We start from the raw sequence: 69,913 nt of genomic DNA on the forward strand, positions 1-69,913 counted from the left end.
TTGCCCCTTCTCCCTCCGCTGGCAGAGCTCCGGCCCCTCCCGTGTCCTGCATAACCGTTGTAGAGTCTTCTGTTTTTTCTAGGTTTGCTTTGTTTTTTTCCATAAAGGCCTGTGCCTCTATGGGTGTATTGATTCTAATTCTTGTCTCCTCCCAGAATATCAGCATACCTTCAGGCATCAACCATCTAAACCACACCCCCTTCTGGTATAATTTATTTGCCAATTGCGAATAATTTTTCCTTTTTTCCCTAATTTTTGGGGGGATCTGCTTCAAGATGGTTATTTCCCTGTCATGGTATGTCAATGCTTGCCCCCTTTGTACACCTAGAATTTCATCTCTTGTGCTTTTTCTAAGGAATTTAATATGGACCTCCCTGGGTACATTGTGTGTTCTGGCATAAGCTGAATTCACTCTGTAGACCAGATCTATCTCCCATTCCATCTGTTGTTTTTCTTTATGTATGTATTCAGCTAGAATGTTAGTCATAATGTCCCTTATATTTTCCCCATCTGCTTCTATAACATTTTGAAATCTAAGATAAAAGGACATTCTCTCAAATTCTGTTTTCATTTGCTGGATATCAAGTTCTTTGTTTCCCTTCTGCAATGCTTCTACCACCACCCCTCACCTCCGCCACCCCACCCTCCACAAGGTCCAGTCTCTGTGAGTTCTTATAGATTTGGACTTGGTTCTCTTTAATTTCTTCCTTCATTTCCTTTAATTGTTTCTTAATTTCTTCCTGGCCCTGTATAAGTTGCTGAAGCATTTGTTGCAAATCCATCTCTGTGCTCTTAGGTTGCATCAGTTCTGTGATCTTTGACTGTGTGGCAGGACTGGATGTTGCAGATGTCGGGGCAGAAGTAGCAAAGCCAGGTTTTCCAGGAGGTGGTCTTTTTGGAGACATAGTTTATAAAGTAGAGAGATCAGTCAGTATGGAGAATGGACAGCTGGAGAAGTAGGGCAGACAGATGAGTCCAGGAGGCAGAAGATCCAGGCAGAGGGGAGTTTCTTTAGTCAGTCTGGCAATAGAGAGGATTTTTTCCCCCAGAGAGTTCAAGAAAATAACAATCCACAAGAGATTCTTCTGGGTGACACGGAGACAAAGACCGGAAGCCTGAATTTTAAAGGTGGAGTCAGGTTTCACTGTTCATGAAGACAACGGAAGTGTGCCATCTTGCCCTGCCAGCTTTGGGCTCAGAGGCATAGTAAAGTTTTAAAAGTTCACAAAGTTCTCAGGTCATCAATAAATTATGGAGCTAAATCCAGTGAAAATCACTTTTACAGGGGTGAGGCATCATTGGTTGGCTCTCCCCCCTCCTCCTTCCCCTGAGGGCGAAAGCAAAATTTTTCCAAGCCGCTTGTCCAAGGGAGGGGGAAAATCCCCCTCCCTCCAGCCGCACCTCCAAAGAAATCTGAGAGTTTAACGTTTTAAATTGCTGAAAAGTCCATCAAACCAAAAAAAAGGGAATGAAGAGAGGAAGCACCTCACCACACTGCCGCTGCTTCCTTCAATTTTACATCGTCCGAGATGCCTGGAGCGAAGCAGAGAAGCCCCCACCAGCCGCCGCCGATGCTAGGGTCCTCCGCGAAGCCACTCCTTCAGCAGGACGCCTCTCCGGGGCATCCTGTGCCCCCCAGAAGCGGGGAAGCCCACTGGGGAGCGGGAGCGGGCAAGAGACTTGCCCGTCGCTGTCATCCGCCGGAACCGGAAGTCTGTTTAAACGTGCTTTTATCTAGAATCATTTGTATTTAAAGACACAACCACATACTGGCATTCGTTAGCTATTTCTATAAATTTCAGGCTTATATCCAATTGCTTTCACCAATGCCAACCCATATAAAATAATTAAACATTAGCCATTAACATTTTGTTATTATTATTGTAGTTATCTAATATCTTTATAATAAATCTAGACAAAAATTTATTACTAGAATTTATAAGTACCCAGGAAAGATGACATCTTTATAACAAAATCTAAACAAATATAATTAATGAATCTTTTCCCCAGGTCCCATATTATAGTTTATATCTTAATTGTAGTAAAATTTATAGGTACCCAGAAAGAATTACATCTTCATAACAAAATTCAAACTAAAAAGTATTAATAAAATTGATAAGTCTTTTTCCCAGGTCCCAATTTACAGTTTATATCCAAATTGTTTTCACTAATTAGAGTTATTTCACTATTATTATCATAATGAATTATCTGTTAATGAATAAACATTTTAAGAAGAACAAGAACATTCTATAAGCATCTACAAAATCCTACTTATTAATCACCAAAGATTAACTAAGTTTTTAATTATCAGCATTCATTGTCAACCTGTGTCTATCCAGTAACAAAACACAAAACTGTACTTTTTTAATGCAAAAAATAGGGAAATGATTACATATCAATTATATTTTTAATTCAATCCAAATGAATAGTTTATATTACAAAAAATTCATATTGTTAGCTAAACTTTACCCCCCCATGTGTATGTTTGTGTGTGTGTGTGTGTGTGTGTGTGTGTGTGTTCTTGTTGCAAAGCCTCACTCAGTAAACAAACTGGTCATCTGACGTTGAGCCCATCGTCTTTCAGCCTAGCCTACCTTGTAGGTCTGTTAAGTGGATCAGATTGGAAAAAGGTGAGAGTTAAATAAGGAGCAGCATGAGATTAGTGGAACCCATAAGTACTTTTACCAGGAAGTAAAGTGTCCTTGAAAATAAGGGTGCATCCTTCGGAGAGTGTCTACCTTTGCAAGTTACAAAGCAGCTGACTTCGTAAGACCAAGTGGTGGGAAGATTCTTAAGGGAAGACAATTATTAGTATACAGGCTGCTTCTGCCTTGCTCCATTTCTCAAGGGGAGCTCTGTTTGCTGAATGTACAAAAGCAAGCAAACTGGCAAATCCCAAGCCTGCATGTCAGAGGATTAATAAAACTGCTTCTTATAATGAATTCGTAGAACTTCACATGCCCCAGCAAAGGCTAACAAGCATCTCTTTTTAAAAGATTAAAATGTGCACGCAGAACCCAGTTTTCCAGCACTCTGGCTTTTGAGTCTATATTTCATCCACATCAAAGGATTTCGCTTTGAAAGGTGCAAATGTTCAAAGCAGAATTTTACTGTGGACTTAAAATGGTTGCCTTCTTCTTCTCCCCCCCCCCCCCTTCCTTAATGAATACATAACAATATGAGAAGTTTTCTTAAATGATCACTCCATCAATGGATTTGGTTTTATTTTATTTTAAAATTCTGGTCAGTTGCAAAAGTGGTAATGACTTCTTTTTGCGCTGCGTGCCTGATTTCTCTTCTTCATGAAAAGAAATATCATTAATTCCCCTAAGAGATTGAAGCCTTGATCCCTGTAAAATAAATCTTGTCAGGTACAGAGATAGACCTGCCTTTAACTTACCTTTCTGGACTTCAGAGCAGGGGGCCTGTCGTAACCGATCTGGATATCCTTTTCTTTTTTAATAATAATGTTATTGAACATTTATAATGAAAAAAAAGAAAAGCACTAATGCATACTTTAAAAATAAAAGAATAAAAGTAATACATAGCAAAAGAAATAAAGTGAAAGAGATATAGAAATAAAAATAAGGTAAAGGTTCTCCTCGCACATATGTGCTAGACGTTCTCGACTCTAGGGGGCAGTGCTCATCTCCGTTTCTAAGTTGAAGAGCCAGCACTGTCCGGAGACGTCTCTGTGGTCATGTGGCCAGCAGGACTAAATATTGATGGCACACGGAACGCTGTTGCCTTCCCACCAAAGGTGGTCCCTATTTTCCTACTAGCATTTTTACCTGCTTTCAAACTGCTAGGTTGGCAGAAGCTGGGACAAATAACGGGAGCTCACTCCGTTATGCGGCGCTAGGGATTCAAACTGCCAAACTGCCGACCTTTCTGATTGACAACCTCAGCGTCTTAGCCACTGAGCCACCGCATCCCCAGAAATAAAAATAGGAAGTAGCAATAGCACTTAGACTTATATACCGCTTCACAGTGCTTTACAGTCCCCTCTAAGCGGTTTACAGAGTCAGCCTGTTGCCCCCAACAATTTGGTTCCTCATTTTACCCATCTTGGAAGGATGGAAGGCTGAGTCAAGCTGGAGCCTGGTGAGATTTGAACTGCCAAATTGTAGGCAGCCGGCAGTCAGCAGAAGTAGCCTGCAGTACTGCACTCTAACCACTGCACCACCATAGCTCAAGTAACTGAGCTCTGCCAATTAGCATGGGAGCCTAAGAGTTTAAGCAACCCTGGGGGTGGCTAGTAGCTTGAGGGCACTCCCTGCATTTGATTAATCTTTTATCTTTGTGAACTTTTTAATTTTGATTTTCACTTTTTATTTAAATCTTGTTTTCTAATTTTGTTGACTGTACTCTTTGTCATGTTTTATATTTTATTTATCTTGTTCGTAAACTGCCTAGAGTCACTTACATGACCTAGATGGCATAGAAATGTGATAAATAAATAAACTGCAGAAAAGAAGAAGAGTGGAAGGAAGGAAGGAGGGAGGGAGGGAAGGAAGGATAGATACAATAATACAATAGCAGAGTTGGAAGGGACCTTGGAGGTCTTCTAGTCCAACCCCTGCCTAGGCAGGAAACTCTGTACTGTTTCAGACAAAAAGCTATCCAACATCTCCTTAAAGACTTCCAGTGTTGGGGCATTCACAACTTCTGGAGGCAAGCTGTTCCACTGATTAATTGTTCTAACTGTCAGGAAATTTCTCCTCAGTTCTAAGTTGCTTCTCTCCTTGATTAGTTTCCATCCATTGCTTCTTGTTCTACCCTCAGGTGCTTTGACTCCCTCTTCTTTGTGGCAGCCCCTGAGATATTGGAACACTGCTATCATCTCTCCCCTAGTCCTTCTTTTCAGATGATAGATAGACACACGGACAGACGGATAGATGGAAAGAAAGAAAGAAAGAAAGGAGGGAGGGAGGGAGGGAGGGAGGGAGGGAGGGAGGAAGGAAGGAAGGAAGGAAGGAAGGAAGGAAGGAAGGAAGGTCCCCTTTTCTAATACCTGACTGGGTATCCTTGAGATAATTTTTAACTGGCAACAACTCCATCAGACTTAGCATTGAGTGTCCCATACCACAGAACAGAGTTTGTGTTGAATACTACTCTATTCTAGACTGCTTTCCACACAAACTTTGGAGCTCCACGATCATGTGACCAAAACTCATATACTTGGCAACAGTGGCGTAGCGCGGGGGGTGCAGGGGGGGCCGGCCGCACCGGGCGCAACATCTAGGCGGGCGCCCTGACTCGCCCCGCGCCGCCCTTTGCCGGACTGTGGCCGCCTCTTTCCGTGCCCGGCTCGGCCCGTGAACTAAGCTCCCCGGCCCAGGCCCCTCCTGCGCACCGCCTAGCTCCCAGCGGAGCCGCCAAGACCCGCCGCGCCGCCCCCGCGGGAGCCGAAGGAGAGCGGCACTGTGCTCCATCTGCCCGCCGCTGCAACGCCACCGCATCCTCCCGCTCCGCCTGGAGCGCCCCAGGGAGCCGGCGCCTTCCCGAAGCCCCCGGTGCGCCTCCCACCCCCGCGGCACCTGCTTCCCTTCAGTCGAGCCTTTTCCCGCTGCCCTTCGAGCTCCTCCTCGGGAGGAAGGCAGGAGGCCAGCATGGAGAGCCTCACTTGACTGATGCCGACCCAGGGGCAGCTGCAGTCGGGCCGCCCTCGGGTTAGGGGGCGCAAATTACTTGCCTTGCCCGGGTGCTGACAACCCACGCTACGCCACTGCTTGGCAACTGATTCATATTTATGACAGTTGCAATGTCCCAGGCTCATGTGATCATCTTTTGAGAACTTCGGTCTCAACGAAGTTTGTAGGGAAGCCAGATTCACTTAACAACCATGTCACTAACTGAAACAACAGCAATGATTCGCTCAACAACTCTAGCAAGAAGGGTCATAAAATGGGGCAAAATTCATTTAACAACAGTGTCACTTAGCAACAGAAACATTGGGATCAGTTGTGGTCATCAGGGGAGGATTACCTATAGAATAGAAATAGAATTAGCTCCTCCCTTCCTGGAGGAACATGTTCTGACCTAGGCTTCCTGATACAGTAAAAAGCACACGCTTAGTTCCAAAAACGCTCTTTTTAGTTCAAAGGCTGTGAATTATATTCATTCACAACCTGTAATGAGTCACAAATAGTTGTAAAGAGTCCAACAGTAGTCTGCCAAAGTCTTTTGGGATAAGGTTGATAAGCACCCACCTTTATCTTCCTTGAAAAGCTGCCAAAGACCTAATTGGCAATTAGCTTGCAAGGCCACATGGAACAAAGAATCAAAACGGAGCTTCAGAATTTAAACAGACCAGCACAAACAAAGTTGCTTCCTGCAAAGACTCACGTGCTTTTGCTCCTCCTTTATGTCCTGTGGAAGGGGCCAATCACCTCCAAGCCCTACTCCCGAGTTATCCCTTTTGTCTTAACTGTTCCTGCCTTAGGGCAGCTCTGCGCATGTGCACACTTGGAACAGGCTTCCCCTGTTCCTCTGCCTCCCTGATGTCCAACTCTGGAGGCTCTAGAGGCAGCACATAACTCCCAGATGCCCCTGGCCTCCTCTCTGCCTCTGACGCAGAGCCCTATCCGAGCCTTCCCCAGACTCCAGGACTGGCCCATGCACCTCCCCAACCTCCTCACTGTCCGACTCTGCTGCCAGCTCTCCAGGCCACCGGGGGACCACAACAGAACAAGGCAATATTTGATGAGCATCCAAGTCTTTTCAAATGACTTGTAGGCTCCTCCAGGGGAAATGCTGAGAATCCTGGAAGGACAGCAGGGGAGAAGACCATAAGATCCCGCTGTGGAAGTGGCATTTCATTCATCTTGCTCCAAGGTCAGATCAAAAATAAAGAATCATAAGAGAAGGGAGTGGAGTTTGTGTCCAGCACTTGGAAAGAAGAACGAGTGGCCCTGAAGGTCATTAGGTTATGGGTCTTCCATACTACAGAGTGAATTATTACTCCATTTCAGTTAGAGTTACAGCTGGTATTACAACTTGTTCATTAACATATGCTAGCTGGTGTCTTTGGGGGATGGCTCCATTTCCACTTTAGCATGACCTTTGTCCACCCAAAGTATCGGTACACCACAGAGGATCATTACCTTCCCCAAAGCACTTGTCTTCGGTGGAAGAGATAATAGCTTCCTGAGCTATGAGACAAGGCTGCATTCACCTGCGTTTACCCTCTCGGTTACACCAGAAGTGAGAAGGGAAGAAATCCAGAATCCAACAGGACCAAATTGTTTACAAAGGGTTTCCACATCTGAAGACAATGATACTTGCTGGGATTCTTGCATATCATTGCAATGTTTGTTTGTTTGTTTGTTTGTTTGTCAAACATGTACAGGGTAACAGGTGTAAGTATAAACATAAACATGTACAAAAGAAGTAGATATAGATAAATGGGGACAGTAAGTCAGGGACAGTAGGCACGCTGGTGCACTTATGCACTTTAAGGACCTCTTAGGAATGGGGTGAGGTCCACGGTAGACCATTTCAGGTTAAAGCTGTGGGGGTTTGAGACTGTAACAATGGAGTTAGGTAGAGCATCCCAGTCATTGACCACTCTGTTGCTGAAGTCGTATTTTCTGCAATCAAGTTTGGAGCGGTTTACCTTGAGTTTGTATCGATTGTTTGCCCATGTATTTTTGCGGTTGAAGCTGAAATAGTCGTTGACAGGTAGGACGTTGTAGCGGATAATTTTGTGCACTATGCTTAGGTGTTACTTCCAATCAATGTTATTCCCAATCAAACCATTTTTCACATTTACGACCATTGCAGCATTCCCCCTCCCCCTCACCCGTGGCCACGTGATTTATGTTCGGGTGCTTGACAACTGATTCACATCTATGACAGTTGCAATGTCCTGGGGTCATGTGATCCCCATTTGCTACCTCCCATCAAGCAAAGTCAATGGGGAAGCTAGTTTCACTTAACAACTGGGTTACTAATTTAACAACTGCAGGGATTCACTTAACCACCATCGCAAGAAAATCTGTAAAATGGGGGGGGGGGGGGACAACACAAAATTCACTTCACAAATTTCTCACTTAGCAACACGAACGTTGGGCTCAATTGTGATCATCAGTTGAGGACTACCTGTACTTCTGGAGACCAACAGATTGAAAATCAATACTACCCTAGGAAATTGCATCAATCCAAGCAGTTTTTGTCAAAGGATGGTGTGTCCCACGAGCAGACCAATATGCATATGTTACATTTTTTCTTCCAGTTGGAAATACATAACTACTTTGGTAATATACTGGGCTCAGTATGAAGCTTGAGAACATACCTTTACAAACGCGCAACAAATGCACATCCAAATGGTAAAAACATCTTAACGTTAGAATGTAATTTGAAAGGCATTTGGTTCCACTCCCTGCTCCAGGCAGGGTCCATTACAGCATCTCTGACATCCTCAAGACTTTGATTCAATAGTTTGGCAGTTCCTAATCTTTCCGGCTCAGTGGACCAGAAGGTAATGGCAGGAAGGAGGATGGAAGAAGAAGGCTTTGCATGTGCATGCAACGTTTGCACAAATGCAGCTTCACGTGCTTGCACGCTCGCCCACTGCTTGTGTAGCCCGGTTCTCAAAGGGCCATGGCCCAGTACTGGGCCACACACTGAGGGAATTGGGGACCCCTGCAATAGTTTACAAAAATGTGTTCTACAAGAGGACATTTATTTTCTACACTGGGCAAATTGAGAGAATCTATTGAAGAATATATAAGGATGTGGTGGCTCAGGGGCTAAGACACTGACCTTGTTGATCAGAATGGTCAGTTCGAATCCCTAGCACCATGTAACGGAGTGAGCTCCCATTACTTGTCCCAGCTTCTGCCACGCTAGCAGTTCGAAAGTACGTAAAAATGCAAATGGGAAAATAGGGACTGCCTTTGGTGGGAAGGTAACAGCGTTCCATGCGCCTTCGGCATTGAGTCATGTCGGCCACATGATCACGGAGACGTCTTGGGACAGTGCTGGCTCTTTGGCTTTGAAACGGAGATAAGCATCGCCCCCTAGAGTCAGGAATGACTCACACATATTTGCAAGGGGAACCTTTACCTTATTGAACAATATATGGCACATAGTGGGTGGGGAGAAATATGCCCTGGGTAGATCACGGGTGTCAAACTCAAGGCAGATCCAGCCCACAGGGTGCTTAGATCTGGCCTGTGGGGTTGCCCTGGAAGCAGCAAAGGACCAGCCCATGGTGCCTCTGCCACAGTGATGGGTTGCAGCCGGTATGCCCCGGTACGGGTGTACCGGAGCCTGCCCAGAGCACCAGGTATTGTTCTAGTACAGTGCTCTGGAGGGGCCATCTGCCCACCCGAGCTCCTTACCTGTCCTTTAAAACCTTCTGCGCTTCTGCGCACACATATGGTGCGTACAGCACCTGCGCTCTGCTCCACTGAACAGCTGGAGTGTCGCAGAGGCTTGTGGAAGCGTCGCTGGCAGCCAGAATGCAAGGGCACACTGTGCACGTCCATGTGGGCGACGCCAGTTGAAACTAGATCCGGAACCCACCACTGGCAGCAAAAATGGAGTTTGGGAGGGCCGCATACAAGCTCCGTTTTCACTGGCAGAAGGTTACAGGAGACTGTTGCAGCTGAAAACATAGATCGGGAGCCTGTTTTCACTGGCAGAGCACTCAGGCCACCACAGGTGCCCTCAACACGAGTGATATTGAGCTGGCCGTGCCCATCCTGGCTAAGGTCAAACAACCCTGATGCGGCCCTCAATGAAATCGATTTTGACACCCCTGGGGTAGATGGATCTCGTTGTCCCTTCTCTCTCTCTCTCTCTCTCTCTCTCTCCCTCCCTCCCTCTCTCTCTCTCTCTCTCTCTCTCTCTCTCCCTCCCTCCCTCTCTCTCTCTCTCTCTCTCTCTCTCTCTCTCTAGGTAAGGGACAGCATTTATTTTTGCCAAAGGACAGAATTGACGAGATGCAGAACGACTTTGAATTTAGGCATGTAATTAGGCCAAAAGCTGCCCATTGTGGTAAGGTCACAGGTTGCCCTAGGCTGCTCTCCACATTCTTCACAGAATCATAGAATGGACATGAACTTTATTATAAAACCAATAAATGATATGAACATCGTATGGAGTTACTACCAGAAACACTGAAGGCAGCTTTAGTTTGCCAACCCCAGTTTTTTTTTAAAAAAAACTACAGTGCCAATTAATTAGTTGCGCTGACAATAACCATCTGGTTTTAAAGTCAATTATCATTTGGCTATATTTTTATAAAGCGGATAATTTTGCCATACCACTAAGACAAAGCGGGGGGGGGGGGGAGCCAGAAGCCATAAGAAAATCATCCTGGAAATAGCAAACCTAACTACAGTAAATAAAATGGATACCAACTCAATATTTTAAATGGCACATCACACCATGAATATAGATTTGGGTAACACCCTATTTTGGTGGTGCATTCCAGAAACTTCCATCGGGCACACATCTCACCTGACAGAGGAAATCTACAGGGTATTATATTTCATCGGCACCACTGGTGGGATTTACCATATTTTTAGGACTATAAGGCGCACCAAGATTTTGAAGAGGCAAATAAAAAAAGAAAGGTTTTTGCACTCTGCAGACCTCCCAAAAGTGGCTTGTTTTTCATGAAAATGGGCCCATTTGTTACCAAAAAAAGGCATGAATAGCCTTTAGGAGGCTTATAGAGTGCTCCTGGGGGGCTGGGTGTCAAAAACAAGCAAAAAATGGCCTATTTTTCAATCATCTTTGTTCTCCCCAGCCCCCCCAGGAGCACTCTGGAAGCATCCTAAAGGCTATGCACAGCCATTTTTTGCAAAGGGGGGGAGGCCAAAAATGCTGTATCCAGTGTATAAGACACACCCAGATTTTCACCCTCTTTTTTGAAGGGAAAAAGGTGTGTCTTATACTCCAAAAAAATGCAGTATTCCCTTCCCTACCGGTTCGCAAATGTGAGCACTCGTGCAGAGAAGGTCGTGCATTACGTTGGGCAGATGGGCAGAGCCTCCTGCAGCTGCCACTACCAGTTCACCCAAACCGGAGAGGACTGCTGAATACCACCGCTGATTGGCACCCAATTAGGAAGGAATCTTGCACAACAGGGTCAGAAAGCAGGAGCTGTCAGCCCTTGCATTTTGTATTAATATCTTTCCCTATGAAGGCATAGACCTATAATAAGTATGTCAGGTCCTTCATTGGCTGTGCTTTTTTTTTTTCTCCAGCCATGCCATGTCACGAGAACGGCTTAATTTCCCTGAATGAACCGTGGAAAATGCAGACTAATCAACCTAGACGCTTGTCTGAAGCATTATTGCCCTTTTGAAAAACACAACTAATTGAGGAGCAATTTTGCACCAGTTGTAACAGGAAGCGGCTTCCTGTACATAGGCCTTACCACCTCTTTCATTTGGAGGCCCTAAGGCAAACTCAGCTTCTGTGTCAATTATAGAAAAATCAATGAAGATACTATTCTGGACTTCTTTTCGCCATTCAGAACGGATGATATCCCTCAATTTCTTGCAATGATTCATTTACTTTCACTCCCTCTTGGGGACTACTGACATCCTACCATCTCTAAAAAATGTGAAGTTCAAAAAAAGAAGAAGAAGAAGAAATCCCTGCCCTTTGTTTCCTCCTGGAAAATATTCCAACATAAGAGACATTCAGCTGAATTTATTACAGTGGAACAGCTTCCATACTGGGGTTATTTAACTGTTCCTGCCAGATTTTAAATATTACTTTAAAGCTACTATGTCTATTGCAGAAAGCATGAGCTTGAAATATCGCCTCTCCAAAGCCCAGCTGACCACCAGAGGGTAGCAAAGGTATATGGGAAACCGCAAGTGCCACCTAGTGGTGACAGGATTTTTGCAGCCAATTTTTGATAGCCATATTTTTAAACTTGTTTTTCAATGAATGGAAGTACTAGCTTTAAAAATATTTATTTGATTTGCATGGCTAGCCATCTTAAAAAAACAACTCTTGAAACAGTACAAAATACGCAAATGCCTATGTGTTTATAAAAGATACTGTCATGTGTCACAACAGGTGTCATTCCAAAGAAATCTCTCTTGGCACAGTGAATATTTCTGTGCAGGATCCAATCTGAATCAGTCACTGACCAAAGGTTTATTGTTCATGCTGGAGACCATCATAAGGGAACTACTCTCTCTCTCTCCAGAATATGTGCCCTGGACTATTCTACGCATTGTATTTATATGGTGCCAGATTGTGTGCAGCTGTTAGTCATTAATTAGGGTCCCTTGCGGGAGAGGGGGTGGTCTAGAAGCATTAAATATTATTATTATTGTTGTTGGCTGGCTATTAAGTTGTTGATTGTTGTTTCCGTCTGCTACTGCGCTCTTGGCTCCTAAGGGCCTGATAAACTGGTGGTAAATCAGCACACCTGTTGACTGACAAGGGGCCTGTTTTCCAGGCTTCAATAATTTATCTGGCTATTTTTGTCCCTGTTTGGCCAACAATTGTAGTTGCTGCAAAAATTGAATACATGTCCTTATGCATTACAATGTGAGATTACCAATGAGTTTGGTCTCCTTGTCTAACCACTAACTGTTTCGATACATTCAGTAAAACTAGTACAGATGTGAAAATGTAATCAAGATGAGTAATGACAAATATTTCTTTAAGAATTCACTCTCTTTTTTTTACCTCGCTTGTATCTCCTTCATCAATATGTGGCCTAGTCTATAATTATCCTCCAAATTTCACAGTCCTCTAAATTTCATTGCCTGGTCCATGTAACAAAATATAGTTTCATAAATGAAAATCCATATATTTAGATAACAGGCGGAAGAAGAATCTGATGTGATCATTCCCAGCAAAGGGTCAATGGATGATTGAATTAAATATCTACATAAAGGTGAGTAGAGGTTACATTTAGGTTCCTGGTGAATTGCAACCGATGGATAACAATTTCTTATAAAGTTTTCAACAAAATAGCCCCAAATGATCTCTCTTTCTCTCATATTTAAACTATGTTCCTGAAATAAATATTGAGGCCTACCATCTCTCTTGAACTGACACTCAAAATAAATTTGTGGACTTGTTTAATTCTAAATTTACTTGCTTTCTTTTTTGCACTAGAGTCACTTAAAAGATATTAGGATTCCATTTAAATAGACATAAACACACAAACACAAGTCCAGATATCAACCTAAAGATGTTGAGGGAATGCTGGTTGAGGACTTCTGGAGATAAAGTCCATACATCTTCAAGAGACCAAGTTAGAAAAACACTGAAGGAAGAAGAGGAGGAGATGATGATGATGATGATGATGATGATGATGATAATGGAACAAATTTAGGGCTCCAGTTTCTAGACCAGGGTTGTCAAACTCATGTCATCATGGCGGTGTCACGTGATTTATTGGGAGGTTTTCCCACTTTGCTAAACTGTGATGCCTCTGGCCCGTGGGCCATGAGTTTGACAGCCCTGTTCTAGACAATGCTACTTTCCCAATAATTCCTAAGGTGGAGATTTTACCATTTCTCTAGTCAGCAAAACAGCTCTTATTGCTACTAATCATTTATGTATGCAAAGACTGCATGTTCATTTGGTGTCTTAAATTCAACCTCTTGATCTTATTTTAAAAAGAGCATCACTTCCTTTTAGGTAAGCTCAATACCCAAAGATTGTTCATACCACTTCAAAATGTTCAAACTCCTATGCAAACGTAAGTTTCTAGATCTAAAACTGATCTCCAAATTACAGACGGGCTGCCATCTGGATGGGGTTCACCATTGAGCAGATTTTTTGTTGCTTTTAAACTATGGTGTATTGAATAAGCTGGAAATGACTGTGGTTCACCATGATTATATAGAATTATATAGATTATATCTGTGACCTCATCCAAGAACTAAGATTTTATATTATGAGATTAGGATATTCCCTGCTTATTTCCCTAACCTCAGTAAATATATTTAATAAATAAAGTGGGCATAGGCAGCCTAAAACCTTCCAGATATTTTTTTCCCTCTACCACTCTCAGAATCTCCTGCCATAAACCATGCTTATTAGGGCAGTGGGAGTCGGTCAACAACCAAAACATCTGTGCTCTTGCAGATGGTCTTAAAACTGCTAAAGAGCCATTTTCGTCATCTTTTGGCAAGAGGAAGTGCTGCGTGATCAAATGGTATCAAATGTTTAATCAAAGCTTTAATCTAAGATTAAATTCCAGTCCATTTAGTAGATGTACATCCTGATCAGATGGATGTTCTGTCTTTCTCTCTCTCTCTCTCTCTCTCTCTTTTTTTTTTTTTTTTTTTACAAAAAAATAAATCTCTCAAAGTCGTCATGGTATTTTCAAAACCTAGAATGGTTGAAGAGCTTGAACAGTTCTACTGTTGTCCCATTCACAAATACTGCTTCTTTACATATCTTTTTAAAAAGGCATTTATTCATTTCATTTTATTTTATTTTGTCAAGCATGAATTAGATAACAGATATAAGTATAGACATGATTATGAATACATGAAATGAATACAAATACAAGGGAATATTAGGACAGGGACGGTAGGCACACTGGTGTGCTTATGCACACCCCTTAAAGACCTCTTAGGAATGGGGTGAGGTCAACAGTAGAGTCTAAAGTTAAAGTTTTGGGGGTTTGGGGAAGAAACCACAGTGTCAGGTAGTGCACTCCAGGCATTGACAACTCTGTTACTGAAGTCATATTTTCTGCAATCAAGTTTGGAGCGGTTTACCATAAGTTTGTATCTATTGTGTGCTTGTGTGTTGTTGTGGTTGAAGCCAAAGTATTCGTTGGCAGGTAGAACATTGTAGCAGATAATTTTATGTACTACACTTACCTCGGATCGAAGGTGGCGAAGTTCTAAGCTGTCTAAGCCCAAAATTTCAAGTCTGATGGCATAAGGTATTCTGCTGCAAGCAGAGGAGTGGAGGAATCTTCTCGTGAAATATCTCTGGACTCGTTTGACTATATTAATGTCTGATATGTAGTGCGTGTTCCAGACAGATGAGCTGTAGTCAAGAATTGGTCCAGCAAAAGTTTTGTATGCCCTAGTTTGCAGTTGAATATTACCTTAGAAGAAGCTTCGCACACTTAGGTTAAAAGCTCTTAATGCCTTTTTTGGCAATGCTGTTATAGTGAGCTCTGGCATTTAGATCATTTGATATCATTTCTTTCGTGGTTTCAACAATTTGCTTTTTCTGCATGCAATTCAGTTGCAGGATTTAAGCCCCAATGCTCTTCGCCGAGTCACCCATTTTAAATGAGTGGGTCAACCCTAATTTTGTTGAGAGTACTTGGAGATAAATAAAAGAAATTGCTATTCTATATTCTACAATAGACCGCTTTGTGAGTCCGCAATGTATTTTGCACCTTTAATACTTTTGCCATGGATGTTGTGCTAGTTGAAAAACATCCCCAGATCTGGGCTATATATATTTTCTATGTTGTCTGGATCAGATATAATTGCCACTTTTCACTGCCATTCTATTAATATTTGCATACAAGAAGTGAGCTCTTATTAATTTAGAGGGCTTTGATCATGCATGCACATGATTGAATTACCTGGTTATTTCCATATTAAAAGCCTCCGTGTTGCTGAACAATTGCTTTACTATACCTGTCCAAAGCATGACTAAATCTGGATGATCCATTCCATTGTAGTGTGGAGGTGGCTTTTTTTCCCCCTAAATGTTTCTGCTTTCTTTCTTATGGTGAAAGAAAAGGAAGCCAGGGAGATGGAATAAAATAAGTAATTTAGCACCACAGCCACCTTCTCTGGGGTGGCTAAATAAGGGGTAATTCCGCTCTTGTGCCCCAACTGAGCTAAGCAGGGAAGCAATCAAATTGTCTGAGCCTATGGGTCTTTTTTTAATGGCACATTCTAACTCGTCAGTATGAAGTTCTCCTTTCAAAAGCTCTACTGCTCTTGTCCATATCCCACTGTGGCTGCAATCACATTTTACAACCAGAGGAAGAAAAAAAAGTCCCATGAATCATGTCTGAAAGAACCCAGGAGGACAGCATTCAAGACAGTGGAATGCAGAATTTAACAGCTCCATGGTCCTGGGGATTCCCTCCTCAAACAGGACGAACCAAAAAATAAAAGGACAAAGAGAGAGACCTGAGCCACTGCGGAAATTCTCTTAACTTGTGGCAATTGTCCATATGACCTTGAAAAGCTTTTTTTCCTTCCGTGTTCAAACCAGGGCAGCATATTGGAACATCTTGGAAATGTCCTGCTCTTGTGTAGCTCTATAGGAAGACAGTTTGTCTGACATGGGAAGCCACTTATGGTAAATTAACTTTGGGAAGCTGGTTTACAGGTTGTCAGAAGAAGTGCGACAGCGGTATGATTGCTTGCCCTCCAGAATGCCTTGGAACAGACTGTTTTGCTAGCACCTGGGCTAGGCCCAGATTATTTCCTTTTTGTTACATGACAGAGGAAGAAAGGTGCGCCCTCCATGATTTATCTCATCCAATCTTCCATTTGAAGGGGAAAACCTGGCCAGGCATGGGCTTTTTACAGGTGAGCAAGCACTGTGGGAAGAGCAGCGATGAGCTGGATCAATTAAAGCCACTTTGGTGGGACCACAAATACTGTGTCAAGTCTTCTCCTGTTTTCTACTTGACTTGTGACACGCCACATTGGATTCATTCATAACTTTCACTTGAACTCTAGCAACTCTATTCAGGAAAGTGCACCGAGGAAACAAATTGTCCTACAGAGGTCATTGAAAACATTTTGATTACTTTGGTATAGAATAGAATAGAACTCTTTATTGGCCAAGTGTGATTGGACACACAAGGAATTTGTCTTTGGTGCTTAAGTTCACAGTGTGCATAAAAAGACAAGATACATTCGTCATGAATCACAAGGTACAGCACTTAAAGATCGTCATAGGGTACAAATAAGCAATCAAATCCTACTAGGAAATAATCAATATAAATCATAAGGATACAAGCAACAAAGTTACAGTCATACAGTCATAAGCGATAGGAGGAGATGGGGGATAGGAACGATGAGAAGACTAATAGTAATAGTAATGCAGCCTTAGTAAATAGTTTGACAGTATTGAGGGAATTATTTGTGTAGCAGAGTGATGTCGTTTGGGAAAAAGCTGTTCTTGTGTCTAGTTGTTCTGGTGTGCAGTACTCTTTAGAGGGTCTGCAAGGGGTCTGTAAATATTTTCACGGCCCTCTTTTTGACTTGTGGAGTGTGCAGGTCCTCGAGGGAAGGCAGGCTGGCAGTAATTGTTTTTTTCTGCAGTTCTAATTATCCACTGAAGTCTGTGTCTGTCTTGCATTGCCTCATCCAGATTAGATTCCAGACCAGGTTTATGTACAGTATATAAAGATTTAGATCAATTAGGTTTCTTCTCTGAGCAGTTTGGTTGGGCAAAATACTTCATACGACAAAAGTGCTCTTCATTTCCATGAGGTTCAGACTTCCCAAGGTACTTCGAGACACTCCCCAAGGGCTCTCTCTAATATTATCCACAAGATATTTCTACGATGAAGAGAAGCTTCTTCCAACTACTGGAAGTGCTGTTGGAGGCTGTCAAAAGGGCACAAACCAAAGCAATGTACATTGCTTTTCAGAAGTAGGAGAACAAATTGCATCTTGAAGCCCTTCAATGAAGAGTTTCACATGAAGCATCATTGAAGCAAAGCATCTTTTTAAAGCTTTGCACAGCTCAGATCAACCAGAGCTTCTGTTGTCCATAAATCAGTAGAATAGAATAGAATAGAATAGCATAGCATAGCATAGCATAGCATAGCATAGCATAGAATAGAATAGAATAGAATAGAATAGAATAGAATAGAATAGAATAGAATAGCATCATAGCATGATGGCCATACATTAAAATGAAATTTCATTGCATACAGCTCTCAAAGGCTCACCCCCTCCAATATACACTACATAAACATGACAACAAATATTTTAAAAATACAAAATTATGCATATACCGACAGGTATTATATGACACAGCAAAACAACACAGTCTAGTCCAGATGTTTAAATGTACGTGGTGAGAAAAATGAATCTTGCAAGTTTACCAAATGGATGGCATAGGGAACAAACTGTTGCAGAATCTGGTAATCCTGCTAGAAATACTTCGAAACCTCCTACCAGAAGGAGCAACAGAAATAGACCATGAAGTGGGTGTGTGGGGGTCTCTGACAATGCTTAGAGTTCTAAGCACATAGCACGTATAAGCAGTATTCTGAATAACGGGAAGCGAACTTCCTATAATCTTCTTTGCTGTCCTCACTACTCTCTGTATGGACTTTCTATCTTTGGCGCTGCTACCACCAAACCAAACAGTGATGCGGTTTGTTAAAACGCTCTCAATTGTGCCTCGGTAAAAAGTGCCCAGGACAGAAGGAGAAAGATGTGCTGCTCTCCTATTCTGATGCAGGAAATGCAGATGCTGGTATGCATGCTTCACTAAGGATGATGTGTGGAGAGACCAGCTCAGATTGTTAGTTACCTGCATCCCTAGATACTTAATACTATTGACCACCTCTACTGTTGGACAGGTTTCGTGCTTTAGCCACTAAGTGTAAGAGTCACTCATACATATCCATAGCTATAAATTCCAGGTAGTCCTCAATGTGACTACAACCATTCATTTAGTGACTGTTTGAAGGTATAAGGGCAGCTACAACCATCACACTGTCCTCACAGTCACGTGATCAAAATTCAGATGCTTAGCAATTGGAATGTATTTATGACAGTGGAAGCATCCCGGGGTCATGTGATCATGTTTTGTGACCTTCCCAGCTCTTTTCCAACAAGCAAAGTCAGTGGCAGAAGGCAGGTTCATTTAACAAGCACCTGATCCGTTTAATAGCTGCTATGATTTGCTTAAGAACCATGGTATCGGAGGTCATAAAATTGGGTCTAACTCACTTAGCAATAACCTTGCTTAGCAATGGAAATTCTGGCCCAGTTGTGGTGGGTGGGGTAAGTCAAGGAGTACTTGTGCTACTCTACACCGATAGAATAAAAAAAGTGACACTAGATGCAAGCATCTAAACAACTGTCCATGCTTTTGTAGCACTCCAAAAAGAATAAAAAGATTTAAGAGTAGCCTCTTAATTTGGCGATCGGACATAACTAAACTGTATAATTGGTAAGTAGACTGACCTTTTGGATAAAAGAGAAATGTTCTCAATTTAACAGACTGACATGGTGTCCAACAATGAGATAAAAATAAACCCCAACACTAAGGTAAGCTCAATAGCTTCAACCACTAATGTGTTGGTGATGGGGAGTTGTGTCACTCTGCTTTGGAAAGAAGGACAATTTGTCTGTTTCCAGGTTCAAAAAGCACCATTTTGTAAGTCAACCACGGCAGCCATTTTGTGTTGGTTCCTGTATCCGTTTCCCAGATTTCTAAATTTATCCCACAGCCCCCACATGCCCGAAAGCCTTATGTCAGTTTCCGTTCAGGCAAAGAAAACAAACAAGACAACTAAGCAGGTAGTTCGTGGTAAGTGTAATCTTTATAAGCCTGTTCCGGTACTTCCAACAAACACACAGTGCAAAACATGAGTGAATTAAACTCAAGCCTGTAATCCCATACTTCCCTCCACCATTTAAACCTTCTTGTGCCCTGGCCACCTGCCCTCTCCTACACATGCACAATACACCCAAGATACTCCGATGACATGACAGACCATGCTGGTTTACATTGCCACACCTGTGCTGGTGCCATTCCATATGAAAGTCACTGCAGGATCCGAAGACCCTCCAAGCTCTTGGCGCATCCGGGAAACAAGTGTGGTGTCACGTTTCTGAAATACCCCTAATTGACAGCAGCAATCCAAGTCACAAAACGCCCCAGTCACGAATCTCCCCACCAACGGAATAGCAGCCCTTAGCCGCTGACAACCCCAATGTTGACACCGCTGGTCTTGTTGTATTCGGGTCTTTTCCCGTGTAAGATTGAGATTGTCTTGGCAACGTTTCGACGAGGTCTCACTCACCATCCTCAGGCTGGTGTTTTTGGCACCAGGTCTTATTTTCGGGGGGGGGTGTCTTCCACTGACTCACCTTGTGGCAACAGCACCAATGGCACCACCCAGCAGGAGCCCACTGCTGGGCCACTTCTGCAGCTGCTTATCGCTGCTCGCGCGTGTCACCCCTGACATCCGTTTCACCGTCAGAGGCCTTTCCGGAAGCCAATAACAGAGCTCCGTATCTAAAATTCTGTTTCCTATTAGAATTCAGATATTAAAGTGGCATGTAAATACTTTTGCTACATCATTTTTGCCTACCTCAAGCAAGTTATAGGCAGTCCTCAGAATATTTGTTGAGCACCCATTCTAAGTCGTAACAGCACTGAAAAAAAATGACTTATAGCAGCTCCTCACACCTATGACAACATTCCCGTGCTCACATGATCAAAATTTGGGCACTCGGCAACCAGGATATGTTTGTGACAGTTGCAGCATCCCCAGGGTTATGCGATCATCTTTTGTGACCTTCTCAGACAGCTTTCGACAAGAAAAGTAAATGGAGAAAGCCAGATTTGCTTAACAACCACATGATTCACTTAAAAACTGCTGTGATTTTCTTAAGAACTATGGCAAAAAGGTCATAAAATAGAGTGTGACTCAGCTGACAACTGCCTTGCTCAGCAAAGGAAATTCTGGTCGCAGTTATGTCCGTAAGTGGACTAACCTGTACAGTGTTTGATGGGTTATATAGCTTCCCTTGGTTTATCTAGAACCTATTTTAGCTATTTAGACCAGGGGTCTCCAACCTTGGCAACTTTAAGCCTGGAGGACTTCAATTCCCAGAATTCCCCACCCAGCAATGTATATGAATATTAGAACTACGTAAGTTGGATAACTGCTTTGTATGTGATGTAAGAGGTAAAAATCATTTTTGAATATATATTAGTAAGGTAGTAATGTAATGTAAAGTTTATTATTATTATTATTATTATTATTATTATTATTATTATTATTATTATTATTATTATTATTATTATTCCGTATTTTTCAGAGTATAAAATGCACCAGAGTATAAGATGCACCAAGATTTTGAAGAGGCAAATTAAAAAAAAGTTTTTGCACTCTGTAGACCTCCCAAAAATGGCCCATTTTTTGCAAAAGCGGGTCAGTTTTTTGTCAAAAAAAGGGCATGCATAGCCTTTAGGAGGCTTATAGAGTGCTCATGAGGCTGAGGAGCAAAAATGAGCAAAAAATGGCCCATTTTCCACTCACCTTTGCCCTTCCCAGCCCCCAGGAGCACCCTGAAAGCCTCCTAAAGGCCATGCATGGCCATTTTTGTAAAGAGGGTGTAGTTTCAGGAGGCCCAAAATGCTGTATTCAGTGTATAAGACGCACCCAGATTTTCAGCCTCTATTTTGAGGGGAAAAGGTGCATCTTATACTCCAAAAAATACTGTAGGTTGAAAAATAGTTTGTAAATTAGATAAACAGAATTTATATAAGGGTGTTATTAAATATGTATAAAATGTGATTAATAGTGAAAATCTAGGATTAAGTAATTTGAGATTAGACATAATTTTAATGAAAATAAGAGTATTAATAGCAGAATCATAAGGATTGAAGGGTTGGGAAAATATTAAATATGCAAAAAATGTGATTAACAATGAATATACATTAAATGCTTGAAGGATCATGATGGATGTTAGAAGTGCATATTGAAATATTGAATAGGGAAAAAAGGAAGGATCACGTCTCTGAATATTAGAATGATAGGGGAAGGGGGAAGAAAGGACTAAAATAGAGGTAGAAATAAGAGAGGGGAAATAGTAAAAATAGATGTTAAGATGATACAACGTATAGCAGAACTATGAGAAGGTTTAGAATTGAAGGATGGTAGTGGACGTTATGTGTTAGTAAAACTAAAAATGAAAATGAAATGTAGTTATTACAAATAATACTGTTATGTTTATTTGTGTTGAACTGTATGACACCAGGAATCAAACCATTGTGCAATGAGATATATCAAAAATAAAAATAAATAAAAACTTTGAAAAGAAAAAAAGTAGCCAAGGTTGGAGACCCCTGATTTAGACTCTATACAAGCTGCCCCTGATCAACAATCCACAACACAATAACTTACGTTCCCTATGCTTAGACCTCACTTGATCTTCTACTCTCCCAGCCTCTTATTCTTTCCTGGGTCTCCTTCCTTTTTGGCTCCTCCCTCCCTCCCCTTGCTGCAGACCTAAATGCCAAGAAGACTCTTCTTTTTTGTCTTCCTAAGAAGTTCTAATATTGGTGCATTTAGCTTTACAAAGACCTCATCAGTAATGCCTCGGATGTTATTTCTTCTCTGCTGCAAATGGCTCTCAAAACAACATATTTTCTCTTGAGAACCAAGGACATTCTCATACCTGGTCGGAGGAAGGCGGAGTGATGCTACCCAGCTGCCAGCCCACATCGTGATTGGATCATGTGACTGATTGTTTTGAGAAAGTAGAAAAACTTTTAATTAGGTGAAGACCGTGGGAGACTACAGACTCGGTTTTCACCAAATATGCACCAATATGATATTTCCAATAAAGCTATTCTTTGAGGAATCCACCTGCCTTTGAGTTTTGCTTGCTATGGATCTATTACTTGGAACTCTGATAGTGATATTTTGTAAGCAGATTTTTTTTTTCAAGAAAGCTGTTGCTCTCTGGAGCTTTTTCTCCTTAACCAGAGATATTTGTGGTCCTTCTCTCCTATGGCCAAACCTCAAATGGGAAAATAAGTGTCTCTCCAAAGTTTTCTAGGACATGGTTCCAATTTGGACAGTCTTCATCATCATCCATCATCCACATCCATCATCATTATCTATCTATCTATCTATCTATCTATCTATCTATCTATCTATCCATCCATCCATCCATCCATCCATCCATCCATCCATCCATCCATCATCTATCTATCTATCTATCTATCTATCTATCTATCTATCTATCTATCCATCCATCCAACCATCCATCCATCCATCCATCCATCCATCCATCTATCTATCTATCTATCTATCTATCTATCCATCTATCTATCTATCATCTAGATTCTGGAGTTTCCTGCACAAAAAAGCAGCATTCTCTTCTTCCTCTCAGGATCCTTTTTTTTTAAAACAACCCTCCTACTGCTATTTCAAAGCTGTTGTTTCCATACTGCATTATTATTATGGCTGATCACACCATCAGTCAGATGTTTAGATTGGATTTGGCATTTTTGAATTTTTCCCATGACCTGGGATAGGCAGAAGTTGAAGTTTGTTCCAAGCAAAGCTGCCTTTTGCAATTGACCGATGGTGATTTGGTCAATAGTGTTCAAATGATGCTCCAAATGTTTTGGGATGACACCCAAGGCACCTATTGCTATTGGCCAGTGCCTTTGCTTTCTTTTGCCACACTTATTCCATTTTTGTTTGTAGGTCTTTGTATTTTGTTTATTTTCTACAGTTCTTTCTCTTTTCTGCTGTCTCCAGGTAGTGCCAAATTTCATAATATTGATATTAAATTGGGCTGCTGGTTTGAGTTCCGAGCTTGGCAATTTGGTTGCAAATGTTTCATCACCATTCAAGGAGACATGATGTTAAATATTACATATCTAGAATTAGATTCACAATCTAATTGTTGAAACTTAATAACTCAAGTCCTAGCCAAGAACCTAAGACATATTAAAGTAGCATCTGAGAATATAGACAATTCCAAGCAAAGATGTTTGTTTGTTTATTCATTCATTTTTGATAGAATTACGGTGCTCAGGTACAATAAGTTCAAAATTTCCAAATCTTAAGGGAATCCTTTATGTATTGCCCCAGGAGCTCCACTACAACTGGTGATGTAACAGGATATTTCTTTTTCCATAAGCATTCCACTTTGATCTGCAAGTCTCCACATTTTGCAAATTTGCCCCTAATTATTTTTCCTCTATCCCATCATCATCTGATATAGCAACATCAGTGAACCAGACATTCTTCTTTTCAGTAACTTTTATATTAGGCATGTTATAAACAAGGTCTGTTTGAATGTTAAAGTCCCCTAAGTTCATAACTCACTCTTTGCCAAAATCTTCTCAACTTGTTGGTTCTGGTAGTATATTTAAATCCAAACCTCTGGCAAACTTTCCAATATGAATAATTTTAGCAATTCAGTCATGACGTGGCTTGTAGTCAGCTTGTAGAATTTTGCTACAGCCACTGATCAAGCGTAATTTATTTTTTCTGCTACAAAGGCAATGTTTACCGTTGTTTGTTAAATGAATTTTGCCGTCCGGCAGCAATTAGTTTGCAGAGCTTGTTCTTGAGCCACTAAATAGAAAGCCTTCAGTTTCTTTCTTGAACAATCCTCATCTTACCCAGCATTATTTCATTATGATTATTACTTGCCTGAGCTCATGTGCATCTGTGTGCCAGTACACTGTGCATTAATCCTTTAGTTGCATGTGTTTTTTTCCCTCCCCCTCCTTAGCTCTTAGCCATATCGAGACACACACACAGTCAAGCACACACACACGCATCAGCTTCATCCATCCCTCCTTTCTGGGTGTGTTAACTCCAATGTAGCTCTCACAACCCAGGGTATATCTCTCTCTTTTTCCCCCCCTTCTCTCTCCCTCCCCCCTCCCGCCCTAGGTATGCGAAGCTGCAAGATGGTCAGAGTGGTAAGTGTTCTGGGGCTAGTGATGGTCAGCGTGGCTCTCTTGATTTTGTCCTTGATCAGCTACGTGTCCCTGAAAAAAGACAATATCTTCACCACTCCCAAATATGCCAACACGGGAGTGCCGAGAATGTACATGCTCCATGCCGGATTTAGGTGAGTGCTTGTCAAATCATACATAGATTGCCTTCCCTTCCCTTCCCCCCTTCCCCGAGGAAAGGCATGCTGGCGAGATGGGTAGAGGGTATGCAGGCTGGAGGAAGAAGCGAGGAGGAGGGGAGAGGGGAATATTATTATTATTATTATTATTGAATCCACGCTCCGGGATACCCGCTACCCCCTTTTTTTCTGGCTTTTGTGCCAACTGTACAATACCACCACTACCACCCTCCTTTAAAATTGCTTTGTGTGGAAATCGATCGGGGCGCGCTGCTTTGAGCTTTTGCATCAGTGGCCGGCGGGGGTAGGGGGATGGGGTAGGGTGAGGTGTGTATGCGTGGGGTGGGGGTGTTAGACATATAATATGATGGGCAGCTGACGGTTTGGCCGGTTCATGTATATTCCGGACGGAGGAAGGACTAATGGCGCAGGCGCCTTGTTTCTTCGGCCGTGGAGGGGGAAGACGACCCCGGTGTGTGTTTGTGTGCGTGCGTGCGTGTGTGTGTGTGTGTGTGTCCCTCCGGCGCTGGGGAATCGCAGATACGCAGTGTTTAAATGAGCAAGGAAGGAAGGGAAAGCGATTTGGGGGGGGGGGTGTTGATTCTCTAATCTCCCTCACAATTCCTCCTCACCCATCTGCTTTCCTTGCAACTCCGGTCCGGTGTGGGCTCTCCTATCCAACCGGGGCAGGAGACAAACGAGGGGGGTTCCTTTGTTTGACTTTTCCTTCCCCATCGCTGGGCTTCCCCCGGTGTTTGTTTCCCCCGTTGAAAGCCGGGGGAGCAGCCAAAGGCCAGAAAATGAGGAGTGGAAGAGAGGGGGGGAAGGGTGGTTCCAGCCAAGGCGTGAGCCGGAAGTGGTGGGAATAATTCAAAGCTTCTTCATTCTTCGCCTTCTTTGGGAGCCCAAAGACAAATAGGTCCTTAGACTGGGGCACTTTGGGAGGGTCTCTCGGCCAGTGGAACACACACACACACACACACAAACACACAAACACACACACGCTCGTTGTGGGGGGATTGTCTTTGACATGCCGCCGCCGCCGCCGCCGCCCTATGGCTGGGAAGAGTTAAAATTGGGCAGAGGTGCCGAAAGCGGAAGAAGCAGAAGGCGGCAACCTTCGCGCAAGGGAGGCTGAGTAGCGAGGCCACTGTCCATGGTGCTGATCGCGCCTCCGCTTTCTGCTCCTGGCGATCTGGCACTGGTTCTGAAGACTCCGGTTTTAAAACATTCCATATGAATATTGTTCCCAGTGGTTCAAAGGCATCCCAGGGAATGAAAGATGCCACCTATTAGTAAGCTTACACTGCCGATCAGAGTAAACAATACCAAGCTTACAAGGGTCATTTTTATTTTTATGGAATCTGCCGGGAAACTGCTTCTCTGTTTTGTGAGCTTAACATTGACTTTAGCATATAAAAGCCATTTCGTAGTCATCATTAACCAACGGTTTATTGTAGCATCCCTTTTCACGCTAGTGTTTCCTAAATATGTAGCAACTCCCAACTTGCTCCAATCAGTTGGGGAAGCCCGGCTTGTATATTTTCTGTACAGAGCATTCCTTGTCATAGAGACTCGCCAGAAATATCTGATCAGGTTTCTACACATAGATAGAATAGGAGGGACCCATTACATGTTCATCTAGTAGAGCTCCTGGCTATGGAAAGAAGATATAGTTATATATAATGTGGCAGGTAACCATCTCCTTAACGAAAGAAAGCTCACTACTCTTAAGGTCTGTCTGCTTACTGTCTAATAGATGGTACCATCAAGAACTTGATTCTCAGGTTTAACCGAAATCTAAATTATGAAGACTGCTTCTTGTGATTTAACATATGGTTTGTTGCCATTTGAGTGCATGGGTTCAGATCATGGGACAAGGGAAAATAATTTTATTCCAACTTCTAATGACATTGCTATGGAGAGGTCACCATATATGTAAACTGGTATTTTAAAGAATATTGACACAACCATGATAGATAAATGAATACATTAGAAAAATATATGCAGACTAGAGGACGTTTTAGTTTAAGAGAAGGAAACATGTGGTCCACATTTTACAGATTGTCTAGGCTTCTAGGAGTTGTGATTCAGTAAAAAAATGAAGTCTGCATTTTGCCCACCCTTTTTTTAAAGGAAATTTTGAAATTCTCATGTAACTCATCAGATATGATCATTGCATAAATTTGTGGACTTACTAAAAAGTTTGCATGTGGGACTGTTATGTATTATTTTATATTAAGACTAATATCCCATATATCTTACCAATGTACTGATATAATTTTCAGTTGGAAGTCAATCCTAAACACATTCAGATGTTTAGGGAAAGTAACTATGGAACCAAACTTTATTTTCAATATATTGTTGATTCATAAATTAAATTCATTTTTGACAGGTTTTTATTCATGTTTTTATTTTTCTGGTTGCTACCGTCATATTATAAAGGCAACTGATGCTATGAATAGTCATTTTGTTTACATTTCACGAAAATTTAGTAAAGTATTCCAGTGAAATCAAAGAATTTTGCACAACCTTTAGAAAAGTTAGAATTTTTATAAGCTTGAATCATTTTTTGGAAACTGCTGTGTAAATATCATCCAACAACAGAGAAATTCTGTGTTCCTGAATCTGGAAGGTACCAGAAATTGGGGATTATATTTCTCACAATCTCTACTTTCTGCTATAGAATAATGGAAATTGTAGCTCAATATCACAGAATTTGATCCTGCTTTTTGGAACGTTTCTGTTCCCCCACTTAGTTGCTTGGTAGCTTCATTTTCCCCTTCCCTCTTGATTTTCTAAGGGTTCCTCTCAGCTTAAACCCTTGTTTATCCTTGGACAATGACTTAACATCTATAATTTTTAGTTTAGTGAGATTCATGTTTCCCCTTTTCCTAAGGATAATTTCACGAATGCTTTCAGTTTAGATGCATATAAGTCAACATTCAAAGAACCGACAATGTGATTAATCTCTGCAACAGAGAGGATCTCAGAAACATAATCTTGCAAGGAAGGGAACAAACCAGACAGTGAAATGAAAGACACAATGAGGAGCTGTTAAACAAAAAAAAGAGCCTGGAAGTAGAGAACATACAGTTAGAGAAAACTAGATGGAAGAAATATTGGATCTTTGAAAAGAGAGATTAGCTTAAAGAAGAGGAAGAACAGGTCAAAAGTGCAGCACTGTAGAAGTCATTTGCGATAGATGATAGAGAGAGAGATGATAGATAGATAGACATAAACTTTTAAAGTCTAGCCTCTATGGACTCATATAGTTGTCTCTCTTCCAAGTACTAACCAGCTTGGCTCTTTGGAGATCAATAAAGTTTGGTTAAGTGCTGTGGAATACTCAGAATCATGAAGTATCCATATTACAGGAAAAGAAAACCTTTGAAACATATCCAGGTGAGGGTGTCTGCAGTTATTTTGGGAATTAGGAACTGAATTGCTAAACTATTCTGATTCCATTTTCCAACTAATCATAGCATACAATTTTTAGAGTTAATGCAACCTAATTGTAATATATTTCCTGGCAGCTTGGCTGTAAAAAGGGTGATCATATATGGAATACAGGTAGTCTTCGACTTACAACAGTTCGTTTAGTGACCATTTGAAATTACAACAGCACTGAAAAAAGTGACTTATGGCCGTTTTTTACACTTACATTCATTGCAGCATCCCCACAGTCACGTGATCAAAATTCTGATGATTGGAAACCAACACATATTTATCACGTTTGCAGCATCCTGGGATCACATGGTCCCCCTTTTTTGCTTTTCTCACATGCAAAGTCAGAGGGGAAAGCCAGATTCCTTTAACAACCATATCTCTAATTTAACAATTGCAGTGATTCACTTGATCGTGGCAAGAAAGGTTGTAAAATGAGACAACATTCAGTTAACAGCTGTCTTGCTTAGCAACAGGAATTTTGGGCTCAGTTGTGGTTTTAAGTGGTTTCCTGCCTAAGCAGGAGGTTGGACTAGAAGACCTCGAAGGTCCCTTCCAACTCCGTTATTCTGTTCTGTTTTCTGTTCTGTTCTGTTCTGTCCTGTCCTCTCCCATTCTATTCTATTCTCTATTCTCTATTCTCTACTCTCTCTTCTCTTCTCTATTGTATTCTCTATTCTATTCTATTCTATTCTATTCTATTCTTTCTCTTCTCTATTCTATTCTATTCTCTATTCTCTTCTTTCTCTTCTCTTCTCCTATTCTTTTCTATTCTATTCTCTTCTATTCTATTCTAAAGTCGAGGACTACCTGTGCTTTCCTCTGGGAAATGAAGACCTTCCTCCCTATAGAAAAATAGCTCTTCTAACAGGCAGCTCATATGAAAAGAGAAACAGTAATTCCCACCCATCTAAACATGTTTAGATGTTGAGAGTCATACACCAGAGAATGTCTTCTTCTAATGGACAATAGTGATTTGGATGAGTAGAAATGATAACATCCTTAATTTGCCCCTTGATATCAAGAAACATTTTCACTGATTGCATAAATGTGGGATCTGTTTCAGGTCACAGTTTGCTCTGAAGTTCCTTGATCCTTCCTTTGTACCCAACACAAACGCCTTGAATCGGGAGGTGCAGGACAACAAGTCACCCAAATGGACATTCAACAGAACGGCATTCTTACAACAAAGGTGAGGGGGGGAAAGTGAAAAGTGATGCTAGGATCAGGATGATTCTAGATTTGGGGTACATCCACCCTAAGGCTAGTTTTTAAGCACAGCCACATGGCAACAGACAATTGTCTCCTTGAACGTTGTCAAAATATATCCAAGCTCTGTATCAGTGTCCTAGGGAATAATTGTCCCAAATATCAAGATGCTTTCTATGTCCAAGTATATGAAATTCTCATTTGCCATCATGTATTTTGATTGTCTCTCAAGTCATTTGAGGCTGAGAGAGGAAAGGATCATTTGGGGACACTGAATTGGATTTCTTGCTGTTTTAAATTATATGAACTAAGCCAAGGTGTTCTAATAAGGAGTGAGGTTGTAATTTCTCCTGCCAAGAGTATATAAGATACAGTGCAAAGAAACCTCAAAGAAATGATATAGTGGGCTAATGTTATTCTTTTTTTAGCACTTTTGCTCCCTGTACGTTCAAAATAGGTCAGGTTATACCAAGACTATAAACCAGGGGTGGTGAATGATGGCTCTTTTATGACTCGTGGACTTCAACTCCCAGAATTTCTGGCTCAGGAATTCTGGGAGTTGAAGTCCACAAGTCATAAAGGGGCCATCTTTCATCACCTCTGCTCTAAAGCAATTGAGACTTCTGCTTTAAGCTTTCTATTCTGTCCCAGGATGGTATTAACATATATTGTACATTAAATGCATCCACGAAGACATAAAGACTACCAAATAGAGTGAAGCAACTGCAAGACAATTAAAGAATAAATTGAACATAACTGGCTTTGAAACAGAGATGAGCACTGCTCCCTAGAGTTGGGAGTGACTAGGACATATGCGCAAGGAAAACCTTTACCTCTACTTTTACATTCTATAAGTAATTATAGCCATGATGGCGAACCTATGGCATGCATGCCACAGGTGGCATGCGTAGCCATTTGTGAGGGCACGCGAAGCTTGCCCTGTGAGCTGGCCAGCACAATTGTCAGGAGCTTCCCTGAAGCCTCGGAGCATGAAAAACTGGCCCTACAGGCAAACCACAAGTTTGGGAACAGACTTCCAGTTTGCTCGTAGGGGTGGTTTTAGCCCTCCGGAGCATTCAGGAGACCTCAGGAGGCTTCCCTGATGGCTCCAGAGGGCAAAAAACGACACTATGAGCAAACCAGAAGTCCGTTGCTGAACTTCCAGTTTGCCCATAGGGCCGATTTTTCACGCTCTGGAGGCTTCAGGGAAGCTGAAGCCTCCTGAAGCCCCCTTGTTGGGGGCAGGGGAAGCTGTTTTCACAATCCCCAGGCTCCTATAAAGCCTCTGGAGCCTGGGGAGGGTGAAAAAAGCACTCCAAAAATGGTGGGAGCGCTGGTCGTGTGTGCATGCACACTGGGGTCGTGTGCAAAGCATTATGGGTGTGGCACACCCACGCACAACCCCCCTGTGCTCCCCCTGCTTTGGCACGTGAGCCAAAAACGGTTTGCCAACACTGAACTATAGCAATAAAAAATGAAATTACATGCTTCCTCCACATGTCAGGTCCATAATTCCTGGAGAATTAATTTGGCTTAATGAAGTCTCTGCTGCTGGATACCTAATATACTAACTTGCCAAAGCAGGCAGAAGGCTACCGAGTCTGAATTATATTTATTGAAATTATCATTGTTTCAGAATGAAGTGGTTGAAAGGGAAAATCAGTTCAGCCTTTAGGGCTGGAATTGTGTAAGAAGCAATAGTACTGTTTCTTAACCTTAACAACTTTAAGATATGTAGACTTCAACTCCCAGAATTCTCTAGCTAGCATGCGGACTGGGGAATTCTGGGAGTGGCAGTCCACATATCTTAAAGCTGCCAAGGTTGAGGGACATTGGTCTGGAAGATTGGCATAATTTACCTCCTTCTCCACAGCTTCTCCCCCCCCCCCCCCGCCGCCCTCCCCCACCAATGTTTCTGCTAGTATGACAATGTAGCTGCTCAAACTGATGGTGGCAGATTCTGGGGTTAACTGGCAGGACTCCCTGCTAATGGAAGTATTTCTCCGTCTAATCTATTTTAGCCAGTTTATTGTTCAGCTCAAATGGCACTGTAAAAAAAAAAAAAGATAAAGTTTCTTGGTATAATCCAGGGTAGTCCTCAAACTACAGCCCATGGGCCAGATACGGCCATTAATCTGGGCCATGCAGGGCTACAAGGCTGCCCCACTCCCATCGCTCCATCTTCCCGCCAGCCCTTTCCCGCCTTCTGGAGGCCGAGGAGGCCAAAAACGGGCCCATTTTTGAACTCCCCAGGCTCCAGAGAGAGAGAGAGTGTGAGGGAAGGAGGGACACACACACCCACACCCACACACCCACACAGAAACAGAAGTCCCTCACACACACCCCAAGGCCGCCACATCCCTTCACTAACCTGCTTTCCACCCCCAGGAGCATAACAAATTTAAGTTTAATTTGTGTGTATTATTTAATGGATTGCTAAATTGGCCATGCCCACACATTCACATGACCACTTAGCCATGCCCACCCAGCTGGTCTGGGGTCCCCCAAAAGTCCGCGGGACCGTCAAATTGGCCCCCTGTTTAAAATGTTTGAGGACGCCCGGTATAATCAGTGTTTAAATATTCTACTTGTAATAAATCCTGGTTAGCTTTGACTGTAAAATCAGTGGCTCCTAAAAATTCTTTAGCTGTCAATATCATGAGGAGAATCTTTTTTTTCCCAAAGAAGAGAGGGAATATGGGAAATATGAGCCATCCCTTCACAGTCTATTCATTCTTTAAATCTCTGTAATTATGTGTTAATCGTTAGCTAAACAGAGTCAAGATTACAGCTACCCATGTTGAGGGAAATATATGGATTCCCACCTAACCAGAAATTACCTATGTTGTTCAAGTAATCAAGCTCTTTCAATATTGCACTGTTCTAAATACAATTTTGGAATGATGGAGATGGGAATCAAATAAAATAAAATGGAATGGAAATAGCTTCAGTTTTGGGTAAGAAGAGTAGATATGTTAGCAGTTGATTTGATTACATTTTATTCGGTATTGCACAGAAGAGTAGCTAGATGGTGGATTACATAGCTTTAAAAACTGGAATGGAAAACAAATACAATGGAATTTGGGTGAGACATGTTATCAGCTTCCATTCTAATATTCTTTATAGGACAGACACAAATACATTATAAAATTTCATTAAAGAAGCAACAGTCCATTCAGCTTCAATTTCATTATAGAATTTCTCCATCAAGAGGGTCACAATGCCATATTATTTCCAGGGAACTGTACCACAACTTTCTTTATACCGTTATATCCAGAACAGATTTTTAAAAAGAAGAAGAAATATCACTTCCTATCAAGAATATTAATTTCATTATGAATAATTTGTGTTCTATATAACAGATAAAAAAATACACCATTCTTAGCAGGTATTCAACAACTTTCCTAAATATGCAATGCAGTTTATATTACATTACTCTTAAAATAAATCTTTCTCCATTTTTTCCTCATAATTACCCAAAAGGAAGATTCCTATCTTCCTATCAAGAATATTAATTTCATTATAAATAATTTAAGTTGTGTTCTATGTATAACAGAGAAAAAATATACCCCATTCTTAGTTTGTATTCAACAAATTTTCTAAATATGCAATGCAGTTTATATTATATTACTCTTAAAATAAATCTCTCTCCATTTTTTCCTCATAATTACCCAAAAGGAAGATAACTGTACTTAAAATAACCCATTCCCAAATGAATATTAAGCAGAAAAAAACGAATAATCTGTCTCCGTTACTGTGCTATTAAAACTGAGCAATCTTTCCATTTTAGAACTAATTCATTTGGAAGATTGGATTGCCTTGTCAGATAAATAGAGTATTTTACTTTTATAGATAAAGCTGAAAAATTTGGCTTTCAAATACAAACGCGGTTATATCAGATTCAGTACATTTGGTATATGTTCATACTTAATGTTTGTGTGTGTATAATTTGCAATTTACAATAGCATTATTAGCATAGTATGTGTCAACATAGTTTGATATAGTGGTTAAAACAGAAGTGGGCTTTAAAAGTTTAAGCAAGGGGTTCTCTGCCTGGTTGCTGGGTGGGCATGGCTTTCCTCAAACCACCAGGAGGGCGAAAACCACCTCCCCAGACTCCAGAGGCCCTCTGGAGGCTTGTTTCTGGTCTTCCCAAATTTCTGGTAAGCCCAGTTTTCATCCTCCCTGGGCCTCCATGCATGCCCTGTACTTACCTGCATCCAAAACAGGCCATGTGGGGACTCCTAGCAGTGGCGGGGTGGGGTGGGCGGGGCCAGCCAGGAGTGGGATTTGGGGTTTCTCTGCACAGAATCTTAGCTAGAGGTTCTCCCGAACCCCTGTGAACTCCCAGCAGCCCACCCCTGGGTTAAAATGTTGGCCAACAAATCAGACTATGAATTCTAATCCTCTTAAGTAGGAAAATCTGCTGAGTAAGTTTGGAACAGTCCCTCTCCCTTAGCCCAACTCACCTTACATGGATGTTGTTGTGGAGGGGGGGGGGAGGAGGAAGGAATATTAGATATGTTCATCACCTTGAGTTACTTATAAAGTAATAAGGTTGTAATAAATATCTAATCAATAAATAAAAAAACAAATCACAGTTATGTGTTCTAAATGATTTTCAGAATTCTCTTCCAGAAACTTGCTGCCCGTCCTAGGTTCCTAAGTACTTGTTTATCTCATGCTAATCAGAACTCCTGTGGACTGACAAGGGGCCCATTTCCTAGGCTTCCATCATTTCCCTGGCTATTTTTGTGCCTGCTCGGCCAACAATCTTAGTAGCTGTGAAATTTAAAGTATGTCGTTGTTCACTGGTGGGAAAACCAACAACAACCAACTACTTAATAGCTGGCCATCAATATCCCAATTGACATTTTTTTTTAAAAAACCACACACAACCAGGCATCACATAAATACTACACATAGAATAGCACAAAAGTACATGTTCTGGCATCGTGTCTGATTCATGGAGACTGCCTGGAAAAATCCCTGCAGTTTTTTGGGCAAGGTATTTTCAGAAGTGGTTTGCCATTGTCTGTTTCCAAGGGTTCGCCCTAAGCCTAAGCCTAGACCTAACCCTAAGCCTAACCCAAGAGCTGAGAGAGAGAGTGACTGGCTCAAGCCAACCTGGTTGGTATTGTGCCTAAGATTGACTAGAACTTACAGTCTCCTGGCTTCCAGCCTAGTGCCTTAGCCACTAGACCAGAAGTCAGCAACCTTAAACACTCAAAGAGCCACAAAGGTCCTAACCAGAAGCCCCCTGTTCAATTCTGGAGGCGACCAGAAGTCTGGTTCCCCCACCATAGAGTCTCCTCCTAGCATGGCATCCTTTTTCCTCTACCTGTCCTAAACGAAAGCCCTATGAATTCTGGAGCCAACCGGAAAATCCACCCCTTGCTATAGAATCTTCTCCTGGTGTGCCATGCTTCTCCCCCCCCCCAACCAGAAGCTCCTCTCAAAATTTTGGTGCCAACCAGTGACAGGGAGCCACAGCAGAGGGATGAAAGAGCCACATGCAGCTCCAGAGCTGCAGATTGCCGATCCCTGCACTAGACCGAGCTTCCTTTCTAAAAGGGAAGTGTAGGAAGGAGGCACTGGCAAATCATTTTAGAAAAACCTTGTGTAGAAAAGGCAAGGGATTTCTCCAGGGAGTCTCCAAAAATAGGAGAGAGAGGAGGGAGGGAGGGAGGGAGGGAGAGAGAAAGAGAGACAAAGAAAGAGAAGAAGATTATAATTATTTCTGAGCTATGGACTTCTATCTGGAACCACATCTATAATGCAAGATAGTATTGAATTAGTAATCAGGAAGAGGTGCAAGAGGAGGGATTGCACAGACCTTTCTTGATATTTCTTCATTCCACCCCATCCAAATATTTTTCCCACCGATTATTATTTTTCCCCACCCTGGGAAAAACTGTGTGATATCAACACTAAGCGGTCCAGCAAAATTAAAAATAAAACTCTTACATCTTGTGCACAACCTCCAACATCGCTTTAGAATGATACTTTTTTAATATCTCATATAGATTTCCTTTTTTAAAATATGGGGATAGCTTTTTGTAATATTCAGTCTGTGTTGGACCGTTATACTACATACGTTGTTCTGCCATACTCCATGCTATGGTGGAAGGACAACTCAAAACATGGGCAACCCTTGCCTTCCACACATGCACAAAAGGCACCTCAAGACACAAGGAAAGATGTCTTGGATGTTACAGGAGAAATGGAAGAATCTACACTAATACAGATTTTAAGAATAATGTAATCAGATATACATATATTTTCTATCACACAGCTACATTTCTATACTCTAGGGTCTGCACAACTTTTAATGGACCAACAGATGCACTTGATTTTTGATAACTATTAGGGCACCCACTGAAGGTGAGATAAGACCAAGACATGAATGAAAACAGGACAGAAATAAAAAAATAATAGAGTTGGAAGGGACCTTGGAGATTTTCTAGTCCAACCAGTGGTGGGTTCCTACTGGTTCGGACTAGTTTGGCCAAACCAAACCAGTAGTGGTTTGGTGGCCTGGGTCGCTGGAACCAGCAGCGACCCAGGCCTGCCACACCCACAAACCGGTTCTCCCGGCAGCACGGTAGTTGCCGCCATCTTGTTTTTTACTTCTGTGAATGCGCAGAGCAATTTGTATTGCTCTGTGCATGCACATGCAGCGCACATCAAGCATGCAGTGCGCCCATGAGCAAACTGGCAGTAGTGACTGCCAGAACCCACCCCTGAATCCAACCCCTTGCTGGAGCAGGATACCGTATACCATTCCAGAGGAATGGCTGTCCAATTTCTTCTCAAAAACCTTGAGTGTTGGAGAACCCACAACTTCTGGAGATGAGCCTTTCCACAGGCTATTTGCTCTCACAGATAGGAAATTTCTCCTTAATTCTAGATTAGATCTCTCTTTGATCCAACCTAGAAATAGGGAGATATTTCCTATTTCAATTCAATATTCCTATATAGAAAAAAAACCTACACATTTCAATACTTACACCAAATTCAAATTGGGTTCATTAATCGGAACAAGCCAAGGGTGAAATTCAGCAAGTTCTGGATAACTGGTAGCAGAAATTTTGAGTAGTTCAGAGAACCAGTAAATACCATCTCTGGCTGACTCCAGAGTGGAGTGGGAATGGAGATTTTGCAGTCTCCTTCCCCTACTACACTCACAAAGTCATGCCCACGGAACCGGTAGGGTTCATTAAACACAATAATACAGTGATGGTGCTACCATATCTAGGGCTTCTTTTACTTTTCAATGAAGAACTACATTTACTGCAGTGTAGCACTACACTATACTACTACTACGTAAGTTCCTCTTAAAAAATGTATCCCTTTACCTCATTAAAAAGTAATGCGGTCTCAGCTTTTGGAAAGGTTCTTGAGCCAGATTGCAGAATTTTGGAATCGGAACAAGCCAGGGGTGAAATTCAGCAAGTTCTGGAGAACTGGTAGCAGAAATTTTGAGTAGTTCAGAGAACCAATAAATACCACCTCTGGCTGGCTCCAGACTGGGGTGGGAATGGAGATTTTGTAGTCTCCTTCCCCTACTACACTCACAAAGTCATGCCCACAGAACCGGTAGTAAAAAAATTTGAATTTTACCACTGGAACAAGTTGTACACTTCAGTAACAAGATGAATATAGCAAATAACTATTTATATCAAAACCAAGTTGTTTACTTATGATGAGCAAATGCAAACTCTAATGGCATTTTTATTAACCTTGTTTACTTTAGGGAAAAATTTAATATTCTCAATGTTCCCCAAATAGAATATTAAAGAGTTCTGTGTCTACAAAAGATAGACACACAAATTTTGCTCAATAGGCTAAGTTATTGTTCTGGAAAGTCTCACTCCAGAACTTCAGCACCATTACTCTTCAAGCCATTTAAGGTTGAAGGTCTGCACAAGCCAGAAGGAATTCCTTTTTCCAAGTTGTTTCTTGCCTCCTGAAACAGAAGATATTATTATTTTATTGAAAAGGTTTTCTCAAAATTGTGTAGCAATCAAATTGCAGTTCCAATCAAAACTACATTTCATTCACCGTCCAGCAGAGTTTGAAAATTACATTGGCTTCTTGATTACAGGGTAAAGTGGTCTTGCTGTATGCTAGGCATGAAGAAAAGTGTTTCTTAAAGTAAATACTATAACATCCTAGTTATAATGTTATTGTAAAAGAAATTGTGGAAACAGTACTTTTAATCTAACTTGGACCACATTCCATAATTCATCCCCTCCAATCAATTGCTTGCAAGTATGGACATCAATAATCCATCTTCACAATCCAGAAAATACTTGGAACAGGGGAATTATCCATTCTTCTATCCTTATATGTGAATAGGATCAGTGGTGGGATTCAAATAATTTAACAACCAGTTCTCTGCCCTAATGACCGGCTGGGTGGGTATAGCCATAGTGGGCACTCAGCCTCCTTCACCCTCCTGGGAGCAAAAACGCGCTGCATTCCCCATTTGGGGCCTGGCATGCCTCCCTGCATTTACCTGGTAGCCAAAACGGGGCACATAGGAACATCTGGAAGGGACGGGGCAGTAAGGGGAAGGGCCAGCCAGCAATTTAACAACTGGTTCACCCAAACTGGCCCGAACCAGCTGAATCCCACCACTTTATAGGATGTCTGTTCCATATTTCTGTGACTTATAGAACAGAGCATCTTCCAAATAGTTATCTGTACCTGGAATCAGTCTAGTGAAATTAATTCAATTTATTAAAGTTGATACAACTTTCTGTAGTTCGGTTGTGTAAGCAAACGTGATTGGATTCAATCTGATGACTGTTAAAACATGCGTGTAACATATCATCAAAAGCCAATCTTTAAACTATAAAGAAATAACAACATATTCAGTTGCCTTTAAAGGAGCAATGTTAAAATACAGGTAGCCTTCAACTTTGGACTATATCCTGACCCCAACATTTCTTTTGCTAAGTGAGACAATTGTTAAGTGAGTTTTGCCGTTTTACAACCTTTCTTGCCACAATAGGTCAGTCAATCTCTGCAGTTGTTAAATGCATCACTTGGCGGTGAAGCGAATATAGATTTCCCCATTGACTCTGCTTCTCAGAAGAGGGTGGGGAAGGTAACAAGTGGGGATCACATGACCCCCCCCCCCAGGACAGTGCAGCTATCATGAATACATGTCAGTTCCCAAGCATCTGGATTTTGATCACATGACCGTGGGGATGCTGCAAAGGTTGTAGGTGTGAAAAATGTGCGTAAGTCATTTTTTCAGTGCTGTTGTAACTTTGAATGGTCACTAAACAAATGGTTGCAAATTGAGGATTATGTATAATAGCAAAAGCACTTAGATTTATCTACCACTTTACAGTGCTTTACAGCCCTCTCTAATCAGTTTACAGGGTCAGCCTATTTCCCCCAACAATCTGAATCCCCATTTTATCAACCTCGGAAGGATGGAAGGCTGAGTCAACCTTGAGTCTGGTGAGATTCAAACTGCTGAACTGCAGGGAGCTGATCAACAGCCAAAGTAGCCTGCAGTACTGCACTCTAACCACTGCGCCATCACAGCTCTTGGTCTATTATAGAATAAACATACAAACATTATCCTATCAAATATATGTGTGTGTGTGTGTGTATGTGTGTGTGTATGTATGTATGTGTGTGTGTGTGTGTATATATATATATATATATATATATATATGTATGTATGTATGTATGTATGTATGTATGTATATGCATATGTATACACACACACACACACATATATATATATATATACACATACATATACATACACATACATACACACACACACACACACACACATACATATATATATATATATATATTTATCAGCACAAATGCTATATATATATATATATATATATATATAGCTGATGAGAGCTAAATAGCTTGAAATAGATCTATACTAGTCTCCCTTTATTTATTTATCAGCACAAATATCACACGCACACACACACACACACACACACACACATACATATATGAGTTTCTCTCTATCTCCAATCCTTGACTCCATAACAGAGTTCTACAGCTCTAGTTAAATTCTCACTCCAACCTCTGGCTCAAGCATTCCAGACAAATGGCTGTCCAGTATCTTCTTAATAACCTCCAATGAAACCAGATATTATATTTAAGGAATCTTTTACCACACAGTATCTTTGGAGATTCTCAGTCATCCAGCTCATGGTTGTCCCAAAGGTGCTTTTTCAAGAGGCAACTGGACTTTCTGGAAAGTTTGGGACTTCATCCCAGCGGCTATGTTATTTTTGCTCTGACATGTCTTAATATTATTGACATAGAGAACTACATTGCTTCAGTGGCCCTCCAACCTTTTGGGCACCAGGTTCCGCAGAGGGCAATTTTTCCACAGACCTATGAGGACATAGTTTCATGCACTGTCTGGATCCCACGTGTGCACAGATGGGGCTTTACATGCTTGCACAGCCAGTTTCTGGCTGGCTTCAGCCTGGTGATGATGCATGGTCCAGAGGTTGGGGACCCCTGCTGTACCTATTTAGTTGTTCTCTACTAGAAGTAAAAGTTTGATTAAATATGAAGCAAAGAAAGCACTAGTTCCATAATGGCAAACCTATGGTATGCGTGCCAGAGGTGACCGACAGCACCCCCTCTGAAGGCACCCAAGCCATTGCCTCAGTTCAGCTCCGCCACCCATGCGCTGGGGGTGCGGGGCATGCTGGGGGCACATGCAATGCACAGGGGCAGGGCACAGGTGGGGGGCTGTGCAGGGGATGGGGCGCATGAGTGGTGCCCATGGGCGCATTGCATTTTGGGAGTTCATGCGCACACATGAGCATCCACACACAAGCACTTTGGGCACTCGGTCCAGAAAAGGTTGGTCATCACTGCACTATTTAAATTAATTATAAAAGCATTTTTAAATGTAGTTATCGTGACTTCTTTTCCTTTTAGATTTCAAAGTAATCCAGATAGCTTTGTGAGGATCTGAAAACTGAAACATTGAGATGGGGGACTGATGCAGTTTAATGGTAGAATATGTCAACTCTTGACAGGTCCAGGAAGGGAGGGAAAAAATATCCTTCCTGAAAAACTGGGGGGGGAAACACTTTAGTCAGTGTAAAACGGTACTGACCTGGGATAACACTGGCTCCTGTATTCCAATTGAGTTATTATGTTGTACATGCAAATAAAAAAATCAATAGAAACACATCAGCCTGCTTGTACTAAATGTTCATCAAACAGGAGCTCTGTGCCATGTGCATTCTACCAGTTGTCCTTATAAGCAACTTTTTCATCCAGGGGCAATGCGGATTATTGGTTGCCAGCTTCTGTCATCTCCAGTCCACCACTTCTTCAAGCATCAGAATGAGAAAGACTTTAACTCATTCTGGATTAGTTCTACTTTAGCAAATTGAGCACTGGTGGCACGGTAGATTAAATGCAGCATTGCAGGCAAATTCTGCCGACAGCCTGGAGTTTGATCCCGATGGGGCTCAAGGTTGACTCAGCCTTCCATCCTTCTGAGGTTGGTAAAATGAGGAGCCAGATTGTTGGGGGAAATATGCAAATAATGCTGACGTTGTAAAATTTCCCAAGAGTATGCTCTAAAGCACTATGGGGCAGTAGTACATAAGTCTAAATGCTATTGCTATTGTTAAGGTGTGAGCACCACAAAAGCTGAGGATAGAGCCGTGGTGGTGCAGTGGTTAGAATGCAGTACTGCTGGCTACTTCTGCTGACTGCCGGCTGCCAGCAGTTTGACAGTTCGATTCTCACCGTCTCAAGGTTGACTCAGGCTTCCATCCTTCCGAGGATGGTAAAATGAGGAGTCATATTGTTGAGGGCAATAGGCTGACTCTGTAAACCACTTAGGGAGGACTGTAAAGCACTATATACGTCTAAGTGCAATTGCTATTGAAAGAGAAAATATGTATCTACAAAATAAGGCTAGGCAGTTATTTGTAGCATTTCCTGCCATCAATTCCATTTAATGTTGTTTTTTCTAATGTAAGAATCATTTACCTTAAATGTAAAGAATTATAATATTAGCATTCATGACTGAAACAATCTTCCACAATGGTGCACAACCAAAAAGAGAATGCCATTGTAATGTTTAGGACAAAATGCTAGGTTTTCACTGGAATAAATCCAGGTTTACTTACTTCTCAGTCAAAAGAGCTTGAGAAGCAACTACCTTTTACTTAATGCAAAAGTGAGTAGCCTTTTTTTGCAGCCAGGGACTACACTCTTTTTAAAAAACTCAGTGAAAACACATGCAAATATAAATTGATTTTTGGGGAGTTGAAAACTACCCTTCTCCCAGGAAAAGGAAAAGTTCCAGGATCTAAAATTCTCAATTTGCAGGATGATCCCAAAACTATAATTGCATTATATTATATCAGGTAAATCCAATTCTATTGGACTTCACCAACTATACAAACTTTTGAGATTTCAATAACTATTCTTTAATGTTGCTAAATTCAATAGTAGAGGGTTAAGCAAAACAATCTAAAAATATTAAGCAGATTTTTCAGCCATCTGTTTGCAGTTCAAAAAACATCTAAAATGGTGTTTAGCCCTAGCGATGTTTTTTTTACAAATTAACACAGCTGTAACTTCTTTTTATGTACTTTGAGAAAAAGGTGTGTAAAATAGTCCTTGCTCCCACACAGTTTACTTGAATTGATGAGAAATAATTTCTTAATAAAATCTCATGCCCCAGGTACTTGCAATTTTTATTTTCTTTGTTTATTATTATTATTATTATTATTATTATTATTATTATTATTATTATTATTATTACTATTACTATTACTATTACTATTACTATTACTATTATTATTAAAACATAAATAATACAAACAGTACTTTATACATCTGAATACAAAAAAGAAAGAAAAAAGGGGGGGAAACCACATATTACAGTGCACCCCCACTCCTGGAGACCTTTCCCCTCCCTCGTATTTTTTCATCTATAACAACTAAAAGATATACAATATATTCCAATTGTGCCCTTATCCCCTCCAAAACAACATATATTCTTGAGAGGTTTATTCCCTTTGTCTTCCACCAGCACTGATTTTATAAAATCCCCCCACATTTCTTTATAATTATTTACTTTAATCATCCCTTTTTTAAATTTAATTTCTGTTGTTAATTTTTCATTTATTGCCAGGCTCCAAATTTCATTATACCACTCATTTCTTTGAATATCCCAAATTTCTTGCCCAATATTTAGCCATCACTAATCTAGATGCCATTATCAAATTTACAAACAATTCCTTTTTTGTTTCATTTATATCCCGTTTTCCCCCCAACAACTATAATGCAATCCTTGGTGATATATCTAAATTTACATTCAACAGTGCCAAAATTTCTCTAAACACCATGTCCAATATTTTTTGTGCATGATCACAATCCCACCACATATATTTATATGTTCCAACCTCTTTCTTGCTTCCAACAAATATTTCTATACCGACCATCTATTTGATTTAGTTTACCTGGTGTTAGGTACCACCTCCATATCACTTTACATCCATTTTCCTTACCTCTAACTGACATATTTCTATATACTCTTCTATTCCAAATATTTTTCCAATCATTATCATTTATTTCTCCCAAAACTGATTCCCAAATTAATTTTAAACCTTTTGCCTGCTCTTCCAATTCAGTTAATATTCTATATATTTTCCCTATTCTTCATTTCTCTATAGCAATTATTTTTATTTTCTAAGCACATCTGTCTGTGAAGTTCAGAATTATTCTGGGGAGAGTTGAAGTTATCCCTGAGATTGCCTACTTCTGTGGAATAATCAATTTCAGATCTTCAGATCTCTCTGTTAATGATTGATGCATGACTCCAGAGGTCTCCAACCTTGGCAACTTTACAACTTGTGGACTTCAACTCCCAGAATTCCTCCGCCAGCCAGTTGAAATCCACAAATCATAAAGGTGCTAAGGTTGGGAACCCCTACATTATTTCATCCTTCTTCAATGTTATATTTATTTTTATTTATTTTATTTATTTATTTATTATTTATTTTGGTTTGTCAAGCATGTATGAGAAAACAAGTATAAGTATGAATATAACATATAAACATATAAGTATAAGCAGGTATACGTATATACATAAGAAATCAGTACAAATAGATGGCAACAATAGGACAGGGACAGTAGGCACACTGGTGCGCTTATGCATGCCCCCTTACAGACATCTTAGGAATGAAGTGAGGTCCACTGTAGACAGTTCAAGGTTAAAGTTACGGGGGTTTAAGGATGTAACAATAGGGTCAGATAGTGCATTCCAGGCATTAACCACTCTGTTGCTGAAGTCATATTTTCTGCAATAGTGTTGGGAGTGGTTTACTTTGAGTTTGTATCTATTGTTTGCCTGTGTATTATTGCAGTTGAAGCTAAAGTAGTCATTGACAAGTAGGACGTTGTAGCAGACAATACTGTGTACTAAGTTTAGGTCAGACTGTAGGCGGTGTAGTTCCAGGTTGTCCAAGCCCAAAAGCGTGGTGGGATAAGGGATTCTAGTGCGAGCAGAGGAGTGGAGTATTCTTCTCGTGAAATACTTCTGGACCCTCTCAATTGTATTAATGTCCAATAAACAGTGTGGATTCCAGGCAGACGAGCTGTATTTGAGAATTGGTCTGGCAAAGGTTTTGTATCCCTTAGTACCCTTTTGTGAAGCAAAATGAAGTTAACAACTCTTAATGTCTTTTTGGCAGTGCTGTTACAGTGAGCTCTGGGCCTTAGATCTTTTGAAATGAGTACTCCTACTCATTCCTTGACAGAGTGAGGGTCGTCTATGTCTCTAGGACTAAAACTTCCAGAATTCCTAGATAGCAAGTTCAAATGCTAATGGGTGCAATAGCATCCCATCATTAAGCAATGGCAGAAATTGAGCTGATAGAAGATTCCAATCCTGCATATGCATACTTTATGTTCTATTGTTCGAATCAGGACATTGTAGAGGTCCAAGCAAGATAGCAATGCCAAGTAATTCAGTGATTTCATTGGAAGTTCCCAGAGGTAGACTGACATCAAGGCAGTGATGTCCTCCTGTTGAAATTGTATGGCACAACTCAGGCATCAGGGAACTATGGTGCTTGGAGTTTCCATTAGATGGTATTATAACGCCATGGGAAGAGAGGTGAAGGCGCTCACTATCTGCATTATAGGCAGTAAGGAAAGAAAGGGGGGAAAAGGACAATCAAGAAAATGTCCTCTTGTATTAGCACATCCAATTCCATCTGTCAGGGTTGGCATGTCTGAATTCCTTCAATTAAATAATGCCATCAATCAGGAGCCCAGAAGTGTATCTTCTCTGGGCTCAGAGCATGCCTTCTGGAATGAAATTTCCCACGGGATTTCAGTGGATCTCACCCTACTAGCATTACAGACAGCCCTGAAGGCCTGACTCATTGTTTTTTGGCTAAGATAGCAGTATTCCAATATCTCATGGGCTGCCACAAAGAAGAGGGAGTCAAGCTATTCTCCAAAGCACCTGAGGGTAGGACAAGAAGCGATGGGTGGAAACTAACCAAGGAGATAAACAACGTAGAACTAAGGAGAAATTAGCAATTTCAACCAAACTTGGTACACAGATGACTTACTCTCTGGAAAAAATATTGGGGTAAGACACCTGTCAGGGGGGGTGTTCTGTTAAGATACAGCCTGTTGTGCCTTAAAATGGCTTCTACCGTACTGCCGTAGAATGGCTTCTACTGTACAGCGCAGTGGTGTTGCCATGGTAATGGCTTCACAGTACTCCACAAGGGGGCTCCCTGTGGTAAGGGGGGAAATCCAACATTAGACATTACGTTTGGTCCAGACATTTTCCCCCTATAGTGAAAAATAAAATAAGAGCTGTTTCAAACCCAAGATAACAGTCTAGACTCAATTAGAGTTCACTGTGTCATTTTTGGACTTGAGTCCAACAAGGGCAGAACAACTGAGTATTGCCAGCGGTCTCTTGATACCAGATTGCACACCTGCTTTTGAAAGAGTCCATTTTGAGATAAAGCCAATGCAGCCTCTATTAGGGAAGCACTAGATTCACCCCTAATATTATGGTCATTTGCTTATCCAGATCTATGCTTACTTTGGAGGGGGGGGATAAAATAAGATTAAAATCATAGATCTAGTCTAAGTCCCTTTTTTTCAGAAAAATTACAGCCCTATATTATATGATTAGTTCCTCTCCCCCTCCCCACTCCAAATATACTGAAATGGCATTGTATAAGATAAGAACTGCAAGGATTGTATATACTTTTTATTGGAAAAGATCTCTAATCCCTTGTATAGAAAGACAATTAAACTGTGAGGATATGTTTCAATCCCTGGAATAACTTGATATCTAAAAAGTTTACTATTCAGTCTTATTTGGAAACTTATTTCTGCCCTATGATTTTATGCATGGAAATGTTCTTTAATACTTCTCAATTTTGGATTCTAGAATGTATTTATATAATATATAGCAATAGCAATAGCACCTAGACTTATATACCGCTTCACAGTGCTTTACAGCCCTCTCTAAGCAGTTTACAGAGTCAGCACATTGCCTCCAACAATCTGGGTCCTCGTTTTACTGACCCAGAAGGATGGAAGGCTGAGTCAACCTTGAGCCAGTCAGAATTGAACTCCTGGCAATGAGCAGAATTTGCCTGCAATAGTGCATTACAACCACAGTGCCCCCAGAGCTCCTACTATAGTCTACACCAAGCCAGTCAAACTGGTGACACGTGGGCTGGATTCGTCATGCACAGGCCACGCCAACCCTGTCCCCGCAAAGGCAAAAAATGTCACGATACATCATGATATATCACATGATTTGATCAAGTTTGACACCTGTGGTCTACAAAATATTTTCAGCATTCTTTCAATCTATTGCTTGCTCTTTAAAGCTTTTCATTTTCCCCTTCTGGATTTCAGTAGTGCTAACCAAACATCTTTCCAGTACAATAGGGATGTGTCTTGGGTAGAAACTGGTATGAAAGGTACTCTAAATGGTGTATTAGAATATATATGCCATTTTACATTTTAGATCTGCTGGTTATGTTAGACTTGTTAGTTATCCATCTGTGTAGCTTCTTGATAGCTTCTTTTGGGGTTATTTTTCCTCCTTGCTAATTTTTCTGTATGTCTTTAAATGAGCATTTGTATCAATATTATTTATTTTTAATTTTTAATTGAAATTATATGATTGAAATTCTATGAATTATACACACACACACACCTAACACTCCTGGGGGGGGGGGTGTTCTGTTAAGATACAACCTGTTGTGCCTTAAATTGGCTTCTACTGTACTGCCTTAAAATGGATTCTGTACAGTGCTGTGGAGTTGCCATGGTAACAGCTTCACAGTACTCCACAAGGGGGCTCTCTGTGGTAAGGGGGAAAAATCCAACATTAGAAATTGCGGCAACATTAATGGAAGGAAAGTTGAGATAAATAAGTACCCAGACAGTCCTGGGTTATCAGCTAGTACTAAATAAAAGATAAATTTCATTTCGATCAGTTTTCAAGTTTACTGTAGGAGTTTGGGTTGACTGTACAATTGTGGATGGGCACATAGACACACACACGCACACACACACACACACACACTCAAGGGATTTAAATGGACACCCCAGATGAATGAACAGGTTTTATTAGTATCATCAGGAGAAAATAAAATGGAATAATTACCATTTCCCTGAAAATAAAACCTTCCTGGATAATAAGACCAATCATGCTTTTGAGCGCATGAGCTAAAATAAGCCCTCTCCCAAAAAAAATAAGGCCAAGCACTTATTTGGGGGGGGGGTCTAAAGAAAATAAGACCCTGTCTTATTTTCAGGGAAACCCCAGTAGAATCAAGCTGAAATGTAATCAAACAGAAAACCAGCGTCCCCATCTTTGAGTCCTTCTTATTAATAATTGATTCATCTATTGAAAATACAAATATATGCTACGTTAAAAGTTTATGTATTTTCAAAATGAACAACCAAATCCACCCATCTGTTATAGGTAATACAAGTAATCCTTGGCTTACAAATGTTTGTTTAATGACAGTTCAAAGTTACAACGGCACTGAAAAAGTGACTTATGACCATTTTTTCCACACTTACGACCATTGCAGCATCCCCTTGATCACAAAATTCAGGCACCTGCCAACTGACTCATGTTTTTGATGGTTGCAGTGTCCCATGGTCATGTGATAACCTTCTGAGATTGTCAGGGTTCCAAATAGCATCCAAAATTAAATCAGAGTCCAAGACAAAGGATTCCTCAAAGTTCTAATTTATTGTTGGCACATCTGGGAAAACCTGAATCTGAAAACTTCCTGGTTTCTCCCACCCAGTTGAAAGTTCAAGATCTTGCCCCCATACCCACAAGTCCATCACATGGTCCAATCTTCCACTGCCATGCTGGCAGTTCCACCCATCCAATTCTGATCAGGTGCAGAGGTACAAAGACAAAGGATGACCTTGGCTTTCTAGAAAGAATTTTGTTATGGCTACATATCATCCAACTCCATACAATCCCCCCTCCCATTTCCCCACAGTAGAATAATAGAAAGTGTGGCAGGCCAAAGATCCAAAAGAAAAGATGGCTTCAGGCCTGACAGGGATCTTCAGACAAGCAAACGTCAAGCCAGATTCACTCAACAACTGTCTTACTAATTTAACAACTGCAGTGATTCACTTAAACAACTGTGGTAAGAAAGGTCATAAAATGGGGCAAAATCCACTTAGCAAACATCTCACTTAGCAGCAGAAATTTTAGGCTCAATTGTGGTTGTAAGTTGAGGACTGCCTGTATATGGAAGGTTCAAGATCCCCATGTCTTTTTTTAAAATATTAAAACAAGGCCAACCAATGGATTTTTTAGACCATTTATTGTCATCGTTTCTCTGTTATTATTTTCAGACGAGAAATCCTTCAGCACGTTGACGTGATCAAAAACTTTTCTTTGACAAAGAGCATGGTACGGATTGGACAGCTGATGCATTATGATTATTCCAGCCATAAGTACGTCTTCTCCATTAGCAACAGCTTCCGCTTGTTGCTTCCAGACGTCTCACCGATTCAGAACAAGCACTACAACATTTGCGCTGTTGTGGGAAACAGTGGGATTCTTCTCGGCAGCCAGTGTGGGCAGGAAATAGACAAATACGATTTTGTTTTGCGTTGCAATTTTGCGCCCACCGAAGCATTCCAGAAAGATGTTGGAAGGAAAACCAACATCACCACTTTTAACCCGAGCATTCTGGAGAAGTATTACAACAATCTTTTGACCATTCAAGATCGCAATAACTTTTTTCTAAGCTTGAAGAAGCTGGATGGAGCTATTCTCTGGATTCCAGCTTTTTTCTTCCATACGTCAGCAACTATTACTAGAACTTTGGTAGACTTCTTCATTGAGCATCGAGGACAATTAAAAGTCCAGTTGGCTTGGCCAGGAAATATAATGCAACATGTTAACAGGTGCGATTTGCTGTTGTGTATCAGTAAGTTTTTGGTGCTATTTGTTTACATTATGTATTTTTCAGAGTATAAGACCCCCCCCAAAAAAAAGAGGGTGAAAATCTGGGTGCATCTTATACACTGAATGCAGCATTTTTGGCCTACCAAAATCCCACCTCCTTCGCAAAAATGGATGTGCAGAGAGTTTGGGAGGCTTGCAAAGTGTACCTGGGGGCTGGGGAGGACAAAAACAAGCAAAAACCAGGCCATTTTTGCTTGTTACCCTCCCCCAGCCCTCAGGCGCACTCTACAAGCCTCTTCAAAATCATGGTGCGTCTTATACTCCGGTGCATCTTATAGTCGAAAAATACAGTAAGTGTTTCTTCCGGCGAGACTGGTCTATCAAGGTGATCTGGTCTACCAAATTATGAGATGGAGCATACTGTTTCCACTTTCACCTTTCAGACCCCAATCCAGAAGCCTTCGCAGGCAGTTGCTTTCGCGACAAACTATTTTTGTGTTGACTTTGTATTTTATAATTCATTTACATTTATATTCTTATTTCTTTGTCGGTAAAATATAAATTCAACACAAAAATGGTTTGCTTAGATTGTTTTAGGTGTAACCTAAGGTTATTCAAATTATGGCAGTTGTAAGAGGTGGAGAATTGGTGAACCTATTGGCTACCTGAAAAAACTAAGACGTATATGAACAGATTGGAGAAGAAACAACAACCGTAAATGAGCCCTCCGAAGGTGGCGGTGCTTCTACCTGGCAGCTACTGGCTGAGAAGCCCCAGGACGCGTCAAGGGTCGTTTCCCCCCAACGCCAGGAAAGCCCACTTTCTTCTGCCCCCTCCCCATCTCTCTCAACCGCTGTTGGGTTACTGTCCAGTAGCTGCCCAATCCCCCGCCCATTTTCTCGACCCCTTCCAGACCCTGACCTCTGTGTAGTTGGAAGTTGGGGAGGGGAGTTGTTGGCGGAGAAGGCTCAGCCCTTCCTCTTTCATGCCCTGAAGTTCATTCCAGCTGCCCTCCAAGAGAGGCTTCCAGAGGGAGCGCCAGTCAGAGAAGTTTGGCCAGAGGGAGAGTCTCTCTTAGGATGGCAGAGCTGTTTGAAGGGCCATATGAACATTCCCAGGGGGGGCCTTCAGCTCCGCCTGGCTCTCTTCGCAAAATGCATTGCTGAAGTCCGAAGGGTGCTGGAAAGGAGCCTCTCGGAGCTACTGAGTCCTTTGACTGTGGGGGCAGCAGAGGGAGCCTCGGTGGGGCTGAACGCTTTTGGCTAATGGGGAGGAAGAGCACCCCCTGTGGGAAAACATGTTTCCTCTTAATAAAATCACTGTGCAGCAGTTGGAAACTGCTGCGTGGCATTTTCTTGTCACGTACGCAGCCACGCAGCTGCGCAGCTTAGAGGGAACATTGGGGGGGAAATCCAACGTGTTATGGATTATAATCATCATCCATGGTGATCAACAAAGATGTTAGCCACTATAATCCCAAAGGTGCTTTTTGTCAAAGGGCAACTGGACTTTCTTGGGTTTTTTCTCTTTGAAAGCATTTCGCTTCTCATCCAAGAAGCTTCTTCAGTTCAATAATCACTGAACTGTTTCTAATATTTAGCTTTTCCATTGAAAACCAAAAAGTACATAAAGATGTCTAATGAGATCAAGCAAAAAAATAAAAATAAACAAACAATTTAAAAAGGATGATAACAGTATCCATATTTCCACCATGACCATTTGACAACATAATTGAAAATATGTTATATTCCTATTGGAATGGAATGGAACAGAACAGAACAGAACAGAATAGGGATAGGGATAAGGATAGGGATAGAATAGAAGAATAGAATAGAATAGAATAGAATAGAATAGAATAGAATGGAATGGAATGGAATGGAATGGAATGGAATGGGAATAGGAATAGGAATAGGAATAGGAATAGGAATAGGAATAGGAATAGGAATAGGAATAGAATACTTTATTGGTCAAGTATGATTAGACATACAAGGAATTTGTCTCTGGTGCATAAGCTCTCAGTGTACATACAATAATAGTGATAGATCATTATCACACATTGTAAAAATACATTCATCATGATGTAACACAGTGATAGTTGTGGATACTAAATAAGCAATCAACATAAATCATACTTGTATATTAATTAAATATTAATATTATTATTAAATAATAATGTAATTGTTAATCTTAACACTTTTAATGTTTTTATATCTATGCTTTCATACTATTGTAAGCCACCCAGTCACTCAGGACAATGAGAAGGGGAACATATACATTTAACAAATTACCAAAAACTAGAAGTTAGGAGGATATTTCTGTAGAGGAACTTTGAGAATTGCCCCCAAGAAAAAGCCCCTGCTCTGCAAAAGCATCCAAGAACCTCAGAAAAAAATATGAATGTGAAATAGGATTTCCCCAAAATAATGATACTTTATGGATTCTTATTTTACAGGTACTGGAAAAACAAGCATTTGGCCCCCAAGCGTCTCAGCACAGGTATCTTGATGTACACCCTTGCCTCTGCTATTTGTGATGAAATCCACCTGTATGGGTTTTGGCCCTTTGGTTTCAACCCAAACAATAGAGAGGATCTTCCCTACCACTATTTTGACAAGAAAGGAACCAAGTTTACCACAAAATGGCAAGAGTCTCATCAGCTGCCCGCCGAATTCCAGCAGCTCTTTCGAATGCATGGCGAAGGACTTGCGAAACTGACTTTATCCCACTGTGCCTAAGGATTTCATACTTGAAGTGCCAAAAGATTGTTGCTGTCGTTTTTTTTAAAGAGGGGGGAAAAGTGCCCCTCCACTGAATTTGCGATTTTTTTGAAGCAGAATTCTAAAAGGGAAGGCATTGGTGGGAATAAGGTGGGGGGGGCGTTTAATTCTGGAGAGGTCGCCCGTTTATAATTACCTGTTTTCAAAGCCTAGGAGGGTGGCTTTGCCAGTTTTGCAAGACAGAAGTATTTCTTATCTTCCTGAAGTAGGAAAATCCAGGCTGTTTATAGCAGAAAAAAAGTTTTGAATGTCTTAGCTATGCTGCCAAGAATATTAAAGTATTTTCATAGTCATATATTTTTCACATTCTGCGAAAGGACAAACGAAAAGGATGGACATTCTCAAAGGTTAGAACTTCTGTGTTTGCTTATTCAGACTAGCTTATTGTTCTTTCTCGATTCCTTTGGGGGAGAGGTCAATTTAGGCTATCGCTATCCATAGTACAACCTGCCTGTGTTTATTCATGATCAGCGTGATAATTTTTCCCGACGTTTGGACTGAATGGTGGTTTAGGGCAGTATGAATAGGCGGTAGCCCTATTAAGATCACCAAGAAGGTCTCCTGATTAAGAGACAATTGAATTGTTCCCGAAGTCTAGTTTTTCTCTTTGCAGGTCAAAATCAAGGAAAGGTCAACAATATTTTCCATGCACTATATGGCAGGGATGATCGGCAGAATACCCCAAATGGCAATTGACCCAATTTTCAAAGCCGTTTCTTCTTTTCAGATCTCCTGTTAAAGTACTTGCTCAACTACTATCCGTGCAATTCAGACTAAATAGCTAATGTGGTCCTGTGGCACTATCAGTATATAAAAATAATTATGTGCACGTGGTATCTGTGCAAGAACACCATCGTTTTGCACACAGTGTGTTTGCTTAAATAAAAGCAGCATGTTTCTGGTCTGCCAATTATCTCTTGCAAATTTTAAAAAAAAATCCCTTTCCCTTGCATGATTCCATATGTAGAAAACTACAGAGATGGTCTTGGAGAAAGAATGTGGCAGCATTTAGCAAACCGTGAATTGATTACAGTATTATTATGGTTGCTTACACAGTCAGCCAGAGGTTTAGACTGAATTTGCCATTTTTGTCCCCCTAAGAAGTCCTTTCTAAGGACCTGGGATAGGCAGGTGCTGTCTAATAATTAAAGTCATGGGATGTAAGGTGCAAAGCTGCCCTCTGCAATTGACTGGTGGTGGTTTTGTCAATGCCAATCAAGTGATGCTCCAGATGTTTTAGAATTGGACCCAAGGGCCTTGTTACTATGGATACAACTTTTGCTTCCTTTTGCCACAGTTGTTCTAACTCCATTTACAGGTCTTTGCAGTTTGTGTTTTTCTCCAGTGACTCCTCTTATTCTGCTGCTGTCTCCAGGTATTACTATGTCCACTAACCAGACTTTTTTTCTGTTTTTCTTATCCACCATTGTTAAATCTGGGGCATGCTTGTCTTTTTGAATTTCAGGCAATTTCCCAGCACACATTAGCGTCTTCGTTTTCTATTATTTTGGTCTATTTTGTGGTTCCACCAGTTCTTGCTTGCAGGCAAGGGGTATTTCTTGCAGCTATCCCAATGCCCCATTGTTTCTACTTTTCATGCTGTTGCTTGTAGTCTGCCTGTTCCATCCTCTTGCAACAAGTACCATATTTATCAGAGTATAAGACGCACCTTTTTCCCTCAAAAAAGAGGCTGAAAATCTGGGTGCGTCTTATACACTGAATACAGCATTTTTAGCCTCCCGAAACCCCACTTCACCAAAATGGCTGTGCATAGCCTTTAGGAGGCTTTCAGAGTGCTCCTGAGTGCTGGGAAGGGCAGAAATGAGAAAAAAACAGGCCATTTTTTGCTCAATTTTGCCCCCCCCCAGCCCCCAGGAGCACTCTACAAGCCTCCTAAAGGCTATTCATGCCCTTTTTTGGAAAACAAATGGGCCCATTTTCACGAAAAACGGGGCGTTTTGGGGAGATCTGCAGAGTGCAAAAACTTTTTTAAAAAATTTGCCTCTTCAAAATCTTGGTGCTTCTTATACTCTGAAAAATATGGTAACTAAGTAATCCACTGTTTCTTCAGATTCTTTGCAGGGGAAGGGTAGGTGTCTGTTGCGTGTCTGTTGCTAACTTTTCAATTCTGGTTTTATAAGCAAGCCAGAAGTAGCCAGTAACTTTTCAATTCTGGTTTTATAAGCAGCCAGAAGTAGCTTCTCTGATTCTTCTTTGAACTTTCCTGTTCTTAGCTATTACAAGGTCTTGTTGTTATCTGCTTGATCTATTAGGTTTTTTTTAATGCACTGGCCATATATTAATTTGCCCCATGGTGTTTCTATTCTGTTCTTCATTAGGTCTTCTTTAATAGGCTAATTTGATTTCTTTGCTATTTAGTAAGCCTTCATGGTATATTAGCTTCAGTGACTGTTTTTCAAACTTTCGTGTATTCTTCCAATCCTCTATTATTTTCTTCAACTATCTTGTGATCTTGCAACATTCCATATGCACCTATGCTCCTTGGTAAATAGAGTGTATCATCATCCTTATGCAGATGAAGGTATGATTCACTGTCATTATTTTTTGGGTCTTCCTACCCAAGTTTCTAGCTCAGCTTGTATCCAGTTCACTATTCCAGTTGTGTAGCTAATGACTGGAATTGCCCAAGTATTAATTATTTTCATAGCATTTCTGCCTCTGAGTTTGGCCTTTAAGATCTTCTTCATTCTTTGGATGGAGTCATTACTTCCTTCTTAACATCAGTGTGCTTGATATTGTCAGTGTGAAGGATGCCCAGGTATTTGTAGTGATCTTCTTCATCCTCACTCTTGATGTTATTTCCATAGGGTATCTTGATACCTTCAGCTGTCACTATTTTGCCCCCTGTTGATAGTAAGGGTGGTGTATTTATCCAGTCCAAACTGTATTGGACAATATTTACAATATAGCTTGGACAGTGGTAGACAGAGATTCTGTTTCAGATGGCATTTTTCCATACAGCTTCAGATCATCCACGTAAAGAAGTAAAATAGCTTGACAGATGTTTGATAGTCATAGCCTAACTTGTTCAGTATTGTTGACAGAGGAATCAATCAAATGAAAATGACAAACCATAGTGGGGAGAGTGGGTCTACTTAAAAGATTCCTCTCTTGATATTAACCTCTTCCAATCTATCACCATTGACCAGCAACGGTGTCTTCCATTGTTCCATTGACCTTTGCCCAAAGCTGCTGATGTTTTCTATTGTCTCTTGTTATTTCTAGGCATTTGATTATTGCATCACATGGCAGGGAGTCTAATGTCTTCGTGTAATCAAAGCTACATCCAGGTTGGTCTTCCTTCTCATTCAATTTTCCAGAATCATCTTGTAAATTAGGAGCTGATCTTTTGTTCCTCTGCTGTTTGAAGAGTTTCCTTTCTGTTCATTTGGAAAGACCTGCTTTTCAGTTAAACCAGGGGTCGGCAAACTGCGGCTCTGGAGCCGCATGTGGCTCTTTCCTCCCTCTGCTGCAGCTCCGTCACCGGTTGGCGCCACAATTTTGAGAGGAACTTCCGGTGGGGAGGGGGGGAGCGAAGCACAATACTCCAGGAGAAGACTCTATGGCAAGGGGGGCGTCCAGTTGTCTCCACAATTGATAGGCCTTTCGGTTATGACAGGTAGAGGAAAAAGTATGCCACGCTAGGAGGAGACTCTATGGTGCGGGAACTGAACTTCCGGTCAGCTCCAGAATTGAACAGGGAGCTTCCAGTTAGGACCTTTGTGGCTCCCGGTGTTTTCTTTTCTGTGGGAAATGGGTCCAAATGGCTCTTCGAGTGTTTAAGTTTGCCGACCCCTGAGTTAAACAGTGTTGAATTGCATCCACTACCACATCAGTTGTTGGTAAGCAGGTAATTGGCCTGTAACTGCCTGTGCTGCCTCTTTTGCTACATCTTATCAGATTGTTTTTGCCAGGTATTAACCAATCTTCAATTTTACCTCCCTATAGTTCATTGTTAAACTGCTTGCCAATGAGTAGGTGTAGACCAGTCAGATGTTTCAACCAAAAGTCATGCAGTTCATCTTCATCTGGTGATGACCAATCCTTGATCTTCCTTGTCTTTTTGTCCACCGTTTCTGTTGTTATTACAAGTTCATTCATTTTAACTTCTTTTTATTCTTATCCTCCTTTATTGAAGCTGCATTTCTGTTGTATTTCTTAGGGTGGGGCCATATTTGCACCCAGAACTGCACTGTTTCTTCTTCGTCAGGTCTTCAGTGGTTCATTGCTCTCTCTCTCTCCATTGATGGATTGATAGAAGTGTTTCTGATTCAACTGAAATTGGAAATTCTGCCTATAACGTGCAATTCAAGCTTCATATTTACTGACCTTCTTGGCTACTTGCTGCTTTATTAATACCAGTGGTTCCTTGATCTTCCTTGTCTCTAGGTGATTGTTCTCAGGCAGGTGATATTATTATTGTTGGAAACACAGTTAGCCAGATGTCTATGGATAGTCTCAGTCATCCAGGTCTTGGTTGTTCCATAGCTGCTTTTCCAAAAGGCAACTGGGCTTTGTTTTTCCTTGAAGTCATTTCTCTTCCCATCCAAGAAGCTTCTTGAGTTCTGAAATTCAAGCAAAACCAAGGAAGTCCAGTTGCCTTTTCAAAAAGCACCTCTAGGTCAGTTAGTCAGATGTTTAGCTATGATGGTGGTGGTGGTAGTGATGATTAGTGATTGCCTGCTCCCAAACTCTCTGTATGTGCAGTCCTAGTAGTAGTTCCCTGTTGAATCTGTTTTCTGACCTGGCATACCTCAAAAGGCTTGGGAGATCCTCGAAAGCCTAACAGTATTTTCCTTCCTTTCTTATACTAAACAGAGTCATTTTAAGATTCTTTCTAAAGCATTTTTCTTTTCCTGAGCTTAATACATCTTTGCTAACTGTTGCATTCTTTATCCAAAGGCATCTCCATGCTTCTCTGTACATAGTAAGGTAGAAGTTGGAGTCAGTCTGGTCTTTTCTCAAACACTGTTTCCCAAGAAAGGTGGGAAGCCCCTTCCTGGGACAAAACCCTTCCGTGTCTTCAACTGATGAGGCCTTGGGTGTGAATTACAAAGAAGTGATGATCCAGTCCCTAAGCCAATTGGCTGAGCAGATGAGTCTCAAGATGTCCATTATGCTCCATATTTCAGAATTGTGCATTATCTTACAGTGAGATGTTGGGCATTTCTCCAATTTTCCATTACGATAAGCGACTGCTGAAATTGAATAGGGCTGTCAAATTTAAGCAGCAAAAAATCCAGATGACACTAGATGGCAGCAAAGAAGCAGCAGTTCTGCCTTACTCTTCTGCCATCTAGTGACTGTCTGGTTTTCTGCAGCCTATATCTGGTAGCCCTTCCGCTCCTTGATGCTTTATTGGATTACATCATTGTTCCTATTGAAGACTAATGTTCTAAGAAATAATGAACTAGTAGGATTTGGTGGACATCCCCTAGTTCTCGCATCAACCCGAAGTATCCAGATGTCATATTGCTGCTTCAGTGAATATGCTACAAATGCTTCTCTGGTGGAATTAAAAGTTTGCAAAAGTATCAACAGAAGAGAATATTTTGTATCTTAGGGCTGAACTGTGGAGACTTTGGTGCTCTCTGAACTTGGTTGTTTTCTTGCAGATATTGCATTACCCAATTAAGTTACATCTTCAGTGCTACTAGCATTCTATGAAGAACATGCTACACTTCAGGCTACACTGAAGATGTTACCTGGTTGAGTAAATGTCTATGGAGATTCTCAGTCACCCAGGTCATGGTTGTCCCAGGTCATGGTTGTCTCCTTCTCCATCCAATCAGAGCTGAAGAAGCCTCTTGGATGAAAAGTGAAACGTCTTCAAAGAAAAACCAGAAAGTCCAGTTGCCTCTTGAAAAAAGCACCTTTGGGACTACCCAGTTGGGTAATGAAACTAAGCTCAGAGATAAGCAAGATTTCCATAATTCAACGGATTTCTCCAAAAAAAAAACCTGGAGTGGTTTTTTTGAATGTTTGTTTGGATAATTCATGCTATATCTACACTCTAATCCACTGTAAATCGCTGCTTTCTTGGTAATACAGGTCTTAATATTTATTCCTCTAAAAACAGCGTTTTTGTCAAACTCAGCAACTTCAAGACATGTGGACTTTGGTTCCCAGAATTCCCCAGCATGAGGAAAAAGGATACAGCACTTGATCAATGACATTTTTGTAACTGGGATTTTAAAAATCACAGCAATTAAAGAGTATTCCTGCTCGTCCAAACAGCAGCAGAGGCAGCATGAGTAGTTGGCTGGGTTAGATGCATGTGTGTGAACACACAAACATGTGTGTTTTGCAAGACATGTTTACCAAATAAACAAACAAGGCACCACCTTGAAGGAAGTGCTGTCCCTTCTCCTCATCCAAGAATGAATGTTAATGTATCTTCAAGTAGGATCACTGCTATGACATATGTGCTTTATCCAAAAACCATAATGTAATCTTGCTTCAGAAATATTTTATCCATCTAAAATCAATGCGAATCAATTAATTAAAATGATTAATTGCTTATCTGTGCAATTCTAACCTGTAATCCATTGGGTGGCGGGAAGAGAAGTCCTTCTATGTTAGTGAAGTTCAATCACGTAAGAGATCACTCTCCTGTCAGGCTTTAGATCATCACTGTCAGTTGTTCCAGCAATAGTAAGCCACCATGTTCTCAGTAGGTATTACCTGGATCCATTTTCTTTCCACATGTAGCCATAGATAGTATGGTAGATAGTAGCCATTTCAACTCCTGTCCATAGTTTCATTAGTTGCTTTTTCAACTACACAAATCTCCACTTCTTCATTCCCATTTTTTGCTTTGCCATAGCTGAGGCTTTCATGGTCAGGAGGCTGTGAGTTCGATCCTAGGTAGAGGCAGATATTTCTCTCTATGGGCACACTGAGAATATATCTGCTGAACAAAACTCCACATTGGTGACAGGAAGGGCATCTGGCCAGTAAACAGCTCCATTCAGTTGTCCAGACTCCAACTGCAATGGATTATGAGGTCATTAAAAGATGATGAATAGATGATAACTAGCTAGCTAGCTAGCTAGCTAGCTAGCTAGCTAGATAGATAGATAGATAGATAGATAGATAGATAGATGATAGATAGATAGATAGATAGCTAGATAGCTAGATGATAGATAGATAGATAGATAGATAGATAGATAGATAGATAGATAGATAATAGATAGATAGATAGATAGATAGATAGATAGATAGATAGATGATAGATAGATAGATAGATAGATAGATAGATAGATAGATAGATAGATAGATAGATAGATAGATAGATAGATAGGATTTAGATTTGACTAATATTCCCTCAGGCAAGATTATAAATCCAGTGCAATTAACCAAAATTTTTAAAGTAACTTGTACAGTTTTCTAAAAGCAGTTGTAAAGCTGTTTTCTAAATATTTTATTTTCCAAAACAACAGTTAAAAATTATAATCTAACAGAAAAATACAGGGCCATTTGTACTTAGAAACAGTCATTTCAGTGGCATTGAGTTGGAGTTCATGTAAATCATGCTACATAAACTTCAAAGAACTCAACTATTTTGTTGAGTCTGAATCACAGGTACTTTATCATATTCTTCACAATAGGTAAAGGTTAAAGTCCCAAAGGTGCTTTTTCAAGAAGCAACTGGACTTTCTGGTTTTTCTTTGAAGGCTTTTTTCTTCTCATCCAAAAAGATGCTTCAGCTTCAAAAAGCACCTTTGGGACAACTATGACCTGGATGACCGAGAATCTCCATGAACACGTAATAGCAATAGCACTTAGACTTAGATACCACTTCACAGTGCTTTACAGCCCTCTCTAAGCGGTTTACAGAGTCAGCCTATTGCCCCCAACAATCTGGGTCCTCATTTTACCCACCTCGGAAGGATGGAAGGCTGAGTCAACCTTGAGCCAGTGAGATTTGAACTGCAAAATTGCAGGCAGCCAGCAGTCAGCAGAAGTAGTCTGCAGTACTGGACTCTAACCACTGTGCCACCGTGGCTCAAAGGTTAAAGGTTTCCCCTGTCCAGTTGTATTCAACTCTATGGCATGGTGCTCATCTCTATTTCTTAGCCAAGGGATCCCACGTTGTCCAAAGACATTTCTATGGTCATGTGGCCAGCATAACTATAGACTGTTAACTTTCCACCGAAATGGTACTTATTTATCTACTCATATTTGCATACTTTCAAACTCCTAGGTTTGCAGGAGCTGAGGCAAGTCATGGGAGCTCACCCCATTGAATGGTGCTTGGGTCTCAAACTGGTCTGTCAGTTTTCCAGTTGACAAGCTGAGCATCTTTAAGCACTGAGCCATCACACCACAACCCCCCTCATTTTTCACAATAGATTTCATGTTTTTTTTTAAGAGGTATTGATCAGTTAGACAGTTTTCAATGTGATATCCCCCAGTTGTGTTGATGGAAAGTAAAGGGAAGAGATTGGTTTTCATACTTTCAAGATTGTGAGCCCTTCAAAAGAGTTGGGGAGAAGAAACCAAAAGCATGAGGGCTAGCTCCTAAGGTTACAGTAACAAAGTCTTGTTAAGCCTATCTCTTCCCCCCTTGCCTTGCCTTTCCAGAGAACTAGGGAGGGTCCCTTCTGAGATATTTTCCAGACACACCATTCTTTCTGTGAGCTATCCCTTTTCTTATAGCCCCAATTGGGGGTCTTCCTTCTCCTATCTCTCCAGAATATTCCCACAGAACCTTACAGTTGACTTGTCATAATCTCTAGCCAACATGGGAGTCAACGCTCAATTATACCAAAGAGTCGAGAATTGCAAACGTCTCATTAAAACTTCATGGCCGTTAACTAGGTGGATTGAGCCAGGCAAATCCCACTTCTAAGCACACTCTGTTTTTATTGACCAACTAAGTTAACTCCCAAGGGTTGGATCTAACCCTAAAGAGACTCAGTCATTATTAACATTAAATTACCACCATCCCCATAGCCATCTTGCGGAAATACCTGAACCTAAAATTAATCAGTTTGCATTCCTAGTCTTCCAAGAGAAAAAAAAAAACCAAGATGAAGAGAAAGAATAGCTACAAAATGAGACTCTCCATTACAGCCCTCATTGCCTAGAACTGTCAATACAGAACACACAATGCTGGTTGCAACGCTTAAACCATATTCTTTGATGAATTCTAGGCAGATGAAGAAGAGGTTAGTGATATCATGAAGTCTTACCAGTGCTTCCCTGGGACGGAGGCCCATAAGGATGCCAAGAATGTCTTGGAAAAGTGAGCGAGACCCAGGGGTGGAATTCAGCCGGTTTGGACCAGTTTGGGTGAAACTGGATGCTAATTTTGCATCTGGTTCACTGAACCAGTAGTTGGAAGGAGTGGCTGGCCACTCCCCTCCCAGGAGTCTCCACGCAGCCCGTTCATCATGCCAGGTAAGTTGAGCGTCCATGCAGAGGCTCTGGGAGGGTGAAAAATGGGCTTCCCAGAAGTTCCAGAAATCCAGAAACAGGCCTCTTTCCGGCTTCCGGAGGACCTCTAGAGCCTAGGGGAGGCCATTTTCACCCTCCCAGAGGCTTGAGAAAAGTCTCCAGATCCTGGGGAGGGTGAAAAAGCCCCCGCCATGATGCAGGAGGCTGAGTAGGCCACGCCCGATGGCCATGCCCATCCAGCAACTGGGCAGAGAACCGGTTGCTAAAATGTTTCAATCCTGCCCCCGGTGAGACCCTGTAACCCCAAAGTGGGGACTTGACTCGGTTATTGTAATTGGGTGCCACCAAACAAATCAGCAATGGTTGGACTAAATTTGTGTCTGGGTTAGGTGTGTTGTGAGAGCAGGGCCCAGTTTTCCCTGCTCTTTCAACAAACAAAACATTATTTATTCTACTCAATTGAACTAAACCCAAATAATTGGAGAATGGTTGTCTAAAAAAAGAGAGGCCAAAGTGGCAGTCTCAGCAAGTGCAATTGAAGTCCTTTACATTTGTGTGGTGTTAAGACAGGGGTGTCCAAACTTGGGAACTTTAAGACTTGTGGACTTCAACTCCCAGAATTCCCCAGCCAGCATGGCTGGGGAATTCTGGGAGTTGAAGTCCACAAGTCTTAAAGTTCCCAAGTTTGGACACCCCTGTGTTAAGACATGTACAAAGACAGAGAACTGTAATTGTGGTTGAAAGACACACTTGTTTAATTGTGATGATTCTCTCGCCTTCCTTGATCTTAACCCCTGCATTTAAGTTGTTAGTGGAACAAAGGAAGCAGTGAAATTATAATTTGATATTCTACCCGATGATTTTCTGTACTTTAAAGAGAAGCAAACCACCCCAAAATAATGTTAATGTGTTGTGGTTTGCAGCCTGACTTCTGGAGCTCCTTCTGAGGTTACCCTACCAAACATTTAACAGCAAAACACCAAAAATATCTACGAGGGATTTAAAAAATTCAAAATGGTTGGTCTAACTTGGAAAGTGTAAGCCTGCCCTTTCTTATCTTCATCCATCATGGCATCACAGATGTGCCACCTTAATGTTTCTTAACCCCACCTCCTGCCTCTGTAATAACAGCAGTGTGATTTGTCTTATATTGAGCAGAATCATAAAAAGGTGCATTAAAAATATCACCACACGCTCCAAATAAAAAATTGGGCCTACCTTCCATCCCCTTTCTTCCTCTCTAGGAATGCAGTTCTTCAGACCTCTGTGGTCTCGTTAAGAAAAGTGCTTCCCTATACAGAAGTATTAAAAGGTAAAGGTAAATGTTCCCCTCACACATATGTGCTAGTCATTCCCTACTCTAGAGGGCAGTGCTCACCTCCGTTTCAAAGCCGAAGAGCCAGTGCTGTCCGAAGACATCTCTGTGGTCATGTGGTCAGCATGACTAAATGCCAAAGACGCATGGAACGCTGTTACCTTCCCACCAATGGTGGTCCCTATTTTTCTATTTGCATTTTTATATGCTTTCCAACTGCTAGGTTGGCAGAAGTTTTGACAAGTAAAGGGAGCTCACTCCGTTATGCAGGGCTAGGGATTCGAACCACCGAACTTCTGACCTTTCTGATTGACAAACTCAGCGTCTTAGCCACTGAGCCACCGTGTCCCCTACAAAAATATTACTCACCTCTATCTTAACGAAAGCCTACTGACCAGTCACTAGTTTTGAAGATGTGAACTTGGAGATAATCCCATCCTGTGTTGGTTCTGTGCTTGTTATATTGACAGTATGGGATTTGGTTTGTTCTGATGTAAGTAGACATTAAAGTAAGAGTACAGCTAGAGATCCACCAGATCTCCTTCAGTGGAAATCTTCAGGGAATGTTGTCATTTGCAGCAGTGGAAACTTGGATTGCATCTCTGTTCCAACATCAACAGGAAGAATGAAGAGCGGGAATATATTTGCCCTCTGATATCAGCAAGATCTTTCTTCCAACAGAACAAAGAAAGGTTCAGTTTTCTCCACTCTGTACCAGGATTTTCACCTAGAGGGAATGAGGATTTTTGCCTTTTCCTAAGCTGTTGAAATATAACAACCAACATTCCCGATTAGTCCATAGCTGATAGTATAGGACCGTGATAGTGAACCTATGGCCTATGTGCCTGAAATGGCATGCGGAGCATTGTCTCCTGGCACAAGCAGAGTCACCCCTTCCTCTTTTGGCTTTCTGGCGCGCATGTGCGCAGGATGATCAGCTGGCCTTTGTGCGTGCGGCAGTGCCTGAAACTGGAAGAGCTGGTCTTCTGTTTTCTGGCCTGAGCATGTTTGCCGGCCAGCTGATTGTTGCACTGGCATGCGCACAAGTAACTGGAAGACTAGCTGGCCAGCACACATGCGTGAAACCGGAGGTTCCTTTTCCAGCAAACAGAGGCCCCCTGGGCAGCTCCTCTTCCAAGTCGCGGCCCAGATGAGCGGAGGTGCAAGCGCACTCCATCACTAGTATAAGATGTTGGGTTCTGTAGTTCAATAACTGAAGGACCAGATTCTCCAGCTTTGTTTTATTTAATTCAATGGCTCTCGTTTTCAAGACATTTGCTTGCTGTTTCTCGTTGACTTCAATTTAATGGTTTCCAAAAAAGAGGAGAGGACAGGAGAGGACAGGACAGGACAGGGCAAAGATGATGAGGGGAGGGGAGAGGAGGGGAGAGGAGATGACAGGGAGGGCAGGAGAGGAGAAAGATGAGGAGAGGAGAGGAGGGGAGGGGTCAGGACAGGACAGGCAAAGATGAGGAGGGGAGGGGAGGGGCCAGGACAGGACAAGCAAAGATGAGGAGGGGAGGGGAGGGGAGGGGAGATGACAGGGAGGACAGGGCAGGGCAAAGATGATGAGAGGAGGGGGGGTCAGGGCAGACAAAGATGAGGAGGGGAGGCGAGGGGAGAGGAGAGGAGATGACATGGAGGACAGGACAGGACAAAGATGAGGAGAGGAAGGGAGGGGAGGGGAGGGGAGAGGACAGGAGAAAGATGAGGAGAGGAGAGGAGGGGAGGGGAGGGGTCAGGACAGGACAAGCAAAGATGAGGAGGGGAGGGAAGAGGAGAGGACAGGGAGGAGAGGACAGGAGAAAGATGAGGAGAGGAGAGGAGGGGAGGGGTCAGGACAGGACAGGACAAGCAAAGATGAGGAGGGGAGGGGAGGGGAGAGGAGATGACAGGGAGGACAGGACAGGGCAAAGATGATGAGAGGAGGGGTCAGGACAGGACAGGCAAAGATGAGGAGGGGAGGGGAGGGAAGAGGACAGGACAGGACAGGACAAAGATGATGAGAGGAGGGGAGGGGAGGGTCAGGACAGGACAGGGCAAAGATGAGGAGGGGAGGGGAGGGGAGGGGAGAGGAGAGGGGGGTCAGGACAGGACAAGCAAAGATGAGGAAGGGAGGGGAGGGGAGGGGAGATGACAGGGAGGACAGGACAGGGCAAAGATGAGGAGAGGAGGGGAGGGGTCAGGACAGGACAAGCAAAGATGAGGAGGGGAGGGGAGGGGAGATGACAGGGAGGACAGGGCAGGGCAAAGATGATGAGAGGAGGGGAGGGGTCAGGGCAGACAAAGATGAGGAGGGGAGGGGAGGGGAGAGGCGAGGACAGGACAAAGATAATGAGAGGAGAGGAAGGAAAGGGAGGGGAGGGGAGGGGAGAGGAGAGGACAGGGAGGAGAGGACAGGACAAAGATGAGGAGAGGAGAGGAAGGGAGGGGAGGCGAGAAGTGAGGAGATGACATGCAGGATGGGACAGGACAAAGATAATGAGAGGAGGGGAGGGGAGAGAGGAGAGAGAAGAAAAAAGAAAAGAATAAAGAAGAGCAAAGTAGGAGGGAGGGAGGGAGGAAGGAAGGCAAATCATTCAAGCATTAGAAATGGGAATTCAGAACCATATTAACAAGCAAGGGTCATACTCCAATAATTTATTTACATGTGGTATTCATCACTAATATTTCAGTATTTGAATATTTTAGAGCTGCAACTCTCATTAAGGAACCCAACCTCAGGATCGATAGCCCAGCATTGCCCCAAGTAGATTTTCTGAAACAACTAACATTTTCCATTTTGATGCAAAAACAAATCACATCTTAAGGAAATCTACATGATTTATAACCGTCTGTTTTGCGATGTGCCTCTTGGTTTGGAAAACCAGTCTAAGTAAAGCCAATCGGAAAACAGCATAAAACAAGCTAGTTTTGACCTTTCTTCAGAAATCAGTTCTTCTGGGATTTTGGTGGTGTTTATCCAAAACAAAAATATTGTGGAATTGAACAATAGTTTAAATGTTGGACCAGTAACAGATTGTGGAATCGCAGGGCGGGGGGGAGGGGGGGCTTCCAACCTTGCATCACTTGGATTTGGTATGTATTATGAATCTTAAGATGACAGCGCTGTTCAAGTAGTATGAATTCGAAGATTGACTCCTCCTGAAAATAGCTGCAAAAGTATCTTATAGCAGGGGTCTCCAACTTTGGCAACTTTACGACTTGTCGACTTCAGTTCCCAGAATTCCTCAGCCAGACCCCTGTCTTATAGGACAGCCCAAGCCTTGAAAATGCTCTGAATGGATTTTTGGCAGGTTTGTACTCCCTGCGGCACTTGTCTATTATTCAGTAAAGTTTGGTTACCTGATTTACTTATGTTTTCGTGACATGAGTCTGCTGCAAGCAGAAAGTGGTTTTTTTAGGCTTGTGTAAATGATTGGAAAAAATCAGTCAGGCTATTTCACAACTGGCAGAACAATGCTGTTCTTACATGAGGTTGGAAGCATTTCTTCCACATAATTTGGCAACAGTAGACAATCGTCATATTCTAATATCTTATATTTATATTTCATTTATTTATTAAATTTCTGTATGGGCCACCTCACTTATAGCATGTGACTCTGGCCAATTTACAACAACAGAACAGAACCATAGAATAGAATAGAATAGAATAGAATAGAATAGAATAGAATAGAATAGAATAGAATAGAATAGAGTAGGGTAGGGTAGGGTAGGGTAGGGTAGGGTAGGGTAGGGTAGGGTAGGGTAGGGTAGGGTAGGGTAGGGTAGAATAGAATAGAATAGGAGTAGGGTAGGGTAGGGTAGGGTAGGGTAGTGTAGAGTAGAATAGAATAGAATAGAATAGAATAGAATAGAATAGAATAGAATAGAATAGAATAGAATAGAATAGAATAGGAGTAGAGAAGGGTAGGATAGGGTAGGGTAGAATGGAATGGAATAGAATAGAATAGAGTAAAGTAGAGTAGGGTAGGGTAGAGTAGAGTAGAGTAGAGTAGAGTAGAGTAGAGTAGAGTAGAGTAGAATAGAATAGAATAGAATAGAATAGAATAGAATAGAATAGAATAGAATAGAATAGAATAGAATAGAATAGAATAGGAGTAGAGAAGGGTAGGATAGGGTAGGGTAGAATGGAATGGAATGGAATGGAATGGAATGGAATGGAATGGAATAGAATAGAATGGAATAGAATAGAATAGAATAGAATAGAATAGAATAGAATAGAATAGAATAGAATAGAATAGAATAGAATAGAATAGAATAGAATAGAATAGAATAGAATAGAATAGAATAGAATAGAATAGAATAGAATTCTTTATTGGCCAAGTGTGATTGGACACACAAGAAATTTGTCTTTAGTGCATATGCTCTCAGTGTACATAAAGAAAAACAAAATAGAATACATTCATCAAGAATCATAAGATACGACACTTAGTGATAGTCATAGGTTACTAATAAGCAATCAAATCATACTAGGAAACAAATAAAACAATATAAATTATAAAGATACAAGCAACATGGTTATAGTCATAAGTGGGAAAAGATAGGTGCTAGGAAGGATGAAAAGAATAATAGCAATACAGTCTTATTTACAGTAAATAATTTGAAAGTGTTGTGGGAATTGGTTGTTTAGCACACTAATAAACCCATGAGTAAAAAAAAAATTAAGAACAAAGTTAAACATTACAAGTTAGAAGTGAAAATCAAAGTTTAAACATTCAGAAGGCTTTACAAAAAGTCAATAAGGCAGAAGGAATGTCCTCAAGCCACCAGCCATTCCCAGGACTACATCACACTCTTAGGCTTCCTGCTAATTGGCAGAGCCAAGTCTTAACACTCAGCTGGAAAACCAGAATGGGGAGTAATCTCATCTTTGAAGGTAAGATGGATGGTAAGAGGATGGGTAGCAACTACACAGAAGGCCCTCCTCCTAGACCCTCCCAGTCAAGATTCTTTGACCAATGAGATACCCAACATACCCTCTGTTGGGCCTGCAGCCAGTTCCTTTTAGGATCTTTGGCCTGCCACACTAATATTCTATTCTATTATGCTGTTTCATTAGTGGGGAATTGGGAGGGGGAATAGCAAGGAGTAGAATGTGTTGTTATCAAAATAAAATTCCTTTCTAGAAGCCAAGGTAATCTTTTGTCTCTACATCTCTGAGCCTCACTGGAACTGGATGGGTGGAACTACCAGCGTGGCAGTGGAAGATTGGGCCATGTGATGGACTTGTGCGTGTGGGGGCAGGATCATGAACTTTCAACTGGTTGGGGAAACCCCAGGAAGCTCAGATTCAGGTTTTCCCCAGATGTGCCAACATGACTCTCTTAATAAATTGGAACTTAGCCTTGCCTTGGACTCTGCTTTAATTTTGGATGTTAACCCGAATCTGCCTTAAAATATTTCACCAGCAACCCCTGCACAGGGTGCTGGTGAGGGGTGCTGACTCCCATCATTGACCTGACCCAATCGGCGTAAAATATCAGTGAAGAAGAAGATAGAGCCATTGGAATTAGAAGCCGATGACGGGTCGCTTCTCTGCAAACCTTCCAAAGTTGCATAGAATTTGTGGAGGAGGAAAACTGGAGATTTATAGCATCTGTAAATATGCGGTCACAGCTGGAGCGGGTTGAAAAGGCTATTTCAACACATGGCTGGAGAGGACAAGAACAATCACCCAGTAGCTGACCAGATGATTGGAGCCTCCCAGACCAACTTGTGCAGCCAAACGTGAGTGAATACTCCCCCTCCTTCCCTAGCAAAGGCTAGGCAATGTACTGGAGTGGAGATTTTTACTCCTTCCATAAGGCGATAAATGAAATGACTCATTACCCTGCAGCTGAGTCGCAGACAGATCCCCCATCAACATGGGCAATTCAACCCAGCCAGCAGGAAGGGGTTTGGCCAACATCTCTCACTATGGATGGGAGAGATACCAGTGGCTCTCTGCTTGGCCACCAACATGGGAAAACCAATCCAGCCAGCAGAAAGGGGCTTGGGCCATATCTCCCCTTAGCCAGCAACCGATGTTTGGGCTGCAACCTGTGAATCAAGCATCACCAGAATGGGCTTTCTTCTCGGGTCATGGATGGGAGAGATGCCAGTGGGCACCTGCCTACCCTCAGCAGATGGCACCATGTCAGATAACTGGGCAAGGGCCAACCCTGGGATTGACTTCCCCACCTTCTGACAGAGAAATGTTCTTGACAATGGCAGAGGGGTGAATGAAGGGGAAGCTGCAGAATGAATAGTGGAACGATGTGATGAGGCGGTTCCTAAGTTTAGAGGTATAACTGGGTTCCTAAATGCCACCATTGCTGTCAACCTGGCCACAAAGTGTCAGAGTACTTGGCTCCAGCCCCAATATCACAAACATGCGCACCAACCACCAGCATGATAAAGAGAAGGCCCCAGAAGCCACAAGAAGAGAGTAATCTGGGTCAACAATCTCAGAAAATTGATCCCCAATCTAAGCTGATGAAAACTCCACCCAATGGGGAAACCTCAGAGAAAGAGAATAATGTAGACGACCCAATGGTGAGTGCACCAGTCCATCCCTTTGCCATCCAAGCCAAGCTCCAAGTACCCAAAATGGGGGTGGAAGGGGAAGTTGAAGCAGTTGTGGATACGGGCTGCACCTGATGCTTAATCAGCATTTCGATTGTAAAGAAACTAGGCATATGAACAAGACCTCTAGCCCATCCCATTCAGTTTGAGCAGGTAGATGGGACACTAATTGGGGGAACCCCAGCCACGCTAATGACCCAACTGGTAAACGGTCTACCAATAGACCGCCACTGTGAACTCATCAGATTCGTTGTGGCTCCAAAGAAATTAATTATCTTGGGGCTTCCATGGCTGGACAAGTGGATGTCTATGATAAAGTGGGAAGATGGCATTAGGAAATTGATTAACGAATTTGGGCCACTACCACCAGGGGAGCCAAAGAGCCACCCAGGGATGATTGAACCCTAGAGCCCAGAACCTGCAGCACCTGCAGCAGAGACAAAAAACCCCAGGGATCCAACGAGTACCAAAAGACTACTGGGACTTGGCAGAGGTGTTCAGTGAGGAGGATGTCAACTATCTTCCCCCTCACTGGCCCACAGATTGCGCAATAGACTTCAAGCCTGGGGCTACCCTACCAAAGCCGAAATTGTACTCCATGACTCCCAAGGAGATGGTTGAATTGAGGAAGTACATTGACACCAGTTTGAAATGGGGCTTCATTGAACCAGCGAAGTCGAAAGTAGCGGCCCCAGTGCTCTTCAGAGAAAAGAAAGACGGCGGTGTTTGACTCTGTGCTGATCTACGAGCCTTGAATGCAGTATGCATGAAGAACACCTATCCCCTTCCCCTCATGAAAGATATGTTGAACCACTTGGCTAATGGCAAGATCTTTACCAAGCTGGACTTGAGAGAGGCGTATTACCGCATAGGAATCAGAGAGGGAGATGAGTGGAAG

The 69,913-nt window shown here is 41.7% G+C and overlaps 1 protein-coding gene across 1 annotated transcript; it reads left to right on the plus strand.

Moving 5' to 3' along the window:
- Window positions 1-24,615: 24,615 nt before the first annotated feature.
- Window positions 24,616-52,613, plus strand: ST8SIA3 (ST8 alpha-N-acetyl-neuraminide alpha-2,8-sialyltransferase 3; the record flags this gene model as incomplete). The annotated part of the gene is made up of 4 exons (XM_081945719.1): window positions 24,616-24,794; window positions 29,311-29,436; window positions 48,375-48,932; window positions 51,386-52,613. The coding sequence occupies 4 exons, from the start codon at window positions 24,616-24,618 to the stop codon at window positions 51,666-51,668; spliced, it is 1,146 nt and encodes a 381-aa protein (XP_081801845.1). The 3' UTR covers window positions 51,669-52,613.
- Between the last annotated feature and the right edge of the window lie 17,300 nt (window positions 52,614-69,913).

This window comes from Natrix helvetica, assembly GCF_964273705.1.
Source record: "Natrix helvetica genome assembly, chromosome: 2".
NCBI classification, from domain to species: Eukaryota; Metazoa; Chordata; class Lepidosauria; order Squamata; family Natricidae; genus Natrix; species Natrix helvetica.